Source organism: Glycine soja, chromosome 15 (assembly GCF_004193775.1).
Source record: "Glycine soja cultivar W05 chromosome 15, ASM419377v2, whole genome shotgun sequence".
Lineage (NCBI taxonomy): Eukaryota > Viridiplantae > Streptophyta > Magnoliopsida > Fabales > Fabaceae > Glycine > Glycine soja.
In genome coordinates this window covers 47415624-47480307 of record NC_041016.1, presented here as the reverse complement: position 1 = coordinate 47480307, position 64684 = coordinate 47415624, and the positions used below count along the sequence as shown (strand labels likewise).

At 34.9% G+C, this 64684-nt stretch overlaps 5 protein-coding genes across 5 annotated transcripts; 1 reads left to right on the top strand and 4 right to left on the bottom strand.

Annotated features, from left to right (window-relative positions):
• Positions 1 to 4623: 4623 nt before the first annotated feature.
• LOC114386909 lies at positions 4624 to 5439 on the bottom strand. The gene has a single exon (XM_028346978.1). It carries the CDS (start codon positions 5310 to 5312, stop codon positions 4806 to 4808), a length of 507 nt encoding a protein of 168 aa, XP_028202779.1. The 5' UTR covers positions 5313 to 5439; the 3' UTR covers positions 4624 to 4805.
• Positions 5440 to 10966: 5527 nt separating this feature from the next.
• LOC114387293 lies at positions 10967 to 11706 on the bottom strand. The gene has a single exon (XM_028347449.1). The coding sequence runs from the start codon at positions 11601 to 11603 to the stop codon at positions 11199 to 11201; it is 405 nt and encodes a 134-aa protein (XP_028203250.1). The 5' UTR covers positions 11604 to 11706; the 3' UTR covers positions 10967 to 11198.
• An 11227-nt stretch (positions 11707 to 22933) lies between these two features.
• LOC114387430 lies at positions 22934 to 23689 on the bottom strand. Its single transcript, XM_028347617.1, has one exon. It carries the CDS (start codon positions 23603 to 23605, stop codon positions 23159 to 23161), a length of 447 nt encoding a protein of 148 aa, XP_028203418.1. The 5' UTR covers positions 23606 to 23689; the 3' UTR covers positions 22934 to 23158.
• A 28376-nt stretch (positions 23690 to 52065) lies between these two features.
• LOC114386234 (protein MAIN-LIKE 1-like) lies at positions 52066 to 53403 on the top strand. The gene is made up of 3 exons (XM_028346204.1): positions 52066 to 52398; positions 52530 to 52889; positions 53266 to 53403. Exons 1-3 carry the CDS (start codon positions 52066 to 52068, stop codon positions 53401 to 53403), a joined length of 831 nt encoding a protein of 276 aa, XP_028202005.1.
• Positions 53404 to 59646: 6243 nt separating this feature from the next.
• On the bottom strand, positions 59647 to 60325 carry LOC114387422. Its single transcript, XM_028347611.1, has one exon. The coding sequence runs from the start codon at positions 60216 to 60218 to the stop codon at positions 59772 to 59774; it is 447 nt and encodes a 148-aa protein (XP_028203412.1). The 5' UTR covers positions 60219 to 60325; the 3' UTR covers positions 59647 to 59771.
• Between the last annotated feature and the right edge of the window lie 4359 nt (positions 60326 to 64684).

The window sequence follows — 64684 nt, the reverse complement described above, 5'->3', positions numbered from 1 at the left end:
TATTTTTTGTTTTTCTTGTTTCTTATTTTTTTTTTCTAATATTTCCTATGCTTCTTTCTTATTTCTTTTGCAGATGGCTTCAAGGAAATGCTGCACTAGACCCTGCCAGCCACAGGAAGGGGACTCCACCTGGGATTCCTTTCAGTTTGCTTTAGAGACCGCATGGGTCCGGTACTAGGATTACGTTCACCTCCGGAACATTCTTCTGGAGAGGAACATGGAGCTTTCCTCAGGCATGTACGATGAGTTTTATGGCGAGCTCTAGTGGTGTAAGTGGCACTGACGACTCACCCGCTTGCCAGAGAAGAAGATTGATGTCGCTCTGGTGAAGGAATTTTACTCCAACATCTATGATCCAGAGGACGATTCACCAAAGCTGTGCAGGGTGCAGGGACAGACCATCCAATTCGACACTGAGGCATTGAATGAGTTTCTTAGGACCCCAGTCGCCGTTCCGGAGAGGGAGCATCTAACCACTTACTCCTAGTACCTCCACACTTACCCAGACTGTGAGGCCATTGTAGCCAAGCTATGCACCCCAGGCAGGCGATTCTTACTGAACGCCAAGGGAGCTTCGTGGAAGATTCTCTGGAAGGACCTTACCACCTTGGCCCAGACCTAGAACGTGCTTTCTTACTTCAACCTTGCTCCTACCTCCCACACCTCAGACATTAATGTGATATGGGCTCGCCTGATATATGGGCTCGTGATGAAGATGTACATGGATGTGGGCAACATGATTTCTCAACAGATTACATAGATTACCTAGTCCAATACGTCCAGACTCGTCTTCCCTACATTGATTACCGCTTTATGCGACGCTCAAGGAGTTGATTATGACACTTTGACATACGAGTCCCTCAACTCGGTGATTAATCTGACCCACATCCAGAAGAATTACTGAAATACGGAAAATTCTTCCATTCATTTGAGGCCAATCAAATATTTAAATTGTAAAATTCTTCTAGTAAAATCTGATGTTAAATCTAATTTTGGGATTCAGTTTCAGCTACTTTGCATCAGCGGGAACTTCCAAGTTTCAAGGTGTTGATAGGCTCTCAAATTTCTAGCCAATATTGTAGATTTTAGTAGGAGTTCAGCCATGCCACTTAAAATGTACATCAAAATTAGTTCTAAGATGCACCCTAAAGGAGCTATATTTCTTATAATTAAATAGTCATGAAGTAATGCTACTTTGTTATATATCATGTGGTAATTAATCTCCTTATAATCAACACTTTAGAAGTCAAAATCTTCAAAACTAACCCCACTTAGCATCCGCTGAAACTCCAACAAAAGCAGCTTGTCATACAGTTTGATCAAAATACCAAGTTAATATTTGAGTGGCTGAGATTGGAAGGTCCATTTTTGAAGCAAATAAACCATAGAAGCTGCCACAAACCCAGCAGCAAATCCTCTGATTGGTGTAGGTAATCACTCTATAACCCCACATTACAAGCCCAGCAACAATTCCAAATCTTCCCCGTGCAAGAACTTCAGTTGTGGAATAACAATCTCAGTTCCTTTTGTTAGCTAGCACCTTGAAGAATTGCTAGTGCACCAGCCAAAGGACCTATGCCATTGGAAACATGATATCCACCATCAGCAAATGACATGAAGCTTGCTGAGAGGTCTTGCATGTATCCATCCAAAGATTCCATAAAACATAAAACTGCATCCCTTTGGACCTGCAATATCAAAGATGAATCCAATATGTTTGTGTTCCATTTCTTCTTTTAGCTCAGACTATGTAGTAGTAGAATTGGGAAGATGACCAAGTTGTTTTGTTTATGATTCAATCAAATACAAACGCACCTGAAATAATGCTAAGAAAGGTCCACAAGATTTCAATGGAGGACTGGGGTTCCCATCATTATAAAACCTTTGCAATTAAAAATTCTTACTTTCATCCATACACACATTTATCAAATAGGTTTTATGATTTTATCCTAGAACATTTCATATCTTAAAAAACATAAAAATTCAAATCATAAATTTCAAGTAGGTACACATATTGTGATTGCACACGTTCTATTTACCAAAAAAAAAAAAAAGCAGAATCTGTGATTGCATATTGACACGATCAACAACTTGGGACAGTGAATCAATCAGTAGCAGATGTTAGTGTAATTCAAGCAGACACAGTGCAGAAGCTTGGCACAGCCACATTGACTGTACCAAGAGAACAACGCAAGACGTGTCATCAGATGAACCTTCTTTGTTCATCACTTTCTACCACTGCCCCATCCACATAACATTAATATAACACTTTCATTTCTCCTAACACATAAAAGAAAAACAATTCATAAAAATATTTGAACTTTTTATTAAAAATTAAAATAAAAAATTGATAAAGAAGATCTTACTTGACTAAGAAAAAGGGTAAATAAATATTTTCGTTTCTGAATATGGAAATGACTGACAAATTCATCCCAAAAAATTAAAATTAAAATTTTATTATTTGAAGGTGAGAAAAAGTAATAAATTTATTTATTCGTTAATTTTCGATTATCGCGTGATACATTTAGAAATAAATTTGTTGTGCTCTATACATCGACGAAAATGACTATCAAATCCAGCAACAAATAACCGTCTTCGGTAGTTAACTGGGAAGTTATTGGACCAGGATTTGCAACACACATGATTCTTCATCCTCATCGTTTTTCAATATTAAAAACCAAAAACCTTTTATTTAGGGGTAAATTCCTAAGCTATAAAAGAAAACCCAATTAGGAGTGAGAGCAACTAACAGCGAAGCAAAATATAAACATTTTTGACTATGCTTGGATTTGTGATTCCTTAACGTTGCAATCTGCACCTTGAATTGGCAGAGGAATTTGGCGGCGACCAGTACTTTATTTGGTAGAGCTTACGCAGATTTCTTAAGGCCCATAACCCGATTATAGAAGTCGTGGGCTGGGCCCATAACCCGAATAGAAAAGTCCATCACTGATTCGATCTTGCTTAGTTTATAGAATAACAGATAGGTGGCAACTGCTTTTGGAATAATCCGGAAGCAACATGGGAAGCGCCGGAAGCAATTCCGGAAGTATAAAAGAAAAACATCCCAGATATGCACATGTTATTCTCTATCTCCCTCTTTGCTTCCCACTCTAATCTTCTTTTAACAAAATATAGGTAGAAATTTTTTTTTATGAAATATTTAATAAAAGGGAGATAGATTTCTATTATGTTATATTTTTATACAAAACAGAAACTAGTTTTTGCTGAATTGATGAGAAACAAAACTATCACGATTAAACAACGTTGAAGTTAGTTATTAAGAGTTATTAAAAGTTAGGCGAATAGTTACTTAGTTATGTTACTAGAAGTTATTGAGGTTAGTTACTAAGAGTTACTAGAAGTTACTTATTCTCTATATTTGTATAAATAAATCAGATTTGTAATACTTTGATGAATGAATTTAAAATACTTTGATGAATGAATTTAAAAATTATCGTTTATTTCTTTCATTCTTGATATGATATGAGAAGTTTTTGCTTTCGTCTCTCTTTCTTCCTATTTCAGTCATTTCTTAAAATTACAAGGAGGAAGAGAAAAGAAGAGAAGAGAAAGAGAAAGGGGAGAGTGTCTTGTGAAAGGAAAAAAAAGCAGGAGAAGGAGGAGATATATAAGAATTAAAACTTAAAACTTAAAAGAGTGGGACATGAGTGTGAAAAAGGGGAATAATTAATAGGAGATTTTTTTAAATGAAAAACTTGAGACCGATAAGAGAAAAAGAAAGGAATGTGAATAATATGAGCTCAACAAGTATATGAATAGACAATTGTTATTTAGATCCCCTAGTTTTATTAATATTTTATATTTTTCTGGAAAATATTTTTCGAAAGCTAATAGAAAAATGGACAACAATCGACGTCTTAAATGTTATTATGTGCTGATATATTTACTTTCTCAATTTCTTTAAAAGAAGCCTTACCAAAATTAAATTAAATTGAGATACCAGAAGAGTTGACATGGATATTTAATAATAACTTCTTAAACCAATGGTTGGTCAGTTGGATCAATGAAATTCAACGTCTATATAAAATTTTAATAAGCAAAACAATTTAAATAAAATTTTAAGAATAAGTTCATCCATTCCTTTTTGTTTTCTATACTTCATAATAGTTTCTGATCCGATTCTTTTAAAAGGAGAAATATGCTTTAAATAGATAAACTGCAGAATATACTTTTTAATTAAAAGTATTTATTAAAATTGTGATAAAATACATATACCACAAGATATAAATTTGGCAATCTTTTTGTTACTAGTTAATTTTGTTTTGCAGCATATTACTAATTAATTTTTAATTTTCAGTTATAAATTCATAATTTTGCGTGCTTAATTAAAATTTATAGTAAGTATACGTATCAAAAATTAATTAATTATTATTTGTTGAATAAATAAATATTTTTGTCTTTTAAATATATAGAGTACTGATAAATTTATTTTAAAAAGATAAAAATTTAAATTTGAGAGACCGGATATAATCAAATCCACCGTTACTCTTTTACAACACATTCACAGAATGAGTAAAGTAATTTTGGAGCTTTCAAGTGTTCTGTGTGTCATGGTGTTTTGTTCTGTTAAAAAAAAAGGACAAAAAATAGAGAGAGAAATATTGAAAAAAGAGATGAAAGAGATTATTTTTTTTCTCTCTTTCCTTTGCTTGTTTATTATCTAGTGAAGATCGTTTGCCATGTCAAAGAACTTTCTTTTGCACATAATCTCATCCCAATTTTTTTTTCTTATAAAATCATTTTGAGCTAGGATTACAACATGATCAATTAGCAAGGCATGATCAATTGCATGCCATGTCTTGCCACAAGGAATTGTAATATCCATGTTCTCCCAAGGCAAATCCATCATACCCTTTGAAGTTGTTTGCCATGGCATACTCATCCCCACAAGGGTCAAGATTCCAGCTCCTATCTTCAAATGGGGATGATGGCACAAAATCCATGTCTACCCATTCCACCCCAAATTCACTTGAAGATGAATGGGCCCAACACTCCATTCCATCAATCTCTCCCATGTTATTATTCCATGATTGAGTTGCACACTCTTCCATAATATTGTTGCTCATCAATATTTCTGACCCTATGGATGATGAATCATGATGATCCCCCATCTTGCTTCCACTAATTTCAGCCTCAAAGGACCTAATCAAGCTATCCAATCGATCATCATCACTCTCATCACTTGGTGATGGCTCTTCCATCAATGATGACATTAGAAGAGCACCGTTGATTTTCAACCCATCATCACCGTTGATGAAAGTCAAAGTCTCACAAACTTGAGAAGCCATTTTGGTACAAATTGACTAATTAAATTGAGTTCTTTGCAAAAGAGAGAAAAAGGGTGAAAAATAATAGAGAGAGAATATAGAATGTGTGATAAGAGAGAGATCAAGCTTAAGATGAATGAGTGTATGATCAAAATGGGGGCTTTATATAGGCACTCATGTGGGTGCCACGTCACCTCAAGAAGGGGACATTACATGCATCAGGAGCCAGACAGTCATGACTCATGTGCACATGAGAAAACTAGAAAACTATGTTGTATTGATTGATCATGTTGCATATCAATGTAGCATAGAGAAAAAGTTATTAATAGCAATAATTAAAGAAAAATGTGTCTATGTCGATATTGCTCGTGTGCTCTGGCAATAAGGACGGCTTGAAGTAAGCAAGATCTCGTGGAAATCATAGAATCTGACCCCAAAACCTCAATTTTTGTGAGTGGGACAAGGAAACATGAAAAGACAAAGCTTTCAGTGGATGAAACGTCGAGTTGCAATAAAGTAGGGAATAGTTTTGTGCATAATAGTGACTGAATTGTACAATAAAGTGGGGAATAGTTTATTTGTAGAATGACTTGTTGGCGGTCTATATGCGTTCAAAGCAGAAAGAATCACTTAAGAATATATAGAATAATGCTATTTTTTAACAATTCCTTCTCACAACATCTTTCTTAATAAAGAAATAGATGGAGAAAATTGTAGAACAAATGATGGAAAAAAATATAAAAGAATGAATTATAAAAAAAGTATTATGAAAAGTGTTAAAGATAAGAATATTGCCATTGAATAATACAAATGGGAAGCTTCAGTACCATTGATAGTGTATCAAGGTTCCAAAATGATAAGAATGATGGAAGAAAAGTGAGAAAAGGGATAACATAAATTATTTTTTGGAGAAGGTGGAGGAGACGTATACATTATGGTTAAAATTACGGTGAATTATCAGATAAATAAAATTAAAATAATTAATTCAGATAAAATAAATCTGTCAATTAATCTATTGGCTTAGTGGTTAAGCTGAATAAGAATTATTTTTATGATAGAGCATAAAATTTTATTACATGACCAATTAACTAGTGAAACTGCAACACTAGATCATTTACTTTTCATATATAGTATTAAAGGTATTCTTCAATCTAGCTGAATAGTTGGTCTTCTAGCTAGTAGATGCCCATTGTCAGAGCTTATTGATCCATATATGGTTAAGGAAATATAGGGATGGGATAATACTCAACGTCCACCCAAAATGGGTGGGTTTAAGTAGTAAAGAGATATGAAAAAAAATATATTACATAGCATATAAAAAGAAGAAAATGATAAAAAAAATCTAGTAAAATTATTAGATAGAAAAGAGAATATGTATTTTTATAATAAAGGATGCCTTGATCACTTCGATTTCCAAATGAGCATATCATAATAATAATAACTAAAAACTTCGTACCCATTTTTATAATATAAGATGTCCAATGTTTTTTATTTTAATATTAAGAACATTTTTAGTAAGAAATTGTAAGAATAGTTACAAAATTTAAGTCATTAGGAACTAGAGGGGGTGCACAAATTGGACTGCTGTGTATTGACTTCTCTTATATGATTGACATGGAGGTGAATCTTCTGCTACATGTATTGAATATTCAATGCTGCTGCCACCTATTTGACCGTTATGCATTTCTGTAGTTACGATGAATATTGAATTGTATTGTGAAGTGACTCGGTGTGGGTGGCACCTTCATGTCTTCACTAATAAGGGTGGAAGTTTGTACCAGGTGGTGGTGCCCGGGGAAGTTCTAGCTAGGTAAGTCTTTTGTAAACATGGAGTTTAAAAATGAAATAGATATATAAATAAATATGCTATATAACACTTAACACCTAGAGCCCCACAGAGAGAGGAGATAAAGAAATATAGATATAAATAAATGGCATATGTGATCAATGTAGAAAAAAAAAGGATTGAAAAAATAATTAGGAGGGCTAACAAAGTGTTTAATATTCAAGAGCGTCTAACTGCTATGACTCTTATTAAAATAGAGTATAATTATAGAAAGGTAAGGAGACTTTGAGTTATTATTACTATATATCTATCTTTTCCCCTTTCATCTTATTGTTGCACCATTTTTTTCCACTTTATTTCTCATCTCATCAGTTGTTACATATATTAATATTAATGTTAATGTATTCTCTCTCTCTCTGTCTCTCTTTTCAGCTTTTACCCATACACTCTAGTTTTGGGATTTACAGACATCTCTTCAAAATTCCTAAAAATTAAGTAATTATAATTTACAAATACACCCCTACTATAAACTATAACGTGGAGTTCCTGTATGAAAAAAATACTATAGGATATGGAGATTATCTTTTCCCTACTTTAAATTCTTTAATTTTAGATAAGGTTCTGATGCAGAAAAAATTGGTACCACACTTATATTGATAATGTCAAATCTCTAGAAAAAGGGTGGAAAAAAAATCTCCATATCATCCTATTTTAAAATTGACCGTACTGAAAATCTGGATTGTGGGGTTCCATAAGATTTTGGCTACCTTTTACATTTGTGCATGTAGGATTTTGAAAAGATATGCCTCCAATGAATAGTTAAGGCATGGAAGCAAGTGGACCCAATTAAACTAACAAGAGCTTGATGATATATACCATTGTTTGTGACCACCCAACTCACATTTTGATGTACAATATTGCCACTACTACTTCATTTTTGTGTTAAGATTAAGATTAGATGCCTCCAATATATCACTTTTAATGGATGGTGAAGGAACCCACTGCCATGTGATATGCATCCTTTCTGGGGCCAACTCCAACCCTTATTGGTAAGACTACATCATTGAGGAGTTAAGCATATATTTTATGTAATTGAATTGAATTCTGACAACCGATGCTAATCTTTGAACTCCATGGTCTGAAGCCAGAGAGTATCTTGCACCATTCTTTAATTATTGCAAAGGGTGACTCTACATGCCACCAGAATATATATTAGTCAAAAGTCATTGTAGCAAGAAACATGATCATGGATATTGCGTTGCAATTTTGCCACTCATTTGCTCAAAAGATGGTCTTCTAGCAACAGGATCGATGCTTTGCACATTTATTTTTCCTTAGTGCTCTGGCCTCACTATGCATTTATGTAATTAGAATAATAATAAATATTTTTTATCAAAAAATATTAATTTATTAGTTTTGTTAGAAATTTAGGGGAATTCGAATATGCGACCGTCCACTTCCTCCTTCCTTATTTCTTTTTTCCTTTTCAACTACTAGATTAACCTTATATCTTCCAGAATAATCATCAATATTAGCTTGCAATCTGGTTAATGCATGCTTAGTATATTTTTGAAAGAGTATTGTTATATTGTAAGATACGACATAAAAAAAATATTGTAAGGGATAACTTTTTAAGGCTTGATTTTACTTTTAGTATATATTTTAGATACCATAATTATGTAATTTACAATTTTATCAGTCACGTTCTTTAATTTTTCACTAATTTACAATCAAATCCTTCCATCTTAATATCATCCAACGTTTAATAGAATTGACTAAGCTGACACAAATTGGATTTAGGGGTGTATGATTGGATTAGGAATTTGAATGATTCTAAAAGATTTATATATATAAAGTTTTAAGGTATTTAATTAAGATTTTTAAATGAAACAAATAAATTGTGTTATTCAATTAGAATTATTAAGATTTTTTAAAGAGTGTAACGAAACCGAATGAGTAATGATGTTTAATTAAGATTTTTTGTAACTTAAAAATAATCCTTTGATATTAAAAAATATAAAGATTTGGATGGATTTTTTTAGTATGTATTTCAAAATAAATTTTATGTGATTTTTCAATAAGAAATATACATCAAACAATTCCAAAAAAAATATTAAGACTTTTTTGGAATTTTTTTCTGGTTACTCATATTTTTTTCTATTTCTTAAATACAACATAGACATTAATGTATAATACTGTGTAACCTTCCTGATAATCTTCGATAATCACATGTTAAATTAATTACTATCCTTTAAAGGTTGCTTCTTCTTTTTCTTATTTCTTCGTAGCAGCTTAAAATGAAAAAGGCTTTTTACTGTTTTGAATAATTGTTCTTCTAGTTTCACGTAATAGTTATTGTTTTGGATATTAATTTGTTCTTCCAATTCCACGTAATCGTTATTGAATCTGATTGATTCAAGTACTTAATTATTTTGTTTTTCGTGAAGCCAATTAATAATTTTAAGCCAATTAATTGTATTTTTTTGGCTGGTTTTAATTTTTACTCACGCATTTCAATTAGTTGAGTCACGTTGGTCCATTAAGGCTAATTTCAATTGAATCATGTGACATGAGAGTTGTAGTGAACCAATTTTGTCTTTGGTGCCCCGATTCTACCCAGTAGAAGAATTCTTGTATCTTGGGTATTGAGACACTCAGACACACGTTGACAATCGTTTGTAAAACTTGCAGTAACGAATTAAAACGTTTAACTGGCTTCAATGGTCAATAGAATTTTTTTTACTGATTTTTTAATAGGCTTTAAAACTTGCAGTAATAAAAATTTAATTTATTAGCTTTAATGGTTAATTGAATATGATTTATTGTGTTTAAAGTTGAATAAAATAATCATAAAAATCTTTTAAAAAAATATTAAAAATTGTTACATTCTCATAAATCTTTTAAAATCCACATAATTTTTGTATGCTAAAAAAATCTTTTAAAATCCTAATTTAAAACACCCCATTTAATATGGTAGTGAGTAAATATAATTTATCAATTAAAAAACAGAATATTTGAGGATATTTTGACATTATTGGCATAATTATCATGTGTTAGAATATCTACAATAGAAGTTGCTTAACAAATATTTTTTTTAAGTGTCAAATGTAATTTTTGAGTATGTATTCGATGATAAATTGGATTTTGAGCACCTTTTTATATGTAGTTCTAGGCCAATTACATGTATTCATGATATGAATTGGTGGCAAAACTCACTGCTTGGAGGTAGTTATGTTAAACATGTGATCAATGAGCATTTGGAGAAAAAGGGCTCAAAACAAGGCAAAAAACTAATGAAGTTGGACTCTGATTAGTCATCGAGGTTGTGATAAGTTATTATTAAAGCCATGATGAAATGATCGATCATGGTTTAGCATCGAATAAGGTTCTCTGTTAAATTAATTGAAGTCATCGGTAAATAATAAATAATTTTGTTTGATGTATATGGGATTGCCAAACAACTTTTGAAGCCCTAAATAATTTAAAACGTGCATATCGATCGATCCAGCCCCCTTAAGTACAAGTCATGAATGAACATGCACGTTTTTCTTCAAAATTCTTGCATATTTTTGTTTAGAATAAAGTATGTTATGATGAAATGAGATAAAATTTACATATCTACTTCAATATGTTGTGATGAAGTGAGATAAAAGGAAAAAATATAGTGAAATAGAAAAGTATGAATTATAAAAATAAAAATAATTTTTTTATTTATTTAAATGCTCTCTACGGATCAGTTGTAAAATTAATTAATTAGTTTGAGTTAATTCTATTTTTTCATTGAGAAAAACAAAATTATAATTTTAAGAAAACTAAAAATAAAGCAATAATAAGTCACTAAGAATAAATCAGTACTATTTCTTATTATATGCAAGTACGATCGAGGAACTATGGAAATTAATCCATTCTAATTAATTTTCAGCTAGGTAATTACATGAAAATAAGGGGAGAAAAAGTAAACAAAAGATAAAATTAAAAGGTTTGGTAATAACATGTACTTAAAGTTAACGACACCTTCACAAAATTAATTACAAAGTAATCCGTGTTCTCTTCTTTTAAAACAACAGTTAATTAATCTCAGAATACTGCATCACTTGGCCCTTATGCCAAATACTTAGTCTCTATATATATTGTTGCTCAAGGAAAACTCCATAACACAATTGAAAATCATTGATGTCATTTCCAGCTTCATATTCCATCGCTGAATGCTCCATCATCTCATCTCCACAAGGGATCCATGCATGCATCTCATCAAAGGGCAAGGAAGAGATCAATTCCATGTCAATCCAATGATCAGGGCCACTGACTGATGTGGAGCAATCTCGATCGTCCACGTGTCCCATCTCATACATTTGACCCATTTGAGTGTCACTGATCTCTGCCTCCAATGACTGAATCATGCTCACAAGTCTATCATCGCCATAGTACTCTTCTTCTTGTGTTTCTTCCATTAGTGACATGAGAAGAACATTGTTGGCTTCTGAGAACTCAATTCCTAACTCAAACACACCCTCTGAGGAAGACATGTTATGATACAATGAAAAGAAAGAAGAGTGAGTGACCCTTTTTTCTTTGTTTTATGAAAATAGTTAAAGTGAGAGAACTAAAAGCAATTAAGAAATTGGAAGATGCGGGATGGCTTTGAAAGGTGAACAAGAGACCTTTATATAGGCAAATGCATGATATTCTAATACGAGGTGGGGTTGCTTTTGCTTGTTGCCACTGCATGTAGGTCAAATCAATAATAAATTATGTAATTAAAGATAAGATTCATATAATTGTGCTAAGATATAATAATACTCATTTGTGATGGAAAAATTATTAATGTTTGTCCATAGATGTCTAATTATCGAGCAACAGATCAAGGCATTCCAGGTGAGCAATATCCGGTATTAGGGTAGCCATAATGCACCCACTAATTAATGGTTGCAACAGTAGTGGGGCATCAGAAACCAGACAGTGTATAGATTCCCACTTATTGACCAATAATTAAATAATACAAGAAATAAAAAATAAAATAACAAAAGCATTTGAACGGAACAGTAACGTAACTAAAATATGTTTTAACACCTATTTCTTTTAAAATTCGATTTTGACCTTCTTATAATTTAATTCACGAATTTAATTTTTTTTATTTACAATTTCGTTAATTCAGTTTCTAATTTTGGAATTGGACGTTGACTATCACTTGTCAACGTTGACAGTCACATGTCGCACTTTTATTGAACATTATATGTCACGATTTTATTAGAGGTTGACATTAATTAAGTGTACAAAATCAACGTCCAATAAATGCACGATATGTGACGGTAAACGGTGACAAGTAGCGGTGATCAACGTCTAATTTCAACGTTGAAGACTGAAATAAAAGAATTACAAAAAAATTGGGAGGCTAAATTTGTGAATTAAATTATAGGAATACCAAAATTATAAATTTGAGACAAATAAGGAGAACAAATTTAAAATTTGGCTTTTAACAAAAATATAAATGATTGAAAAGTAAAGGGAAAAAATATTAAAGAAATGAATGAGAAATATCCTAAATTGAGTTTGATTTGTCTATGGATTGTATAGCCAGTGATTATAAGTAATCTTATATTTCATATTTATAAACTTTTAAACTCATTAAATTTGTCTACCATGTACTAAATCTATTAGTAAAGAAGGCATTTTAATTGGTTCTACCTTGTTTGTGAGGCAAATCAAGGGGTTGACTCATTGATTAAGCATATATGGTCTCCAACATCAGAGTAGGCATGGCAACTAGACGGTTGGCGGCGGTTTTGGCCCTTCCCGTGCTCCATCAAAGGCCAACTGAGTTCAGGTTTATAAGATATGAGGGTAAGAAAATTAAACTGAATTCCATTACTGTCGGATTTTATCATGTTTGAAGATGACGAGAAATCGATCGCAAACTTTTTAAAATTTAATTTATGCATATGTTTTAAAGAAATAATAGATTAAATCATTAATTATTTTTTAATTCAAATAATATATAAAAATAATAAATAATAAAAATTAAAAATATTTAAGAATTAATTTATACTTTTAGTTAAATGTATATATTTAACTTTGTTAATAATAATTATTATTATATATTAAATTAATAATCATATTTTTATAATTATAAAAAATAGAGTATAAACATAATCACATAATTATGTAATTAATAATTATATATAATATATAACAATAGAATTATACTAATTAAACTCTCGAGTTAACTCGTTAACTCTTACTAGCTTACGAGTTTACAAACTCTCTATGAGTTGACCCTTGTACAAACTCTCTTTTTAGTGGTTGGTGCAAACTCGATAAGCTCTCATGTTTACTATTGAGTTAACGAGTTAAAAAAATTAAATAAAAATAAAAGTCATTTTAAGTTATTTTTTGTGTGTTTAAGGTTCAATATACTTCTATTTAGTGTGTTGTTCCTGAATTAAAGAACTATCACCTCTGACAACACCAAATCATTGTTTTACAACAACATCAAATCCTCGATAGGAATGATCTACCCGTACTATCACCTTCGCAAGTTATTATCTAGTAGTGATGCATTACTAGACTTAGTTATTTAAGTATTGTGAAATTTATAATTTACTAATTTATTTTATTATATTGTTGAAATGTTTAATTGGTATGTTATATATAAGTATTTTGTTATTAGTTTTATATGAAGTAGATTCTTACGAGTCTATGAAACTCACGAATTTACGTAAACTCTCGAATTTGATAACCTTAAATATAATTATATATAAAATGCACAATAATGTAATTAATAATTTTAATGTATGTAGTAGGATGGGTATAAGGGTGGAGACGGGTTGGATAGTTTCATACGTGAACCTGAGCCCAACCTGATTTCCCAAGTCAAGGAAAGCACGAAACTACTCCCATTTAAGGTAGATTTCCTCTATCAATGTTAGGGCGGTGGTTGGACAAATTCCTTTATTGCTATGCCTACATCATGAGTAAAATTTATGTTTTTGATGTTTCATCTCGGCTTATTAGGATACATTAATGAGGATAGACTCTACTTTTTTTCTAGAGATTTTTAGTCTTTTTGGTTGTACTATCATTAAAAAGAAACTATTAGAGTCACATTTAAAATAATGTAGAATCACAATGGATAACAACATTGTGCATAATTGCCACATCATGAATATGATCAAATTTTCATTCCACAATTGAAATTTTAGTTCAGTCCTTAGTTGATCATACAATCATATTGCTGTTAGTATGAAAATATCGCTTCATCTTTATCTTTGGTTTCTCTTCATGCATGTGTAAATCTCTCTAGATCTATAATCTTAACTATTAATAGTAGATATTGCCAATTTAAACTCTTATCATCTTATACCTAAAATCTAGATTAATTATAAATTAATTTTTATCCTTTTAAGTAGTAAAATCAATTCCTATATTTTTTTTACAACAACCAAAAAATGTATCCTTGAGACAAGTACTACTTGGACTCGACAAGTCTTTATACTTGGTGGTTGACCGAGTAGTCTACTCGTATTCTAAAGAATCTAGTAGATCTAATTAAGATAATAGATAAACTTTATCTTCTACTAGAAAGATAAAGATATCTCTAAATATAGGAAGTTATCTATTATCAGAGAATCATATCTTTCTCTGTTTATATTATTGTACGAGGGAAGTTGAGATCTTATCATCAGATTTCATCTTTATAAAAGGGGATCATCAAGATTATGGTAACTAACTTCATTCCAACCTATATTATGATACTTGCATATCTTTGTGCTCCTAACTTGAGTGTTAGAGTGTCTTCACAAGTACACCCACCATCATCGGTGGAGGAGCTCATGGAGGAGCAACACCGTGAGGAGGTTCTACCAAGTTCGGTAAAAACATTTGGCACCCATCATGGGGTTGAATGAAAACTTTCCCTTTGACCAGTACATTATCGATGACAAAGAATGACGAAAACACCAATGCCGCTAACCAAGGAAAGTGACCATGTGAGTAGGAGTCCACCATTCATGGGATGCCTACCATGAGTGCCCCTAAAAAGGGGAACCCAACAAACGTGGTGAGTCCCTTGCGTTAGGAGCTTGATGATCACTCATTGATCATCGCCCTACAAAGAGAGATAAATACCTTGAAGCAAAGAAATGCCAAGAGATGGATAATCTTTGAAAGGAGAATGCCACTCTCAGGGAGTAGTACCTAAAGCTTCAAGACGACCAAAATGCAAATTTGGTCTCGACAATGAAAACCTATTAGATCCATTTGGCTAGGACCAATGAGGCTGATACTACGTGGAGTGAAGGGACTCCCTTCATAACCCAATTGGTTAAAAGAGCAATAAATGCTGACACTTGGCTGCATCCCTTTGTTGATGGGATTATGGAGGCACAACTCCCACCTGAATGGAAGATGCTGACCATCGATCGTTAAGATGGACTCTTAGACTCAGATGAACATGTGGATGCATTCATTACGCAGATGAGTTTGTTTACGAATGACAACACAATCATGTGTCGAGTATTCCCATCAACGCTAAAAGGGGTGATGCTTCATTGGTATACTCGCTTGTCAAGAAACTCCATTGACTAATTCATGACTATTAAGACATGTTTTGGAGTGTAGTACGTGACGAGTAGACCACATCACCCAACAGTAGTGGCACTCGCTAACATTCGACAAGATAAGGATGAATCTTTAAAAGAATTTATGGAGAGGTTCTCATCATTTTTAGTCTAAATCCATGACCTGAGTCCAGAAGTAGCACTTATCTCAATGATCATGGTGTTAAAGTCTAGCCCTTTCTCGGATAGTCAGTGCAAGAAACAACTGGCAACATTGGAGGAGTTGAGAGCAAGGGATGTCAGATTCATCCAAAGGGAAGACATGACTAGTTTCTGTGAGAAATTACATGGAGAGTCATTAAGGAAACCAATAGAACGAGAGGTTAAGACTAGGAGTATTTGTAGTAGAGGAAAGTCTAGAGCAGATAGACTGGCTCGGTCAAGGTTGTGAAAACAAGCCTGGTCATCGATCATATTGAGGTAGTGAGTTAGTGGTCCAATTAGTAGGTCGGTAATTAATTTGTTTGCCAAGTATATATTAAAAAAATAATGTAACTAATATCCAAAGTAACAATTAAACTATTAAAACATATTATGATCAAGATAAAACACATAAGTATTAAATAATATCAAGATCAAAATATTAAAAATAGTTATTAATACTATTATCTGTTGGATCGAGTGGCCTCAGAATAATTAAGAAGGGGGGTTGAATTAATTATTCCTAAACCTTTAGCAATTAAAAATTACTCTTTTAAGGCTTTTACTAAATTGTTAAGAGAATGAGGAGTAGAAGAGAAAACTTAACAGAAAGTAAAAGCGGAAATTAAATGCACAGCGAAAAGTAAAAGAGTAGGGAAGAAGGAAACAAACACACAAGAGTTTTTATACTGGTTCGCCAACAACCCGTGCCTACATCCAGTCCCCAAGCGACCTGCGGTTCTTAAGATTTCTTTCAACCTTGTAAAAATCCTTTTACAAGCAAAGATCCACAAGGGATGTACCCTCCCTTGTTCTCTTTGAACCTAGTGGATGTACCCTCTACTAGAACTGATCCACAAGAGATGTACCCTCTCTTGTTCTCAGTCAAACCCAAGTAGATGTACCCTCTACTTGTACCACAAAGGATGTACCCTCCAATGTGTTGAGACAAAGATCTCAGGCTGTTAAACCTTTGATACTTTGTGAATGGGGATACAAAAGAATTCTCAGGCGGTTAGTCCTTTGAACACTTTTGTATTAGGGAATGGGAAGAATCAAAAGAATTCTCAGACTGTGTCGTTTTGAATTCTTTGACAAGGGAGAAGGAAGACACAAAAGAATTCAGGCGGTTAGTCCTTCGTTTTTTTGGAAAAGGGAGAAGAAAGACACAAAAAGAATTCAGGCAGTTAGTCCTTGGCGAATTCTTTTTGGCAAAGGGAGAAGAGAATGAAAAGATGAATAACACAAGTTTTCAAGGTTTAGAAAACCAGAAAACTTCAGAAAGATTTTGGTACAAAGAAGAAGAAGAAGTTCAAAGAGAGTCAAGGCTTGTAAAGGATTGATTGGAAAAGTAAAGTGTGAAAGAATGAATTGATTCAAAATGCAAAACAAAGTCTTGCTTTTATAGACTCTTCATGTCTGGTCAAGAAGATCATTTAGAAGAGTTATAACTTTTAGAAAAAACTTAAAACCAATTTGAAAAAGTCAAAACCTTTTTTGAAGAGTTACATCTTTTTGATTTTTTTAGAAACAAACACTGGTAATCGATTACCAAATTAGTGTAATCGATTACACAAAACTTTTGTGTGAAAGGATGTGACTCTTCACATTTGAATTTGAATTTCAACGTTCAAAGGCACTGGTAATCGATTACCAAAACATTGTAATTGATTACAACTTTTTGAAATTAATTGGAACGTTGTAAATTCAATTTGAAAACTTTTTCAAAACAATTTTGCTACTGGTAATCGATTACAACAATCTGGTAATCGATTATCAGAGAGTAAAAACTCGTTGGTAAAACATGTTTTGAGAAAAATCCATGTGCTACTCAGTTTTTTTTAAAAAAACTTTTCATATTTATCTTGATTAAGTCTTCTCTTGATTTTTGAATCTTGAGTCTTGAATCTTGTTCTTGATTATTCTTGATTCTTGATTCTTGAAAACTTGAAACTTGAAACTTCTCTTGAATCTTTCTCTTGATTCTTGAATTCTTTGGCATCATCAAAATAACCTTTGAAGGCATTGCTTCCACATTATCAAGATTAAAATAAGTTTCTAAAAACAAAGATCAAAGTAATATTAGTTGTTAACATAATATGGTGACTTTAATTAGAACTTAGGAAATAAAAACATGTTCAACATTAAAACATATTTCTACATTAATTTTAGTTATTATGAAAATGATATAACTTATTTATTGTGATTACTTATTTGTTTAGGTTATTTATTTTGATTGCTGATAGAATAATTCTAGTTATTTTAAAAATAAATCTCATTATTTATTCTCAAAATAACTAAAGAAAATTATGCTTAAAAATTTTGTCTCCATATTTTTATATTTTTAAAAATATTTTATTTAAAATTATTTATTAACTATTTTTTTCTCAAATCCTCAATTTTAACAACTAAAGCACTTTGATTAAAAAAAGCACTAAAACCACCACCACCACAAAATTTCAATGTTTATCTTGCCATATTGTTACTTACTTGGCTACTTGCAATGTGACATATTTCACACTATTAGAGTATTAGTTTTAGGCCGCAAGTGTAAAAATCAAAAGGTCCAAAAAATCCTAAGAGTGTGTTTTGATAGAGAATTTTAAATAATGAAAGTAATTAATAAGAGAATTTAAATTTCTTTAATCTAAAATTCATTATTTGAATGTTTTTTATGAAGAATTTAAATTTTTAGAATTTTAAAACAGAATTTAAAACACTTGAAAATGTGAAATTTTAATTTCCTTCTAAAAGGTGAGAGATTGCAATTCTCTTCTTGATAGAAGAACATTCCAAAATGTTCACGTATTTCATTTATAAACTTCATCCTCTCTTCCACCCAAAAGTTCCCGAAATCATGTTCTTGAACTCGTGGCTCTTCCCTCATGCCGATGATCCTCTTCTTCAAGAAACATCGTATGAGCTCACGAATCATTGATCGGGTGCAAGCGTAGGGGGACATGTAGAACTGTACTTACCAGTCAAGGGAGCAGTCGCCACTGCCTATCACGCGGTGGAGGTTCTCGTCGGTGCAGAGGGCCTGGGCCATGCCTTGCGTCGTTGGTTGAATGTTGTGGTCGGGTACAGTGGTATATGCTGTCGTGTCCCAGTTTTCCTACGATTCCCCATGCTGCATCAATACTCTTCTCTTTGTAGAAGTAAAGCTTCATGATGAATCAAGATTGATTCAAAGATGTTTTGATGATAACAAAGATGATGACAAAGGTGATGACAAAAAGCTCAAAGGTCAATCAAAGAATGAGTTCAAGATAGAATCAATAACACTTCAGGATTCAAGAGGAAAGTTGAAGAACACTTCAAGATTCAAGAGGAAAGTTGATTTCAAGAATCAAGATTCAAGGATCAAGCTTTCAAGAATCAAGATCAAGATTCAAGAATCAAGAGAAGGCTTAATCAAGATAAGTATGAAAAGGTTTTTTCAAAAACTGAGTAGCACATGGATTTTTCTCAAAACATGTTTACCAAAGAGTTTTTACTCTCTGGTAATCGATTACCAGATTGTTGTAATCGATTACCAGTAGCAAAATGAATTTGAAAAAGTTTTCAAATAAATTTACAACGTTCGAATTGATTTCAAAAAAGCTGTAATCGATTACAATGTTTTGGTAATCGATTACCAGTGCCTTTGAACGTTGAAATTCAAATTCAAATGTGAAGAGTCACATTCTTTCACATAAAAGCCTTTTGTAATCGATTACACTGATTTGGTAATCGATTGCCAGTGATTGTTTCTGAATAAATCAAAAGATATAACTCTTCAAATGGTTTTTGACTTTTTCAAATTAGTTTTAAGTTTTTTTAAAAGTTATAACTCTTCTAAATGGTCCTCTTGACCAGACATGAAGAGTCTATAAAAACAAGGCTTTGTTTTATATTTTCAATAAATCTTTCTAACAATCCAATACAATCCTTTACAAGCCTTGAATCTCTTTGAACTTCTTCTTCTTCTTTGTGCCAAAAGCTTTCCAAAGTTTTCTGATTTTCTAAACCTTGAAAACTTGTGCTATTCATTCTTTTCATCTCTTCTCCCTTTGGCAAAAAGAATTCGCCAAGGACTAACCACCTGAATTCTTTTTGTATCTTTCTTTTCCCTTTTCCAAAAGAACAAAGGACTAACCGCTTGAATTCTTTTGTGTCTCCATTCTCCCTTGTCAAAGAATTCAAAATGACACAGTCTGAGAATTCTTTTGATTGTTCCCTTTCCCATATACAAAAGATTTCAAGGGACTAATCGCCTGAGAATTCTTTTGTATCCCTATTCACAAAGTTTCAAAGGTTTAACCACCTGAGAACTTTGTCTTAACACATTGGAGGGTACATCCTTTGAGGTACAAGTAGAGGGTACATCTACTTGGGTTTGACTGAGAACAAGAGAGGGTACATCTCTTGTGGATCAGTTCTAGTGGAGGGTACATCCACTAGGTTGTTCAAAGAGAACAAGGGAGGGTACATCCCTTGTGGATCTTTGCTTGTAAAAAGATTTTTATAAGGTTGAAAGAAATCTCAAGGACCGCAAGTCGCTTGGGGACTGGATGTAGACACGGGTAATTGCCGAACCAATATAAAAACTCTTGTGTGTTTGTCTCCTTCTTCCCTACTCTTTTACTTTCCGCTGTGCATTTTAATTTCCGCTTTTACTTTTGGTTAAGTTTCTCTTCTACTCCTTATTCTCTTAACAACATAAGTAAAAACCTTAGAAAAGTAAATTTTTAATTAGTAAAAGTTCAATTTCCTCATCCAAACACACTCTAAAGTTATTCACAAATATGACAAACCCCAAATGGTGCTAACTTCGATGCCGACATGCGGTGCACTACAGTGACACAAATGTCCGAACTTCCTCCTTGGGTGCCTTTGTGCAGTGGTGATAATAGGTCTGATCCTCGTGTGGCACAACAATGCCAACAAGTTGTGAGAACCAGAGGAAAACAACAACTAGAGAGGGAAAGTGAACGCTTCACTGTTTAATAATTTTTTGAAAAAAAATACTATGTGCTTAAACTAGTTCGGGTCACAAGACTCAACTAAGTCACCAGTTTCTATGAAAATTGGTTTAGTCGAAGTAGGTAGAATCGGACCACTGTATGATTGATCCAACAACCAGCTCGGACTGACCAAGGTATCGGTTCGACTGGATGTTAACATTCCACCATTACACTCTACTGATAGAAAGTCGAAGCCGAGTACTAGAAGAAGTATGTAGTGCCGAGGTTATTCGGGTTCCGACAAAAAATCGACCTTCACCAAGAGTTGACAAGTTCAAGTATTGTTGCTATCATCAGGTGGCTGGTCACAACACTGAAGAGTGCACTACCCTCAAGGACAAGATAAAAAAATTGATCCAAAATGGACAGTTGCAGAGATTCATTAAAGATAAGGACTTTTCACAGGATCAAGATTGTGAAATGGATTGAGATAGAAGCCGAGAACGCAACTGGACTCATGAGACAATAGAGGCATAACACCAGGAGGAGGCTTCCCTACCAGAAACTCAGCTCCGAGGTGTGAACAACACAATATAAGGAGGATTTGCAGGTGGGGGAAGCTCAAACTCAACATGCAAACACTATGTTCGCAACCTTAAGTCTGTCAACTCGGTCGCAACTAAAACGAAGATTACCAAATAAGTTTTGAAGTCGTAAAACAATAATTTAAAATGTGCATATCTAAGTTAATTTAAGTTTTGGATTGTTCAAGGTAGGTCAACCAAACATGACAAGTACGTACATCTTTTTAGGCTTAGTGTTCAAAGTGTTATGGGTCGTTCCTAGTAGACTAACCAAACATAACAAACACTTATGCCTTTTAGGCCTAGCACTTAAAGGGTTGTGTGGATTATTTAGGATAAGTTGGTCGAACTAACAAGTGCTTATGCCTTCCAAGCTTAGCATTTGAAGGGTTGTGGATCGTCCAAGTAGGTCAAAAGCATAATAAATACTTACACCTTTCAAACTTAACACTTAAGAGGTTATGGACAGTTTAGATAGGCTGATTGAACATAAAATTAATGAAGTCTCAACCCTGGAATGATCACCTAAGCTTATATTGACTAACCTCTAAAGCACATATTTTCCGACCTCTAAACTAAATTGTAATCGATTGATCAAGATGACCCGTCTTAAACCAATCATGATCACTACATTTCATCAAATTATATAGGATTTCAAAACCATAAATCCAGACCAAAGGAAACCTAGAGTCTTCTTACATGTGGTTAAGGCACGATAGGTACCACCTGCATGTCTTTGCCACGTGAGAAAGGCACCATGCCCGCCACTCCAAAAAAGGCACGAATAATACAATTCAGTTAAATGGTATAATCCATATATAGGCATGATTCCTCCGTGATCACACTAGGTCATGCGTAGTATGGCATGATAGGGTTTCTTTTGTCATAATAAAGTATAAGAGATATTACATCTTTACAAATATATATAAATTTTATTATCATTTACATATATAAATATATTACTATAAACCATTAGATCATTCATATATTTTACTATAAATCATTAGATAATTTGAATGATGAAGATTAAAACAAAAATGCACATAATTTTTTTATGCAATCATATGATCACTAACAAACTCTTAATTTTGATTATCCACATATGATTGTATATATGCTTTAGATTTATAATTCTCATGTTTTAACATAAGAAAAGCTTTACTTGATACTTCACTTTTATATGTGGGCGTGTTTGTTTGTGAAGTGGAAAAACAAAAGAGAAAATAAATATATCACAAGATAAATGATATGACAGAGAGAGATAAAAAAGTTAATTATAAAACCAAAAAATATAATTTATAAAAGTCAAAGAATATTATTTCGTTTTTTAAAAAGCTCTCCTAGGATCAGTTGTAAACTTCGTTTTCCTTTCTGATAAATATAACATGTATCCTCTATTTGGAGGCAATCTTACTTAGGCTCGATGATAGTTGTAAGATTAGTTTGGGTTAATTAATTCAATTACTTTGTCATAAACAAAACGAAAATAATAATTTCAAGAAAACTACAAATAAAAAAGTAACAAGTCACTAAGAATAAATCAGTACTATTTCTTATTATATGCAAGTATGATAGAGGAACCAAGGAAAATCCATTCTGATTAATTTTCAGCTAGGCAATTACATGAAAGTAAAGGGAGATTAAGTAAAGACAAGATAAAACTAAAAGGTGTGGCAATAACATAGTTAAGGAAACCTTCACAAAATTAATTACAAAGTAATCCATGTTCTCTTCTGTTTCCTTATATATATATATATATATATATATATATATATATAACTACAGTTAATTAATTTCAGAATACTGCATCACATGGCCCTTGTGCCAGATAATTAGTCTCTCTATATTGTTGCTCCAAGAAAACTCCATAACACAATTGAAAATCATTGATGTCATTTCCAGCCTCATATTCCATTGCTGCATGCTCCATCATCTCATCTCCACAAGGAATCCATGCATTCATCCCATCAAAGGTCAAAGAAGAGATCAATTCCATGTCAACCCAATGATCAGGGCCACTGACTGACGTAGAGCAATCTTGATCATCCACGTGACTCATCTCATACATTTGACTCATTTCAGTGTCACTGATCTCTGCCTCCAATGACTGAATCATGCTCACAAGTCTATCATCGCCGTCGTACTCTTCTTCTTGTGTTTCTTCCATTAGAGACATGAGAAGAAAATTGTTGGCTTCTGAGAACTCAATTCCCAATTCAACGACACCCTCTGAGGAAGACATGTTACAATGAAAAAATGGGAGTGACTCTTTTTCTTAGGTTTATGAAAATAGTTGAAGTGAGAGAAGTAGGATGGCTTTTAAAGGGGAAGAAGGGACCTTTATATAGGCAAATGCATGGTATCTTAAATAATACGAGGTGGGGCAGGTTTTGCTTGTTGCTACTGCATGTTGGCCAAATCAATAACAAATTATGTAATGAAAGATAAGATTCATATAATTGTGCTAAGATATAATATTCATATAATTGTGCTGGAAAAATTTAATGCTTTGACCCATTGGTGTCCAGCTGTCGAGCAACATATCAAGGCATTCCAGGAGAGCAATATATGGTATTAGACTAGCTATAATGCACCCACTATAATGGTTCCATCAGTGGGGCATCAGAAATCAGACAATATATGCCCACTTAATGCCAATAATTAAGTATACAATTTCACATAACTAAAAAGACTTACACTTATAATTAATTACAAATAAATTAAATAATTTATAATGGTTAATATCTCTAAAAATGAATTAAATAATTTCTGATGGTTAAAAATGTTCAAAAATTAAAATTTTTGCTACCTTTTATCTGTTTTTTTTTACATTTTTTGATAAAATTAGGGAAAGACAAAACAACAATGAGTTATGGTACCTTTGGAGTGTGTTTGGGAAGATAGAGAGAAAAAACAATTAAGTCTGTTAATCACATCAAAGAATCATCTAATAGAGTTATTGTTAAGAACCAATAAAAATATATTTTATTTTTATGAGAACCAAAATAATATGAAAATTTTTTTAAGAATGAAATTAATGCTATTCAAATTTAACAGGGATCTCAAATATATTTTTATCCTAAATCGAATAATGTAACTAAAATATGTTTTAACAAATTTAATTGGATTGAGCTTCTCCTCCTTAAACTGATCCAAAATTTAATTGGATTGAGCTTCTTCTCACATAGAGTGACTCACGAGCAAGTAACACTTTTCTCACTCACTTGCCTTTGCTACACAATTAAATTTTCTCTCATGTGTATCACTCTTTCCCTCACATGTATCACTCTTTTTTTTCCTATTCCTCTTTGGTGTTTCACTCTTTTCTTTCTCTTATTCTATCTTTTCTCTCATTCCGATTTGGCCATCACACACTTTTCTAGGGGATAGAGGTTTAAGAATAATTTTTTGGTCATGGTGCTAGAAAGAAATCTTGTTGGTGAAGCCATCATGCACTACTTTGGTGTCATATTGCCATGGTCTTCCTAACATTATATGAGTCGCCTCCATTGAAATCACGTCACACAACACCCTATCATTGTATCTTCCAATGATGAGACACACCTTAACCTGCTGAGTCACTTTTACCTCTTCATATTCACTAAGCCACTGAAGTTTGTATGGCCTAGGATAGGGCTTAGTATCCCAATTCAGTTTGGACACTAACCTGGAACTTGCAACATTGGCACAACTTCCTCCATCAACAATTAAAGAGCAAAGCTTACCATTAATTATACATCTGGTGTGGAAAATATTTTCTCTTTGGGTGTCGTCCAGTGGTTGCATCTGACTTCCCAATAGCCTTCTCACCATTAGCATATCACGCTGCATAGCTTCCTCCTTAAGCTCTTCTTCCACCTCTTCTTCTTCACTGATTTTAAATTCACTAGTGATTTCTCCATCTGCCTTCATGATTATAGTTCTCCTGGTTGGATAGTCAGAAGCAATATGTCATCTGCTTAAGCATCTAAAGCATTTTATGTTTCTGGTACCGGTGTTGGATGATGAAGTAGAATTATGCTTGGTTCCAGCACTGGACACTGCTGACTTTCCATGTGGGCTGGATGAGTTGCCTCCCTTCTTCTTGAATCTGTTGGTGCAGTTTTGGTTGAAATTGTTGGATGAGTTCCTTTTTGTTGTACTTTTGCTCTTGAGCTGTTGTTCAACCCGTACTGCTTTCTGTAGTAAGTCATCCAATTCCACATACTTTTGTAATTCCACAACATCTCTAATGTCAGGATTTAGACCATTTAGAAAATGAGCCATTGTGTCCTCAATTTCCTCTTCAATGTTGGCTCTCACTAGTGCCATCTCCATCTCTTTGTAGTACGCCTCCACAGTCAAACTTCCCTGGAACAGCCTCTGAAGTTTTTATCATATTGTTCTGTTGTAGCTAGTTGGAGCATACCTCTTTCGCTTAACCCTTCTCATCTCAGTCCATGTATCTAGCTCCCACCCTTCCTCTCTCATCATCTCTCTTTGATTTTTATTCCACCAAACAAAGGCATAGTCTAAGAATTCAGCTACTGCTAATGTCACTTTCTGCTCTTCAGTATAATTATTGCAGGAGAATACATGCTCAATCTTCATCTCCCAGTCAAGGTAGGCGTCTGGGTCACTCTTTCCTTTGAAATGAGGTACATTAACTTTTACTCTCTCAATTTTGTTTTGTCCTTCCATTCTGTTTTGCCTCAGTCCATCATTGCCCCTTCTGTTCCCACCATAAGGTCTTCTACAATTCTGATTCATTTGGTGCTCTAGTCCTTCTATTCATCCGTAGAGCTCTTCATTGTTACAGTTCAGCAAACGTTGCATTTGTGTAGTCACCACGTCCAGTAAAAAGTGCTGAGATTCGTCTAGTTGATGATATTTACCACCAGTGTCACCAGCTCCTGCCATAATTAAGGAACATAAAATTCTATAGTAATTTAAACAAATGTTACAGGACCTCACCACACTTTACTCACGTGTTTCTCTCTTTGATGGAAGCACACTCGTGTTTGATGCTCTCAATATAGGCTTTTGTGTGATGTTTGTCACTCTTGCCTTTTACAACTGACTCCCTCTTAAGTTCCTGGATAAATCAAATTGGATGCACAAGGTAATGTAACAGGAAAGACAACTTAATTAACATAGACTCAATAATAGATTTGATTGACAGATTTCAGTAATAGATTTCAAGAACAAATTTCAAGAACAGATTTGGACAACAATTTTAAATAACAGATTTGGATAACATATCTGAATAACAGATTAGGATAACAGATTTGGGTAACAGATTTGGATAACATATTTGAATAATAGATTTGGATAACAGATTTGGATAACATATTTTTGTCAAATTTCAGTAATAGATTTCAAGAACAAAATTCAAGAACAGATTTGGATAACAATTTTAAATAACAGATTTGGATAACAAATTTGGATAACAGATTTGAATAATTGATTTGGATAACAGATTTGGGTAACAGATTTGGATAACAAATTTGAATAATAGATTTGGATAACAGATTTGGATAACCGATTTTTGAAAAAAAAAATGCCTCTAATTGCCTCAAATTTGCATTCAAAGATCAAACACCCACTCTTTTTTTTAAAAAAACTTTCTGCAACTCTTTTTTTTTGTTTATATATAATGCTTTTTTTTTTCAAACTTCGTCTAGGATAATAGACTATTCTTCAATCAATCAATCCCACTGGTCCAAATTCAAGAGGCAATAAGGCAATTCGTTCAATAGGCAAATAGATTCAAGAGCCTACTAAACCCCTAAATTCTCTAGTAACCCAAATTGTCCCCAATAGAATTTGAAATAGAATTTTTGACATAGAATTTGAAAGAAACAAGAACAAGAATGAAAACAAGAACATAAACAAGAACGCAACAAGACACAAACAATAATGTGAACAAGAACGCAAATAACAAAACAAAACACGAACCTGAGACAAATTAGAAAGAGAAAAAAAATAAAAATTGGATAGGATAAAACTTGTAACAAGAGTTGAAGCTCTGATACCAGATGATGTGATCCTTACTAGGAGTGGATCGCTTGATACAAGTCACAAGTTTGGATGATGCCACGTCCAAAGAGGGAAGATAAGTCAAGGTAGACGCCACAAGGATTATCTTGATAAGTTTGAGATTGGTTCAACAAGGAACCCAGAGAGAAGCTCTCACAAAATATTCAAAAAATGCCAAAAGTTCCCTTTATTGAAAATGAGTTCAATACATATAGTGTATTTAAGGTTCAACTAAAACAACACCAATTTTATTTAATTTAAAATTAAAAACAAAAATTAGAAAAGAAATGGCATGGGCCTTCAAATTTGTTTGGGTCAAAATGACAACAAAAAAACAGAAATAAAAAACCATATTTGGCATGAGCCTTCAAATTAGTTTGGGCATTCAACAACAATTAAAGTTCTTGGTAGTGTCTCGGCCTCTAGGCCTTCATCATTCTCCACTTGGGCCTTGTTAAGTATACCTGATACCATTTGTTGGAGGGTATTCACTGGCTATTTCGTCCTACTCCTGGTCATAGGTTTTAGGATTCTCATCATTCTGCACTTAATGCATGTGAAATTACAAAACTACCCCTAATACAAAAACTAGTCTAGATGTCTTAAAATACAAGGGCTGAAAAATCCTACATTATTAAGGTACCCTCCCTACATTATGGAGCCCTAAATACAAGGCCCAAAAATAATGAAACTCTAATCTACTTTGTACAAAATAAGTGGGTTCATACTTAGCCCATTGACCCAAAATCTACCTTAAGGCTCATGAGAACCCTAGGGCCTTCTCCTGTATCTCTGGTCCAATCTTCTTGGAGTCTTCTATCCAATGCACATGGGGGTAGGATTGCATCAGAGAACATCGATTACTTTGTAATTAAGTTGTGAAGGAGTCCTTACTCCTTAAGTATATGTTATTGCCAAACCTTTCCATTTTATCGTTTAATTTTTCTCCCTTTATTTCTTCATAGTGAAAATTAATCATGATGGATTTTTCTCAGTTCCTCAATCGTACTTGCATATAAGAAATAGTACTGATATTTATTTCTTGAGTATTTTTTATTGCTTTTTTAAATAAAATGTGTTAATCATGATTATGACCTTTTGTAATAAACTCCACATCATTTGTTAATTCTGAGTGACTTATTTATTTTTTTAAAATAATAATTTTGCTTTTCTCTAAGAAAAAATAGAATTAACTCAAACTAATTTTACTACGAATCCTATGAGAGTAAGGCATCCCATGGTAAAAAATTACGAAACGTATCCCTAAAGCATTGAGATCTAGATCTCAAATAATTTTTACCTCTTTAATGAAGTGTTTTCATACGTACAACTAGAGATCAAACACTATTAGCTTTCTTAAAGGATCAACACCAAAAAAATGTATCCTTAACTAGAGAGCTTTTTTAAAAAGAAAATAATATACTTTTAGTTTTATAATTTATATATATCTTTTTCACAATTTTTTATATCTCTCTATCAAATGATTTATCTCATCATATATTCTTCTTTTTTCATTTTCCATTGTTTATATGCACACACAGAGGATGACATATCAAGTGAAAATTTGTGTTGTGAAAAATGAGAATTAATAAAATATAAAATATACAATCATGAATGGATGATCAAATTTTAAGTTGTTTTAATATTATATATTCGCTTAAAAAAATTCATATGTTTTTTTATTTAGACCATTCAAATATAATATAATGATTTATACTACTCTAGACCTAAATATAAGCAATAAAAAAATTGTTTTGGACCTAAATATAAGCAAATACTAACTAACTTTTATCTCATTTAATGTAGTATTCCTGTTATGTCTTTTATTTAATAAACTATTATTTCCCATGAATCATTAATTCATATTCTACAAGCACTACTATGAAGGGTATTTTAGGAAGATTTTTTTGAATTAAATGTTATTAACTGAATTGCTTAATCCATGTGCCTGGTAGTTGAATTTGCTTAAATTTAGGTCCGGAGAGAGTATATAAGAAGAATGTTCATATATGTTTATAATAAGAAAATGTATATATGTGTTGTCACGAGAATAACTAATAACTAACTGAATTGAATTTGGCTATAACTATTTCAACACAATTCTAAAATTCAAATGAAAAATCAAATGATTTGATTGTGAAGAGGAAAAATCTATCTTTTGACCTTTTGTGGGCTCTGAAGTGACTGAATAAAACATTTGATTTGGGATGATCAAATCTAACAAGAATATGAACTAACAAACTAAAATAAGAGCTTAAATCTAAAGAAAAAGTACTTTTGGAGAAGATAACTGGAAAGTAGTTGCATTGACTTGTTTTGGTTGAAGGTCCTTACAAACGTTTTTGAAACAAATATTTGTACTGTAAAATCTAAATTAATTTAATCAAAAATGTCATGTTGGATCCACATTCGCACACCACTTCTTCATTTTTCAATTGCTTCATCTAATTTATTCATATTTCGGCTAAGTAGCAAGACGACACACCTCCCATGTTCCAATTTTTTAGGAACTACTCCTAGATCATGGGGTTCTTCATGTACATAACTATTTTTGACCAATACCTTGCGATCTTAGCTTCAATTTCAATTATGCTTAGATTTATCTTCGAAGCTTTTGATTTTATCCTCTGAATTTTCAAAAATTGGTCAAACTATCTCTTCCAATTGTGATATCTTATCACTTATCCAAAATAACAACTAACCTTCTTTCGTTTAAGTTTCTATCTTGATTCATTTAGCGAACAAAAAATATCTTAATGGGTAACAATTTGTAAATATTTTTTTTTAACAAAATATGGTTCTACTTTTCTATCTGGTTGACTTGTATTGTTCTCGCCTTTTTTAGAGAGTGGAGTATAATGCCTTTCTAACGTGCAAAGGAAAGATAGTGTTTATCATTCCTGAACCACATTTTGGAAGATCTTACGATTCGTTTCATTTGAACTTATGGGTTTAGAGGCCCATGGATTTTTAATGTAGTCTGGTGATTATGATTGGTCTAAGATGGGTCATCTTGTTTAATCGGTTACATTGTTCAATTTAAAGGTTGATTAGTTTGACATTTGTAGGTCAGCCAACATGCTTAGGTGATCACTCTTTTATCAAGCCTAAATGTTATGTTCGATTGACTTGTCCAGATAGTTCATAACCACTCAAGTGCCAAGCCTCAAAGGCATAAGTGCTTGTTATGATCAATGGACCTATTTGGACAATCCCAAACTACTTAAGTGTTAAGCCTGAAATGCATAATGGACTCAAATGAGTGGGTCAGAGAGTATGTTGTTAGCATTTATCTATTTTGGAATGATTGAGATCAATTGACTCTGCTTGTATCTTAACATCATCAAATAACATTTGAAGCCCTAAAGCAATAATTAAAAATGCGTATATCTATGTTAGCTTAAGTTTTGGATGTTCGAGGTAGGCTGACAAACATAACAAGTATTTATGTCTTATGCTCAATTTTCAAAGAGTTGTGGATTGTTCGAGGTAGACTAACCAAACATAACATAAACTTACACCTTTTTGGCTTACCACTTTAAGGGATGTAGATTACTTGGGGTAGGTTGATCGAACATATACAACAAGTGCTTATGCCTTATGGGCTTAACACTTAAGAGATCGTGGATCATTCAAGCATAACAAATGCTTACACCTTTCAAGCTCAACACTTGTTGATGGGTTATGGACTGTTTAAATAGGCCAATTGAACATAACATTAATTGAGTCTCAACCTCAAAGTGATCACCTAAGCATATTAACTAACCATTAAACCATATATTGGCCAATCTCTAAATTGAATTGTAATCAATTGATTAGGATGACTTGTCTTAAAGTAATCATGATCACTATTGTGTGTGCGTGCGTGCGTGCGTTAGGGGTGAGTAGGTTTTCAAGAACCGACCCAAACTGGAAAACCCAAACAAAAAAATGTGTTTTTGGGTGGGTTTGGGCGGGTCATTAGGTTGTTCGGGTTGGGAAAATAGATTTTAGTGGGTTCAATTGGTTGGGTGCAGGTTTAAAATCCTAAAACTATTGGTACCTGACTCAATTGTGGTAGTATGTTGATAGTGTTAGTATTGTGTAATTGTTGTGTTGTAGTTGTAGAGAATAGAGGCTTGCAAGCCTAAACCAAGCCCAATCACTTCCACTTTATTGCTTCATTCAGTTCTTAAAGTTGTGTTGCTCTCTTTGAAGTCTGAAACCCTAAGAAGCTACGCCGCTTTAACATTGAAATTGTAATTGAAGATGGTGCACTATTGTTGGCGCCTCACCTGAGTCGCCTCTCTTTGTAAGAGACCTAGTCTCATTCTGTTTGCACTGCACTATCAGCGTGTGTCTCTCCTTTTTTTTGTTTGTTTTATGGGTTTCATTCTTAGTTTCCTTTTTAGGTTTCATTCTAAGTTTTTATTTCATTTCATACTCAAGAAAATAAACTTTTAGTTTAAAGTTGTTGTTGGATTAGGAAAATTCAAAAGTACAAGAAAATATGTCTCAGTGTCATTATACTTATACATTATTTGGCTACATTACTCCCTAGTAATTTGTTTCAAGTAATGTGATCTTTTATTTTTTGATCATAATATGATAACTTAAAAAAAGTCTTTAAGCTCTTAATTGCAAATTGTCATACCCTAATTTCGTCCGGGGACCTTTGCTTGATGACATGCGACCTTTCTTTGGTCCTTGTGAGGTGCTTGGCATCCATCATTGGGCAATTTGTGAAATTCCAGGACATGCCGAAAAACCAAAAAAAATATATTGATGCACAATCCGTAAGTTTCCGTGACACACCGGAAATCAAATGGAAGCATCGTTGCATAATTAAGTGAGGTTCTGTAACATTCCGTAAGTCAAAAGGGGGATGATTATGTAATCCGCAAGGTTCCGTAACATTACGGAAAGAAAACAAGTATCGTTACGAGATTCGTAAGTTTCCGTAACTTTACGAAAAAAGAATCACCAAAAAAGGTAAGGGGGTGAACTTATCAAGATAGGGGTGTAAATAGCAATTCAAATCTAGGCCCTTCTAGAACATTTTGGAAGTTGGGTTGCTTAAGGAGGAAGCAACTGGGCGGCAAGCTCCTCCACGTTTTTGAAAAATGGTTTTCGGGGCTTCCGCGGCTTCCGTAATACTTCCGTAAAATTTCCGAAAACCTTGGGTAAGCATATTCCACTTAACATTGGTAAAAGGGAAAAGAAAAAAGATGAAAATCAAATTCGAAAACAGTTCCGTAAGGCTTCCGTAACTTTTCCGTAAAATACGAAAAGGGGGGTGAACTTAGTAATTCGGGTGCGCTTAGAAATCTTCTTCATTAAGTCTTTGGGCGGCAAGCACCTCCTTTTTTTTCTATAAATAGGGGAGGGGGGAGCTGTTTCAAAATGTTCAAGACCCCTTTGGCTATGCATTTCGGCTATTTTGGGCAAAAACACGTTTTCGTGAAGAAAAATCAAGTCGAAGTACTTCCGTAACGCTTCCGTAAGCGATTCTGTGGAAATTCTTCATCGTTCTTCGTCGTTCTTCACCGTTCTTCATCCGTTCTTCGTTCGTTCTTCGTTCTTCAACGGGTAAGTTTTCGAATCCGAGACTTTCAATTCATTTCTTGTTTTGTGTACTTTCACTTTAATTTCGTTTACTTTCAGTTTTCTTTTCTTCCGTTTTTAACGTGCTTTAACCATTTATTTAAGCCGTTTTCTCGTCTAATAAATGATAAAATGAATTTCAACCGATCATTTGTGTTGTAATCTCGTTTAATCACTGTTAAAACGAAATCTAACCGATCGTTCACGCTATAACCTCGGTTAAACCAAAAAAAGTAAAATAATAATAAAATAATCAAAATATCTTTGAATAAAATAATAAAAAAAAATCAATCGGACGTTTTTCTTTGGAAGTTTCCTTGAATGAATTGATTAATAACCAAAGTGAAACTAAGACTAAAATCAACTCACAAATCAAGTTTTGTCCGAAAATCACTAAAAACCGTTTTAAGGTCCAACGCCTTAAACGGTCCTCTTTGCTTTTATCGGTTAACATGGACCGTTCAAAAGCATAAAATCAACATGTGACTTTACCGCTTTTGCAAGAACTACGTAGGTCTGATTTCCTCATCGCAATTGAGGATACGTAGGAGCAAAAGCCCCGCTTTTGTCGACCACCCCAAGAGATCGTTAATGGTCCAAATGCCTTAACGTTTCTCTCCTTTCAAAAACAAGAGATCGTTAATGGTCCAATGCCTTAACGTTTCTCTCCTTTCAAAATCAAAAGACCGTTTAATGGTCCAACACCTTAAATGACCTTTTGTTCAAATAAAAAACATATTTTGCAAAAAAGACAAAAAACAAACTTAAACCAAACACTTTGTTCCGAAAGAACTACGTAGGTCTGATTTTCTCATCCCAATTGAGGAATACGTAGGAGCAAAGGGAAACACCCTTGTCGACCACAAAAAGAGAAAAAATATAAAAAGGGTATAAAGGATATAAGGACATAAAAGGGAACGTAAAAATCAAGGTCATGTTTGCACATTCGATTAAAGGCTGTCGTCCCTTGTGACGGACGTGTGGGGTGCTAATACCTTCCCCGCGCGTAAATACAACTCCCGAACCTTTCACTTAAAAGTTCGTAGATCGCGTCTTTTCCGGTTTTTCCGACGTTTTCCTCAAATAAACGTTGGTGGCGACTCCGCGCGTATTCCTTTCGTGGAACACGCATCCCGCGAGTCACGCGTCGCCCTCCCGCCGAAGGGTAGGTTGCGACAGTTGGCGACTCCACTGGGGACTGTTTTTAGAGAGTTAGGCCATTTAAATCTTGTGCAATGTTTTACCGTGATTTACCCCTTTGTTGGTTTCCCTTCATTATGTTCTTGTGTATATAAACTCTTTGTTGCTTCTAGTGCGTTTTAAAATGTATGCATGAGGTAAATATTTATTCATTTGATGCACACAAACACCAACACTATTTGCACACACTGTGAGTGAAAAAGGGCCCTATACCCGGGTTCATGGGAACATAAGGAGTGGAGGTGAATCTGTGATCATGCTAGGTCTCCGACTTGCTTGATTACAGTGAACCCTCATCTAGAGCTTTTCTCTTTGAAAACTTATTGTTGCTAGTAGTCCCTACTGCTGCAGTATGTTCTTCGAAGAGAATGATACCTCTAGAAACCATCAAGAGAGATATGACTACCTTGGGGGTTATCACTAAAAGCCTAATTAGCTCTCTCCCTTATAGGTCCCTTAAATAGGGGCACGGAGCAAACAAGCTGCGTGCCATTTTTCACACTGCCATGCATAAGTATCATATACCCTTTTGCTTATATTTGTTTGTGAATATTATCGTACTATGTACATCCCCGTGTTGTGCCTTTCGCATATGCATCATGCGTGGGTTTCGTCTTTGATCCCCTCACTTTAGCAAACCGACGGAGGGTCCGTGTCGCCTTCTTAAAAAAACATACGTTGGGTGCCATGCTGCCCAAACGTTGTATCCAAGAAGGAAACAATTTCTCGGGCTCCCGTATCCGTAAAATGCATTCATATCATGCATCGCATAAGCATCTCTTCATAACATCATAATGAACATATCGTTCCTGGATTTGTCCGTTATCATATTCCAGCCTCACATTTTGCATGAGTCATTGCATCATCATGCATATGCGTTCAACAAACTTTTTGATCTGCAAAATTGCATACCATTTGTTTTCATGTTTGCTCATCCTTGTGTTTTCCTCTACAAAAACAAAAAAAGGGAAGCGTGAAACTTCACACTACATTCTTAGTTGCATGTGTTAGGCACCATGAGCCAACCATGTTGGGATCATAAACCCATTTCTAAAAAAAAAAAACACACAACAACAAAACAAAATAATTGAACATGGTACCTAATGCATGGTTAACTAGGAAATGGTGTTTCTTCGGGCATCTCAATTTCATAATTACATTTTCCATGCATAGCTTAAAGTATGCCCGAGTCATTCATCCCTATGAGATGTTGTTGAAGTATTGGCGATCAGAATTGCCATTCCTTGGATTATAGGGTTGAACCAAGCTCATGCTTTTATAAAAAGGTTCATCAAGTCAAGTTGAAATATGGAAGTAACCGTCTTGCAAAATTGGGGCAAAAGATGAATCGAGTCACATCACTGCTTCGTCTACTGCCAAACATATTTAGGATTGTTGATGTCCTTGTTACTTCCAGTTTCACCTTGACAAAGATGTCATGGACCATGTTGAAAATCTAAATTGATTCAACCCCATATCCTGCGTAAAAATTCGCAATACTTCAACTGTACATCATTCGCATACATCCATGCTTTTCATTGGTTGCATTGCTCATTGCATTCTTTCCTTGAAAAATAAAATAAAATAAAATAAAATGAACTTATCAAAAAGAAAAGGACGCGCTTTACGGCACCCTTACCGAACTCGTGCTAGAGCTAGAGTAATGGGTGAAGCAGAGGAGGTGCAAGAGAAGATGAAGGCCGAAAATGGAGGCCATAAAAGAGCAAATGGCCACAATGATGAAGGCCATGATGAGCATGAAGAAGATAATGGAAGCCAATGCGGTTATAGTTGCCGCTATTAGCGCTGTCGCTAAGGTGAACCCGACGTCCCCTTCCGGCATCAACCAAATGAATCATCCAACCTCAAATATGATAGGCAAAGATTTGGGAAGTACGGACGACCCCATGATGTGAAAATTCAAAACGAGCACGCCTTCCCGCCATATGGCTTGCCTCTCAACTATACGCCACCCAATGTAGCGTACACTCCCAATAAGAATGTCAATAACTCCACTCCTATACCCATTAAGAGCCAACAACCCCAAACTGATCATGCACATGTCTCTTAAACTGTGGGGGAGACACATGAAATTCCCCACCACAATCTAGCCGACTTTGAGCCTTGCCTCGGATATGCTGCTGAAGGGCAAGCAGTTGGTGGTATACCCCTGCAAAACACTTTGGAGGGCCCTCAATATCATCCACAACCACAACCCTCACGTTCCACAGCGGTTAAAAACCCTCATGACTATGGCAGGAATGGGAAAGTTGGATCATCTAGAGGAAAGGCTCAGGGCCATTGAAGGAGGTGAAGATTATGCCTTTGCTAACCTAAAAGAGTTGTTCCTAGAACCCAATATCATCACCCCTCCCAAGTTCAAGGTGCTGGACCTTGACAAGTACAAGGGGACTACTTGTCCCAAGAACCATCTAAAGATGTATTGTCAGAAGATGGGGGAATACGCAAAAGATGAGGAATTGCTAATATATTCCTTCCAAGAAAGTCTTACTGGGGTAGCTGTTACCTGGTACACTAACTTGGAATCTTCCCGAGTCCATTCTTGGAAGGACCTAATGGTTGCCTTTGTTAGGCAGTATCAGTACAATTTTGATATGGTTCCGGATAGGATGCAACTACAGAACATTTGCAAAAAGGGGGACGGATCTTTCAAAGAACACGCCCAAAAGGTGGAGGGATCTGGCGGCCCAGGTGGTACCCCCAATGATGGAAAGGGAGACGATGATCGTGATGGTAAACACATTATCGATACTCTACTATGAAAAGATGGTGGGCTACGCACCCTCAAAGCTTTGCGGATTTGGTCTTCGCCAGTGAAAGGATCGATGTGGGTCCGAAAAGAGGCAAATTTGATCATCCTACTAGGACGACTGAGAAAACTGGGGCAAATAAAGAGGGTGAGGATGAGGGAGAAACCCATGCTGTGACTGCCATTCCTATACGGCCAAGTTTCCCACCAAACCCAACAATGTCATTACTCAGTCAATAACAAACCACCTCCTTACCCACCACCCAGTTATCCACAAAGGCCATCCCTAAATCAACCACAAAGCCTGTCTACCGCACTTCCAATGATGAAGACCACCTTTAGCACAAACCAAAAAAAACACCAACCAAGAAATGAATTTTGCAGCGAAAAGCCTGTAGGATTCACCCCAAATTCCGGTGTCATATGCTAACTTGCTCCCATATCTACTTGATAACGCAATGGTAGCCATAACCCCTGCTAGGTTCCCTCAAACCCCCATTTTTCTGAGGATATGACTCGAACGCAACATGTGCATATCGTGGGGGAGCCCTGGGGCATTCCATTGAGCACTGTATGACCCTCAGGCGTAAGGTGCAAGGTCTAATTGATGCGGGCTGGCTGAAATTTGAGGAGAATCGCGTGTAAATCCTGACATTGACAAGAGATGCCACACATGGGGCAATTTTGAAAACTGTTGTTAGATGTCTCTAATGACTCATCAGGATTTTCAAGTGCAAGCCATTGGTCAGTTTGCTCAAGCGACCTGTGCTCCTGAGTTTGGACTTCCAAGACCGTTCAATCAGAGATTACTCGTCTTGCACGTTGGTGGGGTTGCCGTAAAACAACGAGCAAAGTTCAAAACAAATAAGTTTCAAAATAAAAAATAAAAAGGCATTTGATTGACTATGTTTTCAAGTAAAAATATAGACGTTCATGTGACCTCATTTTGTCTTTTTAGAGAGAAGTGAGTTATCAAGAATAGGATGTTGGACAAATGGCCTCAGTTACCTTGAGAAGAAGAGGGGATTGAATTAAGATACGAATATTATTCCCCAATTAAACTTTCACTCTCTCTTTTCGGATTAACAATGCACATAGGGACAACCCTTCCCTTGTGTTCAAGAATCCTCTACTACAAGAGACCCACGGTCTCTTAATCCCTTTTCAGAAATAAGAAGAAGAAATCTCTCTTAAAAGGGATAGATTGTACAATGAAGACCAATCAAAATTCCTTATTGAATATGCAAGTGGTTGACCAAGGAATCTTTTTGAGAGGATAAGACAGTTCAGTTCAGAAAAACTCTTAATCTTTTGAGAGGATAAACTTTGTGGGCAATGAAAACTCTCTTTAAATTCGTGCTTCCAAGCCACCTTTGATGCCCATTCATAAACCATTTGAATAGATGTGACTCTTGGAAATTATTTTCCGAAAATCCCCTCTGGTAATCAATTACAAGACTTGTGTAAACGAGCACAGGTTTTAAAAATTTGAATAAAAAACATTTTTAACTATTGGTAATCGATTATCGGAGAGCAAATCTCAAATTGAAATGATAGAATTCTTTGGTCAAACCTTTGTTTGTTTCAATTTGGAAACTTCTTCCTAAAGATTCTAAAGAGATCAAACTTGATCATATATCTTGATTTTCTTGGATAAAACTTAGAAGCACTTGATCCTTTAGCATCATCAAGACATCAAAACATCTTGCTTCTACATAGGAGTCATTTGACTTAATCCATCAACTGAAAGATCCTTCAATTATTTCTCGTCCTTGGAAAATTCTTTTTTGCAAGAATCAACTGCTTCTTTCATTCTCCCTTGCTACAAGGTTGTGAAAACAAGACGACGATGGTTACCTCATAGCCCTACACTGGGGCAATGAGGGGCATCGTGCATGAGCCTCAAGTGAACCTAGGGGCAGATTAGAAGTTCTCACTCAATAGGTTCCCAGCTACAAGGTCATGATGAAAGACAACGATTGGTACCTCAAAGCCTTACACTGGGGCAATGAGGGGCACCGTGCATGAGCCTCAAGTGAACATAGGAGACGATCAAAAATTCTCACCCATCGATGTTTTTAACAAAAAAAAAGGGGACAAACCCTAGGATTTCAATGGATTGATTAAACATCAAACGACTCCATTGTCGTCACTCCAAAATGGTCAAGTGACTAAATCAAAAAGAACATACACTCTGAGGGAGTTCCCGGAGAGATTTGCAAAAAGATAGGATGAGGTTGCATGAATTATTACCTTTTTCAAAAAGGCAGTCAATCTGTGTTTTCCAAAAAAAAAAAAAAAAAAAATCAAAATCAAAATCAAAATCACAAAATAGGGAAAGAATGCCATGAACATTGTACAACTTTCCATTACATTGCATTGTTTCATATAAAGTCCGCATTTACCCAAATTTCACGACAAAGGTTGCATGCATCTGCATCCCTAAAAATCATGTTAACTGCATAGATTTCCTACATCTAATGTCCAAATCTTGTGGATTTGGGATGACCGGCCCTCTCGATGAGTCGATCTCTTGCTTTCTCATAAAGGTGGACCTTGGGTACTAGTTACCCTCGCCTTGAAGAGGACTACACATCCTCGCCAACAAAGGGCTGCACGCCCTCACCTCCAAAGGATTACACATCCTCACCTTTAGAGGGCTACGTGTCCTCATTTTCAGTGTGGTCGACATCCACACCTTAAAAGAATTTAAGGTCCTCTACCCTTAAATGCTTAACCGAGACTTGCACTTCCGGTTAAGGGGCCAGTAGTTTCCTTTTAACGGTTCCTGGGCCACCCCCTAATATTGGAGGAGGGCCAACTGTGCGAGCACAACCAGAAAGGGAGGCTATCACACAGCTACTATGCATACCGGGGCAAGATTTCACCCGTGCCGCTGCAAAGAGACGAGTGCGGATCATGCGCACCAACATGACCACTCTTACATAGATATAGATGACATTGCTACTTAGCAACATTCTGCCCAGCGACCGCAATGCCAATCTCCCCCTGCAAAAGTATCAGTTGGTCTGTGTCGTCCCGACGTGGGTAAGTATGCATATGGTTCAACTGATTTCTTATACCATCTATTGTTTGCAGGGATCGCACCCACAAAGACACCCAGTGGACCCGAAAAAGTCAAACAGGGCCCTGGGGTTTTCAGCTCTGGTTACGGGCCTCTATCAGTCCTACAGGGTGCCCGTACCCCCCCGGCAAGGTCACGTCATCATAGGTAAGTATGCACATCGCTCAACTGATTTCTGATTTCATCTATTGTTTGCAGGGATCGCGCCTGCAAGACACCCAGTGGACCCGAAGAAGTCCAACAGGGTCTTGGAGTTGTCAAGCTCTAATTACGGGTCTCTGTCAGTTCTACGGAGTACCTGTCACCTCCAGCAAGGGCATCATGCCCCCTACTAATCGAGCTATCATCAAGAAGTACTGCGCCCCCAGGCAGGCGCAGGGCGAAACACCACAGCAGCATTGGGATGGCCGGTAGCGGGCAATAGACACACCGCCACCACCTCTAGAGTTCACCTCAGCTCATCCGCAAAAAGGTTAGAGCGTTGCCTACGACACATGGCCGACCAGTAGGCTACCAAGTCCAAAGCCAAAGGTAAGCAAAGTACTAGGTCAGTGACTGACAAGTCATAACGCGTCCAGCTCAAGACGTTAAAGAAGCGCTACTAGGAGGCAACCTAGTACCTTTTGAATCTATGCTTGTTATTTGATCACTTTTTATAGTAGGACGCACCTAGTTGCTCATGATCCTGGGAATTTAAATAAAACAAGCGCAAGCTCGGAAGGTAGTCATACCTCACAAAATATATATATGTATGTTTAGGTAGTGAAAATACCTTAGATATGCATGTATGTAAACAAAAAAACACTTCACAAAATATATATATGTATGTTTAGGTAGAAAGATACCTTAGATATGCATGTATGTAAACAAAAAATACTTCACAAAATATATATATGTATGTTTAGGTAGAAAGATACCTTGGATATGCATGTATATAGCAAAAATACCTTACAAAACATATATATGTATGTTTAGGTAGCAAGATACCTTGGATATGCGTGTATATAGCAAAAATACCTCACAAAAATATACACATGTTTAGGTAGCAAAATACCTCATGAAAAAAAAGGGAAAAAAAACAACAAAAAAAAAAACAAACAAGAAAAAGAAATGAACAAATGAAAAAACAAGGAAAAAAAGAGAAAAAAGAAAAATAAGTTGTCTAGCTGAAAAGCCAACATGCTTTTGAAAAGAGATGACTTCCAACTTTTCTTTGAAAAAAATTCGCTGATCATAGCTAGTTTTTGGACAAAAAAAATGTGTGTACACCTGAAGGGTGAATGCTGTGAAATTTTCCCGGACGCCCAAAATGGACTCGGATGAATGCACAAATTGATAAAAGAACATATTTTGGAAACATTGGGTTGATTTAAAATAGAGGAAATGAATCCTGAGCCCTAGCATCACATGACCATAAAAATTTGACACTTGAGTGTCCACATAGGTGCATGCATGACCAGTTTTGCATAAAATTTCCAAATCATCATTTTTGCATTTGTGTCATGGAAATAATGTGGGGCACCCCTTTTATCCTTGAGCCAAACCAAACCCCGACATGTATCATGTCTAGCCATTCTACAAACCTTGAGCCAAAATCATGACTCACTATAATCCTTACCCTCGGAAGCAAAAAAGGAAAGAAGGGAAATTTCCAATCAAAGAGAAAGCAAAAAGAAAAGAAAGGAAATTCCCAATCAAAAGTGGGAGAAAGCAAAAAGAAAAGAAAGAAAATTCCCAACCAAAGAATGGGAGAAAGTAAAAAAAGGAAGGAAAGAAAGTTCTTGATCAAATAAACTAGAAGAAATATGCAGAGAGGTCTTTGGACCAGACAATATCTGAATAGTACAGAATTGTCATCAAATGAACAAAAGAAAGAAAAGGAAACCATGACCTAAAGTGGTCTTCTCCCTTTGATTACCAACCAAAATCCTGTGCGTCGGTGACTTGTTCGCCTCGCGCAAAACCAAAACAGAAAAGGAAAAAGCCAACAGAAAAGGAAAAGGCAAAAAAATAATCAAAAGCCGAAAAACTCCCCAAAAGAACCCATTCCCAAGGGAAGTCCTATTTGATCCATGATCACGCATGTAATTTTTGATTTGATAGGAAATAATTTGCAAAGTCAAGTCATGACATATCTATGGTTCGGAATTAGGATGAAACACTTACCTGTGCGAGATTGATACACTTTGAGTGATTTTCTTCTATTTTGTCGAACCCAGTGTTTCCTCTAAATGTTCATTTAGAAACGAAATGCTAACATCCAAAATCTCAGTTAAGGTTATGGGGGATTTCATCAGCAGACTCTCCTTCCCCGGTAAACGCATTGTTTTTCACTCAAAAAAAGCGTATGCTGCTCTAATCAGTTGGAATATTTATCTCTTTACTAAAGCATGTTTGCATTTTAGCAGAGAAAACACCGAGACTTTTTCAAGTCTCACAAGTTATCCAGAACTACGTAGGTCTGAGTTCCTCATTGGAGGATACGTAGGAGCAAGAGCCTCGCTTTTGTCGACCACACCGCCTTTTGTTGCCATGACTCAAGAGCTGGTAGCCCGCGGAGACACCTTACGGTTATCCGCACCTCGTCATTCAGTGACCCCAAGTGTGATTCACGAGCAGAGACCAATATGGTCATCTGCGCCCTTTCCGGAGATGTCAGCATTTTCCGATGGAGACTTTTCAAGTCTCACAAGTTATCAAGAACTACGTAGGTCTGAATTCCTCATTGGAGGATACGTAGGAGCAAGAGCCTTGCTTTTGTCGGCCGCCCCATAATCTTTGTCATACTGACCCTGAGGTCATGTGACATGCACCCTTGTATCATCCAGAGGCGGCGGGCCCGATGATACGCGGAGATACCTTACGGTTATCCGCACCCTTTTGTCATCCAGAGGCGGCGGGCCCGATGATACGTGGAGATACCTTATGGTTATCCGCACCCTTTTGTCATCCGGAGGCGGCGGGCCCGATGACAAGCAGAGACCAAGTTTGGTCATTCTGCACCCTTGTATCATCCAGAGGCGGCGGGCCCGATGATACGCGGAGATACCTTACGGTTATCCGCACCCTTTTGTCATCCAGAGGCGGCGGGCCCGATGACAAGCAGAGACCAAATTTGGTCATTCTGCGCCCTTGTATCATCTAGAGGCGGCGGGCCCGATGATACGCGGAGACACCTTACGGTTATCCGCACCCTTTTGTCATCCAGAGGCGGCGGGCCCGATGACAAGCAGAGACCAAGTTTGGTCATTCTGCACCCTTGTATCATCCAGAGGCGGCGGGCCCGATGATACGCGGAGATACCTTACGGTTATCCGCACCCTTTTGTCATCCAGAGGCGGCGGGCCCGATGACAAGCAGAGACCAAGTTTGGTCATTCTGCACCCTTGTATCATCCAGAGGCGGCGGGCCCGATGATACGCGGAAATACCCGAGTGGTTATCCGTATAAACATTCTTTTGTTATCTGTAAGACAGAACGCTTGATAGCATGCAGAGGCTGACACAGTCTTCTGCACCTTTTGTTCCTCCGGGAACAACAAGTCATTTACATGCGGAAATTTCATGGTCACCCGCGACTCTCGTCAACCGAGAGGAGCGAAATTAGTGTCATACACTAATTTTCGTCCGGGTACCTTTGCTTGATGACATGCGACCTTTCTTTGGTCCTTGTGAGGTGCTTGGCACCCATCGTTAGGCAATTTGTGAAAATCCGGGAACGACAAGTCATGGTCACCCGCGACTCTCGTCAACCGAGAGGAGCGAAATTAGTGTCATACACTAATTTTCGTCCGGGTACCTTTGCTTGATGACATGCGACCTTTCTTTGGTCCTTGTGAGGTGCTTGGCACCCATCATTAGGCAATTTGTGAAAATCCAGGAACAACAAGTCATTTGCATGTGGAGATTTTATGGTCACCCGCGACTCTCGTCAAATCGAGAGGAACGAAATTAGTGTCTTATCTTTACTTTCCTTTTATCTCCAATAAAAGACAAGTAAAGAGGGGCAACTGTCATACCCTAATTTCGTCCGGGGACCTTTGCTTGATGACATGCGACCTTTCTTTGGTCCTTGTGAGGTGCTTGGCATCCATCATTGGGCAATTTGTGAAATTCCAGGACATGCCGAAAAACCAAAAAAAATATATTGATGCACAATCCGTAAGTTTCCGTGACACACCGGAAATCAAATGGAAGCATCGTTGCATAATTAAGTGAGGTTCTGTAACATTCCGTAAGTCAAAAGGGGGATGATTATGTAATCCGCAAGGTTCCGTAACATTACGGAAAGAAAACAAGTATCGTTACGAGATTCGTAAGTTTCCGTAACTTTACGAAAAAAGAATCACCAAAAAAGGTAAGGGGGTGAACTTATCAAGATAGGGGTGTAAATAGCAATTCAAATCTAGGCCCTTCTAGAACATTTTGGAAGTTGGGTTGCTTAAGGAGGAAGCAACTGGGCGGCAAGCTCCTCCACGTTTTTGAAAAATGGTTTTCGGGGCTTCCGCGGCTTCCGTAATACTTCCGTAAAATTTCCGAAAACCTTGGGTAAGCATATTCCACTTAACATTGGTAAAAGGGAAAAGAAAAAAGATGAAAATCAAATTCGAAAACAGTTCCGTAAGGCTTCCGTAACTTTTCCGTAAAATACGAAAAGGGGGGTGAACTTAGTAATTCGGGTGCGCTTAGAAATCTTCTTCATTAAGTCTTTGGGCGGCAAGCACCTCCTTTTTTTTCTATAAATAGGGGAGGGGGGAGCTGTTTCAAAATGTTCAAGACCCCTTTGGCTATGCATTTCGGCTATTTTGGGCAAAAACACGTTTTCGTGAAGAAAAATCAAGTCGAAGTACTTCCGTAACGCTTCCGTAAGCGATTCTGTGGAAATTCTTCATCGTTCTTCGTCGTTCTTCACCGTTCTTCATCCGTTCTTCGTTCGTTCTTCGTTCTTCAACGGGTAAGTTTTCGAATCCGAGACTTTCAATTCATTTCTTGTTTTGTGTACTTTCACTTTAATTTCGTTTACTTTCAGTTTTCTTTTCTTCCGTTTTTAACGTGCTTTAACCATTTATTTAAGCCGTTTTCTCGTCTAATAAATGATAAAATGAATTTCAACCGATCATTTGTGTTGTAATCTCGTTTAATCACTGTTAAAACGAAATCTAACCGATCGTTCACGCTATAACCTCGGTTAAACCAAAAAAAGTAAAATAATAATAAAATAATCAAAATATCTTTGAATAAAATAATAAAAAAAAATCAATCGGACGTTTTTCTTTGGAAGTTTCCTTGAATGAATTGATTAATAACCAAAGTGAAACTAAGACTAAAATCAACTCACAAATCAAGTTTTGTCCGAAAATCACTAAAAACCGTTTTAAGGTCCAACGCCTTAAACGGTCCTCTTTGCTTTTATCGGTTAACATGGACCGTTCAAAAGCATAAAATCAACATGTGACTTTACCGCTTTTGCAAGAACTACGTAGGTCTGATTTCCTCATCGCAATTGAGGATACGTAGGAGCAAAAGCCCCGCTTTTGTCGACCACCCCAAGAGATCGTTAATGGTCCAAATGCCTTAACGTTTCTCTCCTTTCAAAAACAAGAGATCGTTAATGGTCCAATGCCTTAACGTTTCTCTCCTTTCAAAATCAAAAGACCGTTTAATGGTCCAACACCTTAAATGACCTTTTGTTCAAATAAAAAACATATTTTGCAAAAAAGACAAAAAACAAACTTAAACCAAACACTTTGTTCCGAAAGAACTACGTAGGTCTGATTTTCTCATCCCAATTGAGGAATACGTAGGAGCAAAGGGAAACACCCTTGTCGACCACAAAAAGAGAAAAAATATAAAAAGGGTATAAAGGATATAAGGACATAAAAGGGAACGTAAAAATCAAGGTCATGTTTGCACATTCGATTAAAGGCTGTCGTCCCTTGTGACGGACGTGTGGGGTGCTAATACCTTCCCCGCGCGTAAATACAACTCCCGAACCTTTCACTTAAAAGTTCGTAGATCGCGTCTTTTCCGGTTTTTCCGACGTTTTCCTCAAATAAACGTTGGTGGCGACTCCGCGCGTATTCCTTTCGTGGAACACGCATCCCGCGAGTCACGCGTCGCCCTCCCGCCGAAGGGTAGGTTGCGACACAAATGACAAGAGCTAATAAGTTTAAACTAGCCATATTCGATCTTTGCTTAGGTGTATAGAAGATTGAAATTTTATATTAACACTTGTTTGTACAATAATTTACTCCTAATTTGCATTAACTACCATAGATTCAATGATATCGATTTTTAGCCGTGCAAAAAATAAAAAAAATACTAGGAGCTAAGAATATGGAGTCATGACTTACTTTTGTTTGCCTATAAGTCTTTGGTTTTTTTAGTCTTATATCTATTTTTTTTATCACATTATGTGTTAAGAGAAATGACAAAATAAATTTTGATTGTAGATTCCAAACAAATTTACAGGAATTCAAGGGCTCTTGCATTTCATACTTAGACAATGCAACTTACTGACAAGTAATTAAGAATTGTCCTTTTATCTCACTAGCACCTCACCTATAAAAACTAGAAATCTTCTTGGTCAAATATTTTATTTTCTTCACCTTGTCTTGTTATTAGTGTTAGCATTTAATCACCATGTTGTTGTATTGCTTGTGATGTGGCTGTAATAAGTAATAACTAGTAAGGTCTTATGTAAATGCAACTCTAGGGTTAATGTTTAGTCACCATGGTTCTTCTTTTTATCCATACATGTTGTTTTGTATTGTGGATGTTGTTGAACTTTAAAGGAGGAACAAAGCTAAAAGATGGCTAGAAAAGGAAAAAGGTGTTGCTCTAGTACAAGTAAGTGTGAATTAATTTTTATTTCCGAAAATTCTTATTCTAAGAGTTTGTCAATTACTCAATTATATGTTCTGCTTATAAAAATTGTTGATGTTGGCTTACTTAATTATCATATTGATCTTTCTATAAATTCTTGTTCTAAATTGAAACTATCTTTTTGGTGTGCCTTTTAGTTTTGCATTTATAAGTAGTTATTTAATGTTTTAAGTTGTTGTAATTATTTTGAATATAAGTAATATAGTTCATCAATACTAAACCAAGTTGTGTGACACCCTCTACCCCGACATACATATAAATAAGAAAAACATATAAAAATATAAAATTTAATTAAATCAATTTTATTCAAATCACACAAACAAATCCATGTGGATAAAAGGGTCACATTCGCTTCACTATTACCAAATAAAACTTATTAAAAACATCTCCGACTCAAAACAAGGTCCTCCAAGATTACAAAAGGAAACAAGTTAAGCACTGAAATAAAATAAAGTAGAATAACATGTTTAGAACATCATGCGATTCAAATAGAAACCTATGCCCAATGTCACATCCTATCAGAGCATTGTGTCCCAACGTCCTCTAGCATGAGACTCTTTAAAGTCATCCACCTAGTCATCTGCTTCTACGAACACAAGGTTCAAGATCATCACAGGATCCAAATACAAAGAATATATGGGGAATGAATTATCACATTTCTAAATAAAATACAGATAAACAAATACATAAGCAAAATACATTATAGAAATATTGATCATATAGCTTAATTTAGTACAATCCACATCACTTCACCACTTTATCCTTAAAAATTCATTTTTCAATCACCAATCACATTACACATGAATCACACACTCGACTCAAGACGTAACAACACTGACCAATCTCATAATAGTCAATTCACAGGCGTTATACAACAATTATACGAAAACTCAAGTCTATATGCAATGTGGTACCATGTTAGTGAAAAACAACATTACGGGTGCTTAGGAGTACATAACAAGACACGCCACACAATGAGTATATCAAGTCATTCTCACTAAGTAAAATCATAAGGTGAACAATTAGGGTCACTTTGTTTTGTGAGAATGCTCCAACCATATGAGATCAACATAGGCTTTTAAAGGAGTTCTCAAACTGAGTGTATTTATCCCCAAGGCTTAGACTCAGAAGAATATACTAGGACCTCACCTTCCTAATTTAGGTCCAACCCCTAAAACAACTTTTACACGCAAATACTGCTCATGAATTATACAATACCCATGACCTCACACTTGTTTTCAAACATGTTTAACACATTGCACTACAATTTAACACTTAAGGTTCCTAACTTGGAACCCTACACTTTCACTTTCCTTTTAATACCTCACACAAACACTTTTCTCAAGGTAAACACTAGTCGAGTTATTGTATAATTCATAATTCACAACATAAGTAATATCACATCAAGTATTAACCACACACTTATTCACAAACGTATCCAATGTCCATAATTTAACATCCCACAATGTCACAATCCATCATCACATGTTCACGTGTATCCCGTAGATTAACACATGCTCAACTTACCACTTATACTCAATCTATATCATAATTCGAAAACAATATGTCATTATGCCTCATGTACATTTATACATCTTCATAACATTCATAACAATATTCATAAGTTACAACATACACATGTACATCTAATGTAACCACAATATTCTCAAACTCCAACACTTGAATAATTTTCAAAATCATACTATTGTAACACTACAATAATATTCACATCAAATATCAATGTGTGTGTGTGTGTGTATATATATATATATAAAACTAGCACACATCATACATGATCATAAATTTCAAAGTAAGCTTTCGATTCATCAATTCCAAATAATCATATGATAACATGAAACAAGGCATAAGAGTAAACAATTCAAATATATAAAAAGTAGAAAGAAAATCTACTGGACTCAATATTTCTATAATGTATTTTGCTTATGTAATAGGAAAAAATACTGAAGAAATATTGAAGGAATGGGGACTAAAAAATGTGTCAACAATCACAGTTGACAATGCATCATCCAATGATGTGGTTGTTGCATTTTTTGAAGAAGAAATTGAAGATTATGGGAGGATTAGTGATCGATGGTCAATATTTCCATGTTAGGTGTTGTGCTCATATATTTAATTTGGTTTTCAATGATCGTTTAAGAGATGCGCACAATTCCATAACAACCATTAGGAATGTTGTTGGATTTGTAAGGTCTTCACCATATAGGTTGGCTAGGTTTAAAGAGTGCATAAAGTTTTCAAAAATTGAGTGTAAACAACTAGTGTGCCTTAATGTTTGGACAAGGTGGAACTTCACATACCTCATGTTGGGTGTTGTTGAAAAGTTTCAAGTTTCATTTGAAAAGCTTGACGATTCAAAATCAAGCTATCTTGATTTTTTTAGGGATGTTGATCCCCCAGTTGCTAAGGATTGGATGAATGTCCGAGCATTTATTCATTTTTTGAAATTTTTTTATGAGTCCACTAGGGTCTTCTCTACATCATTGAATGTGAGCTTATGCGTTGTATTTCATCAATTGACTACTATTTGTACGTTTTGCACTTGACAAGGCAGCTTTGAATCTGATATATTATTTTGGCCCCTATGGGGTGTGCCATGAGGCAAAATTATCATAAGTATTAGGGTAATGTAGATAACATTAGTTACTTGATTTATTTTTGTGTTATTCTTGACCCTCGTTATAAGTTAGAGCTTACCACTTGGAATTTTGAAGCAATGTATAAATGCAATCCTGTCAAAGTTGTTCGATTAGTTGATGCTATGAACAAAAAACTGTAAAAAATGTTGCATTGGTACAAGGCTACTCATGAAGAGCAACATATATCTGAGCAACCCCATTTTGGGGCAACAAAGTGTGCTTCTCAATCTAAAACATCTTCCATTGCTGAATTTCCTGAATATTAGGCAAGGGTTGATGCTTTTAAGAAGCATTTGAGGGACAAAGGCTCTATAGAAAGAAAAAAATGAACTAGAAAGGTATTTGGCGGAATCTAATATGGATGTTGATGAAAAATTTGACATTCTTGTGTGGTGGAAACAAAATTCATCATAGTTTCCCATATTATCAACAATGGTAAGAGATGCATGTGTTGGCCGCCCTTTTTCAATAGTAGCTTTTGAGAGTGCATTTGGTACCGAGGTAGAGTTTTTTATGCTTTTAGAAGCTCACCAAAACCATATATGCTTGATGCATTGATTTGTGCTTAGAACTGGTTGAGGAAAACTATAGTCTAGTTCAATAGTATCAATATCAGTGAAGAGTTTGAACTTTCTAACAAAATTGTAACAAGTGATGTAATTTTTATTTTTCTTTAATTCTTTTGTAATTATGTTCCTGAATTTATTAATGATATTTGTTTGTAATGTGTCAAAGTTTCAAGGATGCTCAGTAGGAGGACATGAAGGAGTTGGATCTGTTTCTGCAACTGGCCCAACATCTCAGTCACAACCAATATTGTGACTGGTCATATTTGATTTATTTGTGACCGCCTCTCACTATTATAATTATAATTTTTATTTCGTGAATTATGTTTTTGATAAGTTAGAACATGATTCTCTTATTTTAATGTAAGCTTCGTAAGGATTTTTTTTCGGCAACTAGGTTACGGATCAACTTGATCCACACGAAGCATACGGATCAACTTGATCCGCAACAAGGTTACGAATGAAGTTGATTCGTAAGCTTCATGCGGATCAACTTGATCCGTACGAAGCTTATGGATCTAGTTGATCCGCTTGAAGCTTGCAGATCAAGTTGATGCGTAACTTTGTTGTGGATCAACTTGATCCGTAAGACCCTATTTTAATTAAATAAAAAGAAAACCAGGTTAATTGAAGATGAAATATGAATTTGATTAGGGTTTAGGGTTATTTTGAGGGTTTTAGGCTGAAGTAGAATGCGAATGAGTAATGAACTAAGTTTCATATTATGATTTAATTTTGTGATGTTGATTTGCTTTGAATTTTGATTTTGGTACATTTGCCTATTGATAGTGTTTGGTTTGTATTTTACTGTTTGGATTGTTTGATGATGAACAAGTTCATATTGGTTTGAAATTTGTTTAGTTTGTATTAGTTTTGACATAAGTGGACTAAGATACTAATACTAGATAAGATTAAAAATAATGATAAGTTAAAATTTTAGCAGTTTGGCTCTAGCTTTGAACCTGGTGCCCATTTGTTTCAACAGTATTCTACAGCCACAACCACTTCTATATATCTAGACAAGGCTATATTTGGCTTTGGCATGTTGGTGAATCCTTTCAACTTAGAGAATTAGAAGCTACAAAACACAACATATCTAAACTGTTTTTACCATCCCATAGACAAAAAACTGAAAGAAAAGCCCAACAATCCTCATAGGAAATATACACAAAGTTACTCCTCCTAAAAAAAATAAGATACACATTAATGTTTTAAGAGTTTAATTTGTATGTATTGTCAACCAATTAAAAATCATGGTATGTATGACAATCAATTAGAAATCATTATCCTATCTGTCTTTCAATTTAGATACATCTTGACTGGGCGCCGCAATTTGTGTACTGCCAATGCACATGATGTAGCTCACTACAAGATTTGAATGCCATAACAAATGTAATATACAGTGACCTTACAATAAGACGTAAAAGTCAAGATTGATGGTTGCCTGCGTGAGAGAAAATTTGTTCAGTTATGAGTGAGCTAATGGAGCAGATAATTTTTACCAAACCTAGACCAATAGAAAGCACCTAACAATTAAACTTGAATATGCCAAGTCAGCTAATATTGTAATAGACCATGAGAGATATATACATAGCAACTTTTGGCAAAACCAAATAAGTAAAAGATTGTTGAAAATAGTAGACACAAATAAGCCAATATTTGTCTTCTTCACCCTCAAACCAATCACACTTAAACTTCAGTAAGTTGAAGTGACCATAATAGTCTAACTCAATTATATCATTGATTGCTCCATAATAAGTGTTACACCGAAATTGTGAGTCAATGAAATCCCAAGAGTAAATGAAATCCTTAGAACTTGCATGATTTTGAGTCAATGAAATCGATGAAATCCTTAAACATCACTTAAACATCCTTAGAACTTGCATGACTTTGAGTCAATGAAATCAATGATGGAATTTGTGGTACACATTTGCAGATCATGGTTAGGGCTAGAGGCTTAGGTCGTGCCTTAGGTAGGGTTATTGGCAGAGGTCTGGGGAGAGAGAATCGTGATGATTCAGATGATGCTTCCCAGCGGCGAAGGCCTACACCATCAGCCCGTAGGCAACGAAAATCTGTCCTTGTTGCCGCGGATGAGCCTGTGGTACCTGCGGAAGAGCCTGTCGTAGGTACAAATGAGCCTGTGGTAGATGCGAACGTACATGCAAAGGCTGCTGTAGATGAGCCTAAGGGATTTCCAGGTGGACCAAGTGACCCATCGGTGCTTATTGAGTATACTGAGCATGTTACAACCAGCGTATGGAGCGGGGAGGTATTTATAATTTTCATTTTAAGTTATTTGTTAAGTATGTGTTATTATTGAAATTTGTATTCCTTTAAAATATTATGTTAATAAATTGTCTGTTCCTTTATACTTCAATTCAAGAGCGGCCTGAATTGAAGTTGTCCTCCCATGGGAGGAAGGGGCAGAAATTAGGTAGGTTTGTTCCTGCAATTGAGGGGTTAGTTGCTGGCACAGGACTAAGTCCTTTGATCGCATGTTCAATAGACACTGGCGATCAGGGACTTATATCCTCGTTTGTGGAGAGGTGGCACAGAGAGAATAGTAGTTTCCATCTTCCTATGGGGGAGGTTACCATCACCCTAGACGACATGGCGTCTCTTCTTCATCTTCCCATTGTCGGCGCCTTCCATATCTTCCAGCCTCTGCAAGTCGACGAGACGGTGTTGATGTTGGTTGACTTACTACTGGTCTCAGGAGAGGCAGCCAGGGCTGAGACAACACATTGTCATGAACCATACGTACGCCTATCTTGGCTATGAGATATATATCAGCATAGATGTCAGGCCGAACATTGGACAGCTGCAGCTCGTGCCTATCTTCTTCATCTTCTAAGTTGCATTCTTTTTGCTAACAAGAGTGCAACCCATGTTCATGTTGTCTTCTTAGGCGCTTTGCGTGACCTCAGTTAGATTGGGAGGTATGCATGGGGAGCTGCTGTTCTGGTGCATATGTACGATCATTTGAATAATGCTTGTATCAGCACCAGCCAACAGCTTGTTGGTTACATCACCCTCTTACAAGTAATTAATATGTTTTTGATAAGTTAATTACAACAATGTTTCAAATAGGGTAGTTTAGTTTGAAATTTGTATGATTTTCGTGTAATCTTTGTAGTGTTGGATACATGAGCACTTTTTGTTAGTTGCGGAGTGCATCGCTGATCCGGACTATGACGAGGTGTCACCATGTGCATGTCGGTGGATTGCTACGAAGAAGACCGTGAAGATCATATCCACAGAGACGTACAGGTAGCGTCTGGATCGACTCAAGATTCCTGATGTCTGTTGGATGCCTTATGGGGAGCATCGATCAGTCCAAGAGTTTCATTTGATTTCATGCTTTTCCGGTCAGCTCCGCTGGGTGCCCGCTGCTGTCAGACACTGAACAGAGAGGGTCATGCACCAGTAGGGGTGGGTAAGTGGGCCAGCCTGCCCCGCGTAAGGCCTGCCCGCATTGGCAGTGGACCGGGTCAGTTCACCCCGCTTCTTACATGGACTAAATAAATTGGTCAACCCCTACCCGGCGGACCCCGTGGGTCAAACAGGCCGATCGGCGGGCCTAGTATTAAAATAATTTAAATTTTAATAAAAATACAATACAATCAAATTAAGTTCAAGACAAATGTAAATAAAATCTCAATAATTAGTCAATTACATCAATAAAATAAATAATGTCTTAACAAAAGAAAATCCAAGCAATAAATCTAAAATATGAAATTTAAACATCTCCACAAACAAATGATTCCATATTTGAAGTAGCTTGAGCCTTCTCCATCTCCACATTTAAGAGTACAACAACAATGAATCAGCCCTAACAAAAATAGGATAAAAATAAATTCTAGAGAGAGAAGAGATGTACTTTGCGTGGTGGCGCGATGGTGGGCCGAAGCTGTGCCACTGTGGTATGTCGCGTGACTGCGTGAGTGTGAGTCGCATTTTTGTTTTCCTTGAAAGGGAAAGAGTCGTATAACTTGCGCGCATGTGTGACTGCGTGGTGGAGAAAAACCATGAGGAGAAAAAGTGTTCTTAGCTTGCTACAATGATAACTGCTAAATATGATGTGAGCTATTTTTTATAATAAAAATATATTGAAATATCTTTAAAAATATGTATTTAACTATTATTTTTAGCTAAAATGATGAGAATTGATATTTTTATTATTTATGGCTTGCAGATATGAAAATGATAGCGTAAAAGAAAAAAAGATCGAGAAAATATCAAAAATGAAGATTTTTAGCATGTTATCACTTATCTTTTTTTTTTTATCTTAATCTTTTATTTTTCTCATCTTATCCTTTTTTGTCTTTATCATCTTTTAATTTAAATCTTTTATTTTTATCTTTAAATTTTTATCTTATCTAATATATTTCTTTATCTGTTATTTTAAAAGAAAAGTTGAAAGTAAAAAAGAGAAAATCAAACCTAATATAATTAGGTCAGGGTCACACAAATCAAACTTAATGCGGGCTGTGGGCAACCCGCGGACCCCACGGGCCAAACCTGCATAGTTCGCGGGTTAAGAGGAGCGGATCCAAAAATATGACATAACCATGGACCGTTTAAAAAAATTGATCCGTAACCCGCACGGACCATGGGCCCCGCGGGCCAGTCCATGGACCTGGGCCTATTTACCCACCCCTATGCACCAGTTCGGATATGTCCAGAGTATTCCTCCACATCCTGTCGATTCATGGGAGTCATTTGATGAAATAGATGTCAGGTGGATGCACTACTCAAACCATCTTGCGCTAGCAGGTGAGATGTGTGTTGTGCCAGGTCAATGTGTGGCCGACTACATGGACTGGTTCTTCGTCATTTCTCATCCATTCATGACCGCGGCACAACCATCAAATCCGCCGCGAGATCCACTTGCGACGCATGATGCCTCATTTGTGGAGCCACATATCCCTCAAATCCCGAAACCAGCAGCAGCATCAACACATGCCCGTTCTGAGGTGGATGAGCCTAGACATGCAGTGGTAAGTGTTATTACTATTTGCTTAGTTGTATCAAATGCCATTTATTTCATAAGTTATTACTAATTTGTCTAATTTGTTTGTTTTCTATTAAACAAGAGGCTTGCCATGCGATCGCTGAAAGGTTGGAGCGTAATCTCAACCTAAGGATAGTCACGCCAAGCACAAAGACACATGAGGTCATGGAACAACGCCTCAAGATTGCCAGGGGTGTCATAGAAGACCACATTGTGTATGTGAGGTCTCGACGTAGGTGGCGCACGGATCAACCATAGTTTCTTTACACTTTTGATATTATCATATTTGGACGATATATATATTTTTCTTGTATTTGAAAACATTTTTGTTTTTGACTGATCAACATTTTGTATATTTTAGGTTATTTTGGTTTATAATATTAGTGTTAACGTCTAAATCTTATTTTTAAATTACTTGATTCCAAATTCATTTGAAATTCGTCGAAATAGTATGAGTGTCATTTCAAATTGAAGCAAACAACTAAAAACTAATTTGAAATAATATAATATGGATGTCACATTTAAAAATTATTTTCTATTTAAAAATATTAATTACAAAATTTTATGATAATATTTGTAATTAAATTTGAAATAATATAATATGGATTAGCACTTTTAATTTTCTATTTAAAAAAACATTATATAAAATTTGGAAAATAGGACTCTCAACCTTCTCACTTTCTTAATTATATATTTTCAATGTTTTCTTTTTTACTTTCCTTGGACCACCATCACAACTAGTTAAAAAAATATCTCAAACTATCATCTTATAAAAATATTAAATAAAATAATAAATTAGAACTAATTTGAAGTTGTTAAAAATTAATTTTAAAATAAAAAATTTAAGATGACTTTGAAGTCCTATAACATTTCATGACTTCAAATAAATAATTAAAAAATTAAACGACTTTTAAATTATTAATTATTTTATGATTTCTTATACAAATTAAAAAAGAAAAACAGAAACAGTACATTTTTAATGACTTCCATACAAAAGAAAACTAAAATTGTCTATCTTTTTATGAGTTATTATCAGTTAGTAAAAAATCTTACAACTTATTCGTATTTAAGTATTGATTCAAAATTTACTTGCATTTAGTAAATTATAAAACGAATTACTCCCTTTGATAACTTTCCCCAAAGAAATATATGGGGCGAACCAATTAGAAACCTCTTGCACCAAAACAAATATATTTTTATAAACCTGCACAACGGTCCCCAAGATCACCCCTCTCTCTCTCGTACACTTGCACAACTGTTCACACTGCACAGGAAAGACACGTCAAATACATGCATAATAGCAACAGAAGATTTTACTCACTCTAAGCCACTAAATCATCCTATATTTAACCGTTGGATCAACATCCCTTACTTAGAGTAACCATTTTACTAGGGATCTTGTTAACTATAGAGATAAGAACATTAATTAAAGAATTAAAAAAATATATTTAATTTATTACAAAAAATGTAAAAATTTATAAATAATATAATTTTCACAGAATTTTTATTTATTTAATTATTATTACTCATAGAAGTAGTATGATCACAGCTTTTTTTATTTATTATTTACTCTTTGTTTTTAATTTTTAATTTATGTTATTTGTTTTTTTATTTAGTTGATAGATGGAGAGTTATTTTTTTATTTTATATTTACTCTTTTTGTTTTTTTATCTTTGTATACTTTTTTATTTACCAAAAAATTTATTTTTTGGGCCCACTATTATCATTTTAATTTAAACAATTTCTTGATTTAGGTAAATCATGAACATAAAATAATCATCATACGATTTCATTCTGTAATAGATACAAATTCAAATATTACGTTAACTTTAACATAGTGAAAAAAAATAAAATTTGCATGAAATACTATAATTAAGTAATGTTAATTTTGCGACATCAGCACGTTGTCTTTCATTTCTATTACATGTTTACTAAAAATAGCTAAAATTTTTATTGGCCCAATTTTTTTCCAATAGTTAGATTGCACTAACACCTTTAGCACATCATCGTTGGTTTTTAGTTCAATAATTTTGAATTTGATAATTTTATCTGAATACTTATGGTGGCTTGGTTATCGAAAAAACAACCGTCTTACTGTTTGTGTTTCATGGATACCATAAGGGGGAATCCCATGAGACGCAACTTGCTTGATCAAATCCTTCAGTTCATCCATGACGTGCAACTTGCTTGGTCAAATCCTTCACATTCTTGTTTATGTGAAAGTTGCATAACAAATTTGTGCACTTAGGAAATACAGTTTTCACTGCATTCATCAATGCTAGGCCTTTGTTAGTCACAATAACTCTAGGGAGGGCATCACGTCTTAATAATATACCTCAGAATCGTTCTAAAGCCCAAACCACATTATTCAGACGTTCACCTTCTAGATATGCAAAACCAGCAAAAAATATCATCCTAGTTGGTGTCACCCCAATAAAATCGAGCAGCGGGAGTCTGTATCTGTTTGTTTTGTAGGTACTGCTTATCAAAAACACCAAATTACATGCATTGACTAACTTCACTACATTAGGGTGACTCCAAAAGATATCATGAACCACGTTTTCATCCTTTAATTTGTGTCAATGAATATACTGATCCCGTTCAAGAAGCTTCATTAGATGTTGCATTTCAGTATCACTTCCTCTTATGAAAGAATGGTATGCACTTCTTGCATTATATATTTGTTTGATGGTCGTACAACTATTGGCGTGCTCCTTCAAAGTTAGCAAAATGTTTCTTGGTTTCACCATTGACTTCATCATATCAGCAATAAGTGTCTTTTCAGCTTTTGTCAATCGCCCAACATATGGATGTTCAACTAATGACTTGGCCAATTCATGATTATGAATCTCACACATCAACTTCACCATCCAGCCTTGTCCTCCAACCACTGGCTTGCCACGAAACTTGAAGGGACACCCACATTTCCTAGTCTCAATATCTCTTCTAACAAATTCTTTCTTCCTACACCTATACTCGCCACTCCTTTCATAGCCAATTAACACAAACGAAGTTTTTCCTCTACTACCAGTGTTTGTGTTAGACCTTATAATGACCGCCACAAATCCATTTTCATGAGCAAGGGATCGAGTCCACTGCAAAACATCGTCTCGGTTGTCAAACACCTACAATGCAATCCAGACAATTTTAGTTTTTTACAACACATTCAATTTATTAAATCACTCACAATAATGAATATTATTACCTGAGAAGTATTGAACGCATCCGAACAATCAACTTGTGGTTCATTCACACCACATTCTTGTTCATTTTGATCATCCATATCAACTTCTTTAGACATTATAGTGTCATACATCTATTGATCTTTGTCCATCTTAACAATAAAACATAAATTTTAACACAGAATGTAAACAATTAAAATGCAAAATGATAATACAAACAAAGTAATAATTAAAAAAAAAAACTTAAATAAAGGGTACAATTTCAAAATCCCTATAACTTACAGATCAAATTGATCTGTATGCTTAATATCAACATACGGATCAACATAATCCATATTAACCTTGCGGATCAACTTGATCCGTATGATTTATGGACTACCATCTCACGTACACCCAACACAAATGCGTACCTCGTATGCCGCCGTCAACAAACCAACCACCGCAACAATGAACACCGACACCTTAACCTTCACTAAAGCTAACCGATCGCAAGAAAACGAAGAAAAAACGGCAAAGCACTGCGCTAACATTTTTGCACAAAAAAAACACAGCTTTTAAAAGAAGAAGATAGTGGAAGGCAGTTTTGATATTTTTAAAAAATGCTGGGTGCACCTAGCATCTCCCATGCACCCATCTAGCTCAGATTGTAACATGTAAGACCCAAACCCACATAACTCGAACATGAAAACAGTCAGGTATGGACCGTGAAATGCTCAAGTCGGTTACATCCGAACTAATGGGTCTGGTTCCGAACCTGCCCGAATCCAATTAGGCTCAGCCCTAGAGCATGTGTGCCTCTGTGTGAAGTGAAAAAACAAAAGAAAAAAAATATATCATGAGATAAATTATGTGACAAAGAAACATAAAAAATTAATTGTAAAAAAGAGAAATATAAATTATAAAACTCAAAGTATATTATTTCCTTTTTTAGAAAGCTCTCCAAGGATTAGTTGTCAAATTAGTTTTCCTTTTTGATAAATATAACACGTATCCTCCATATGGAGAAAATTATGCTTGAACTAAGACTATTTGAGCAGTAAAAGTTTTCTATAATTACTTGAGTACTTGAACTCCTAATCATTGGTTTTACGCACTCGATGAAGGTTGTAAAATTAGATTGGATTAATTCTATGATTACTTTCTCATAGACACATGCAAAAAGAAAGTTATCATTTTAAGAAAACTAAAAATAAAAGAAGTAATAAGTCACTAAGAATAAATCAGTACTATTTCTTATTATATGCAAGAATGATCGAGGGACTAATTAAGGAAGATCCATTCTAATTAATTTTAAGCTAGGTAATTACATGAAAGTAAAGAGTAAACAAAAGATAAAATAAAAAGGTTTGGCATTAATATGTACTTAAGGAGCCCTTCACAAATTAATTACAAAGTAATCAATGTTCTCTTCTGTTTCCTTATACAATACTACGTATATAAATTAATTCAGAACACTGCATCACTTGGTCCTTGTGCCAAATAATGATTTTCTCTATATTGTTGATCCAAGAATGCTCCAAAACACAATTGAAGATCATCAACACCATTTCCAGCTTCATATTCCATTTCTACATGTTCCATCATCCCATATCCATAAGGGATCCATGCATTCATCTCATCAAAGGGCAAGGAAGAGATCAATTCCAAGTCAACCCAATGATCAGGGACACCGACTGACGCGGAGCGATCTTGATCATCCACGTGTCCCATCTCATACATTTGACCCATTTCAGTGTCAGTGATCTCTGCCTCCAATGATTGAATCATGCTCACAAGTCTATCATCGCCATAGTACTCTTCTTCTTGTTCTTCTTCCATTAGAGACATGAGAAGAACATTGTTGGCTTCTGAGAACTCAATTCCCTGTTCAAAGACACCCTCTGAGGAAGACATGTTACAATGAAAAAAAATTATTATTTTTCTATGGTTTGTGAAAATAGTTAAAGTGAGAGAACTAGAGGCAATTAAGATAGTGGAAGATGCAAGATGGTTTTGAAAGGTGAAGAATGGTCCTTTATATAGGGCAATGCATAGTACACTAATTAAGACTCGGTGGGGTTGCTTTATTTGCTTGTTGGTACTATAAGCCAGTCAATAATAAATTAATGTAATATGTGGAAGATAAGATTCATATATTGTGCTAAGATAATAATATTCATATGTATAAGTTTGATGGAATAAATTATTAAATCTTTGACCCATTGATGTCTACTTGTCGAGCGATCAAGGCATTCCAGGTGAGCAATATATGGTATTAGGATAGCCATAATGCACCCACTAATGGTTGCAACAGTGGGGCATCAGAACCAGAAAATATGCCCACCTAATGACCAATAATTAATTAATGAAATTTTGAAAGGAATTTGTAGGAGCCACCCATAATTAATTATTTGTAGGAGTGTCGGCTATGTTTGGAAACCGCAATGTGACCATGTTAGAAAAGAATGTGAAATGATTTGATTCTGGATTATAAGAAATTTCAATGTCAAATAGTTCCATGAAGAATGAAATTATCTTTTCTTTTGAGTGGACATCCTGTACCTAAGATCGACCTCTATTTTATAATACGATTGAAGGAATGAGGAATTAAAAAATGATAAAGGAGTATCAAATACCCCACTCAACCATTAGGTACCCTCGACCATAAACACCAAGATGGGATACCCATGCGATTTAGACTTGATGAGGTGCGGTTGAATCAGTGTTATTAGAATTAGACTGGACCAGCACTAGAAATCAAAGTTGACTGGTCCAATTAAGTATTTAAATTGTTTATGTACTTGGATTGAATAAATATCGGTTCAATTTAATTTTAAACCAATAAGGATTAGCGATTCAATTGACTCAACAGACACAAACACAAGATTATTTTAATTTAATTAATTTCGAGTATGCATATATTTACCTATTAAAGAGTTTTCTTTTCCATGATACAAAAGAAAAAGAGTCACCTTCATTAACTTAAATTAGTTCTGAAGTCTATACTCTAACAAATTTTGAAAGTTTTTCACTTTCTACATTTTAAATTAAATATCTCGTAAATTTTATTTTATTTTGTAATATGTGTGGTGTGGCATTAAAGCTGATTATATCTCTATCCATTATATCTTGTCAAGTTTATATCATGATAAATACCACGAACAGTCACAATATATACATATAGATAACTATTTGTGACCGTCATTTTGATATATGAATCTTAAGTGTATTATGAGGGGATCTCGCATCGTAGTATCATATGTTAAGTGGTTTACAATCATGGTGGCAAAATAATTGGTGAGGTGTCAAAATCTCATTCGAAAGCTTCATCGAAGATGCGTCCTATACATATTGTACTGAACCACCGGCAATGACACAAGGCACGTATGTGCAAGTAGTTCATGAGTGGGATATGCGCACGAGGCACCCACGTGGATGGGTTCTGCCTTGGAGATTTCATGTTCGTTTGGTGTGAAACCAAAGCTTGCACGAGTAGTCCCATCTGTGTATGCAACTATATGCATAGATAATCAGTTACCTAATTTGTGTCATTTTGTTTTAACTTTTAAGGAGAAAGTCTTCAATTAATTTGTAAGATTCTACCGGACAGTGGCGGTGCCTCCACCATCTAAACCTTATACACCTTCGGGTTACGAACAATAGTGGCTAAAGTGGGGGATGGGAATCTGGTTGTCAGGAAGCGGAAGTTGGCGGGAAATGTCACACCACTAAATGTCCTCTGTTCCGATATACATATATATAAGAAAAATAAATATAAAATTTAATTAAATCAATTTTATTCAAATTACTTAAATAAATTCACGTGGATAAAAGTGTCACATCCACTTTACTGATACCAAATAAAATTTATTAAAAACATCTCCAATTCAAAACAAGATTGTCCAAGTTTATAAAAGAACTCACGTTTAACCACTGAAATAAAATAAAGTAAAATAACATGTTCGAAACATCATGCAATTGAAACAGAAATCCTGTTGATGGATTGACAAGTGCATCAATTCGTCTCAAGTACTAAAGTTAAAATGAAAGTCTGAGTGTCGAATTAATAAGGACTTTGTTTGTACTTAGGTAGATAAATATTTTATTAATAAAAAAGTTAAAGAAAGTTGACTTAATAATGTTATGAGAAAAATAATAATTTAAATTGACAGAAAATAAAATCAAACAAGAGAAGAAATTAAACAATAATTTAAATTGACCTACACATGAGTAAAAGATGAGAATGTTAATGATTTTTCTCTATTTAAATTGACCTACAGAAAAATTAACCCAATAATATTGTAAAAGTAAATTAATTCAAAAGATGAGAATGTTGGGAACTTAACCTACCATAGCTACTCTTTGATGTAATGTTAATGATTTTTCTCTATTTATAATTATTTCAATATACACATGCATCTACTAGTATACTTTAACTTTAGTCCCTCATATGAAAGAATCCAATTTATCTATTTTCTCTTTCAAATCCCTTTGCAGAACTAAAATAATAAATTGCATTGAATAGATATGTATAATAGGATAAACAAATATCAACCTATCCCTAGTGATGACTTTATTTAGATACCCTTTCCCTGTTCTATTAGAAAATAATGTCTCTCAACGCTATTCCTAAAACTTACCATGTAAATGGGTGATCAAGCCACAGACAATATTATTAAGCACAAGAAAAGATAATGCAAATATAATATTCATAAGTTGATAGGAAGAAAAATTACATTAAGAGTAGTTGATTGTCAAGTTCCAAACAAAGGGAGTTTAGTCTTTCATAGTCATAGGAGACTCTACAATTGTAAGAGGAGAATATTTAGTGAAGGGAAATAAGATAAGAAAAGGGATGGAAGGAAGGAATGACTCCTAATAATTACTTATTCTTTTTTTGACCTTTGTCTTCTATAAGAAATTGCATTCTCTTGGAATTTTAGTGTGTTTTTTCCTTTTTCTCTCTTCTTCTTTTATAGGTGTAGATTAGCTTACCTAAGTGGGCTTCTCGAGCTAAACCCACCTTTACTTTCCAGAGTTAGTCTACTTTCCTTAATTAGTTTATTTTCTTTGGGCTTTATTTTACTCATTAAACATCATAAATTCATCACTTTTAATATTTTCTGCACAAAAACTTAAATGATGTTAATTTAACAATTATTTGCTCGAAAAGGAAGAATTATGAGAGAAAAATTACAAATTCTTATATAATTTAACCCCAAAATATACTTATAATTAGCGGTTATCAAACTTCCCCAAATTTAAATCTTTGTTTGTCATCAAGCAAAAGGAAAAAGTTCAAACTTTACCAATCACAATTCATGAGATAACTGCATACTTTCCAAAAAGCTTCATTGGTCAATTTTCAAGTTCACAGATGTCATAAGTTGATGAAAGGAGTAGAATAAGATGCACTTCAAATGAAATGGTTAGCAAGAACAACAAATCACAAGGAATAATCACCAACTTCAGTCTGTACAAGGCTAGTACTTCTCTCAATCCCACAAGTGTCTCGGTAGAAGTGTTTCAATTATAACAACTGAATAGTAAAATTTCCAACTTTGCACATCATCTCAGTCAATGCTATCATACATGCACAATGTGGATCACCAAGGACTTTATTAGGCTTGTAACCTGGCTAGACTAACAAAGAAATCATGGTTTTTTGTTTTTGTAGGATTCAAAACATAGGATCTAAGAGAGCATTCATTCCCCTTTTTGCTTTGCCACTCTTTTCAGCATATTCATTTCATTTGATGATGGTTTACTCTAACTTTTATTCTTTAAAATAACATAATAATAATTTTTTTTGCAATAATATTCTTATTGGACTAGAGTAAAACCAAAATTTGTGACTCAATTTAACTTGTGTTGTTTATTTATTTTCCTGTAATAGAAAATCACCGAAAAATAATCCCCCAAATTTGGGACAAATTTGTCTGGATCCATGAGTACTATCCTACAACCTAAGAAATGGTAGTTAGTAAATATCACATTTTGGGCTTGGGTTCCAATGACAAAAATGTTACGTTAGGCTCAGAAAGGGTGCAAGGGATGTATTCGTATGACTTTTTGATTAAGTAGTTGAATAAAATAACAAAAGGACTTGATCATTTTCACATCATGCATGCATTTCAAGCAATCCAAGAATCATGCAAAATCAGAAAATTAAAATCAGTCATTCTCTCACAGTCTAAAGTTTGCACAACTTATCGATTTTCATTGAAGTATTGGCGTTCTCATTCCATGCTTTTCTGTCAGAAATACTAACTTTTTCACTCTTGTACTTTTAGTTCACACTCCATCACTTACATTGACACCTACTTGCATGAAAATCAGCAATTCACAAAAATACTCATTAGTACGCAGTTGTATCACTC

Excerpts from the sequence above, each read along its gene's own strand:
- LOC114387293 (XM_028347449.1), bottom strand. The coding sequence starts at position 11,603 with ATGTCTTCCTCAGAGGGTGTGTTTGAGTTAGGAATTGAGTTCTCAGAA.
- LOC114387430 (XM_028347617.1), bottom strand. The coding sequence starts at position 23,605 with ATGTCTTCCTCAGAGGGTGTCGTTGAATTGGGAATTGAGTTCTCAGAA.
- LOC114386234 (XM_028346204.1), top strand. The coding sequence starts at position 52,066 with ATGGTTAGGGCTAGAGGCTTAGGTCGTGCCTTAGGTAGGGTTATTGGC. Across the intron at positions 52,399-52,529 it reads CCAGCGTATGGAGCGGGGAG|TTGTCCTCCCATGGGAGGAA; the intron begins GTATTTATAATT and ends CCTGAATTGAAG. Across the intron at positions 52,890-53,265 it reads CACATTGTCATGAACCATAC|TGTTGGATACATGAGCACTT; the intron begins GTACGCCTATCT and ends TAATCTTTGTAG.
- LOC114386909 (XM_028346978.1), bottom strand. The coding sequence starts at position 5,312 with ATGGCTTCTCAAGTTTGTGAGACTTTGACTTTCATCAACGGTGATGAT.
- LOC114387422 (XM_028347611.1), bottom strand. The coding sequence starts at position 60,218 with ATGTCTTCCTCAGAGGGTGTCTTTGAACAGGGAATTGAGTTCTCAGAA.